The following is a 62,321-nucleotide window of genomic DNA, read 5'->3' as shown; positions in this document are numbered from 1 at the left end:
TACCAATTTGATGGTGAGTACAAATGGATGCCGTTCTTCTGCTCTTGTGGTGCCCCACTTTGGATAATTCAAAAATTTAAATATTTTCCTTAGAATTTGTATAGCTTTGTCTCATTTTGTTTCCTGTATTTATGTTGTGTGAAAACAAAAACCTTTGAGCATGTATTAAAACTGTCTGAATATTACTATATAAAGACATTGGAAAATATTACAAACTAATTTAAATATAAACTGAAATTTGCTAATGTCATTTATGAGTTGCTTTTCATGGAACCTACATAAGGTGGCTTTAAAAAGATCAGTATATGTACTCACTATCAAATTGGTATTAACCGATCAACACTTAAGTGCACATATAGTAATAACATTCACTGAGTGTCCGCAGATGGGAAGGGGGAGGAGGGGCCGGATATATTCAGACCTAAAGGGTGCGGTGCACCGCCTGGGGGATGGACACACTTGAAGCTCTGACTTGAGTGGGGCAAAGGCGATATATATAACCTAAACATTTGTACCAGTGTAATATGCTGAAATAAAAAAAAAAGATCAGTATATGAAAATTGTAACACTTCAACTTTATGCTTGAATATTTTAAATTATCAGATGAGTATTGATTTAATTAAGTTACATATATTGACATACTTAAGTGAATTTTAAATATTGCAAAAAATGAAATAAAAATACAAATGTCTATGTTTATGGGCATCTTTTTAAAATTGAAACTCAACTCTTCCAGTCATAATGAAATAAGACTTACTCGTCTTCTCTATACAATTAGAAAACTAGAAAAAAAATATTAAGCAGCTGCTTCCAGACATTGGCCAACAGTCAGTGCAGGGCTTTCAACATTGAGAAAATGCTCTGGTTTTCTGTGGGAAGGAACTTTCCAGATCATGGTCACATGGATGGATCCCTGTTGCTCTTGCTAAATTCAGAAAACAAATCAGAATTTGAGGGAGCTGAGGCGGCAATAGTAAGTGTTTAGAGAACCATAAAGGAGGTAGGTATGTAGAGACAGACTTCCAGAAATCTGCAAGGGAGTCTCCTTAATTTTTTTGTTCAATACTAAGCTATCTACATGTATAGGCTGAAATTCCAAATGTACAGTTAAAGAATATTCAGGCAGTTGTAAGCTGTATGACTACCAGAACTCACACGGCGCTGACAGACATTCACGTGCCAACCAGCTATAATGCAGTGACTTCTATGAATACTTGGGGTATAGCGTAGAGACCTCCAGAAAGGTTATAATAATATTAATAATAATAATAATAATAATAAGTCTAAACTAGCCGAGATTAATAACTCTAGACCCTCCCTATAATGTCTTTTTAAAAGTCTGAAAAGAATCAAACTAGTATTCAACTTCCTGCCAGAAATAAAATATAATGCTGTGAAAAAAAGAAAAATTTGAGCACTCAGTCACATAAAATCATAACATCCAGCATTCGGTCCAATGCAAATAAAAGAGAAGTACTTTAAAACATATAAATATGAATAAGAATTTCAAGGAAAATACAGACACGATGAATATAAAAAGGAAAAGCATTAACAAAATAGAACTTCCAGAGACAAAACCACAATATATGAAAAGAATAAATCACTGCATGGGATTAACAACACATTAAGCCTTCTAGAAGGAACAACATCCGTACACACAGAGATGGAAATAGAATCTCTATAATCTGAAGCAGAGAGTGGGGAAAAAGGCTAGAAAGATTAGTAAAACCTCAGGGAGACAATACAAAATGGCCTAACACGTGTAATCTGAGTCCAGGAAGATGAGGAGAGCATGGGGGCTGGAAAATTGTTTGAAGAAATCACTGGAATTTCCAAATTTGATAGAAAGTATAAACCCACAGATAGGAACTGCCCAAGTAACCACAAACCGGATAAACAAAACTACACCAAAGCATACCTTAATTACATTGCTGAAAATGAATGATAAAGAGAAAATGCTAAAAACAGAGAAAGAAAAAAGCACCTTAGCACAAAGATATGAATAATTGCAGACTTCCCATCAGACCTTATGTAAGCCAGAAGACAATCAAAAGACATCATTAGCATACTTAAAGGCAAAAACTGTCAACCTAGGATCCATACCCTGTGAAAACATCCATCAAAAATCAAGGTAAAATAGAGATGTATGAAGACAACAAACAAAAAATTCCGAGGAAATTGGGTGCCAGAAAACCCACTCCAATGAATGTCAAAGGAAGTTCTTCAGGCTAAAAGCAAATGACATCAGATGAAAACCTGGGTATACACTTCATGAAGGAAGAACATCAAAGAAAAATGAATCTAGTAAGATCTTGGATAGAAAGTCCATATATTAAAATCAATTTTATTTTTGAATACTATAAATAATAATTTGGAAAGTAATATTTCATATCATTCAATTATATATACATACTGTATACCATTCTATACCCCCACGATATACATAAGGATGAATTTGACAAAATATATGCAAGACCTAACATTGAAAATGACAAAACGTTGCTGAGACATGTTAAAGAAGACCTAAATAAATGGATTTATTTAGTATAATCTGTTAATGGATTGGAAAACTTAAATGGCAATTCTTCCCTAATAGATCTGTAGATTCAGCACACTGCTAATCAAAATCCAAGGTCTTTTAGAATAAATTGACAAGTTGACTCTAAAATTTATGTGGAATAATTAAAGACCTAGAATGGCCAAATCAATCCTGTTAACAAAGAAAAAATATATAAGACATATGTTACCTGATTTCAAGACCTACCACAAAGCTACATTTTAATGATGAAATTAATAACAAGAAACAAAATAAACAAGAAATTACTAGTCAACTCTTAAGATAAAATGCATCAATTAATTCTGCAAACAAAGCAGTGGCCTTGAACTCATTTCCTCCTTTCTGGTTTAGTTCATGTTTTACTGAAGATAAAAGTGTGTCTCTCTTGATACTGTTTCCATCCAGTATAGCAAATTTACAAGATTAGGACTCAGAATCAGGGAAAACAAGAGTGTGGAAAATGGCAATATTTTAAAAAGAGTTCATTTAAACTAGGGTAAACTCCACATTTTCTAATGATCACTAAGAATACCCCAGATTATTCTTCCCCAAATTGTTCCATGCTCTATTATCCAGTTCATTCAGTTATTTAAGGGTGATACATCACTCTTAGATACATGACTCTTGATTTGCCTCTGATTTTGCATATAGTGTTAAAGGTTATCATCTTACAATCTCACAATACAGAAATACCTATTACAACTGTTATTACAATGATCAAAGCTCTTTGAGTCTTCTGTTACACTTGCAAGTAAATTTCATTTCATTTTCTGAAGATTAATCACTTTTAATAGTTGCATGCATGTTTTCTCAATAGATAAATTTTGTAGCAATGCTGATTTTAGTACAAATTGTTCACTATTGATTGGCCATTTTCTTTACCATTGACTGTAAAAAGACACAAGTCTGAATATTTTTTTTTTTTAATTTCAGCATATTACGGGGGTACAAATGTTTAGGTTACATATATTACCTTTGTCCCACCCGAGTCAGAGCTTCAAGTGTGTCTATCCCCCAGATGTTGTGCACTGTACCCATTAGGTGTGAATATACCCATTCCCTCCTCTCCCCCACCTGCCCGACACCTGGTGAATGTTACTGCTGTGTGCACCTAGGTGTTGATCAATTAATATCAGTTTGATGGTGAGTATACGTGGTGCTTGTTTTCCCATTCTTGTGATACTTCACTTCGTAGAATGTGCTCCAGCTCTATCCAGATAATACAACAGGTGCTAGATCATCATTGTTTTTTGTGGTTGAGTAGTACTCCATGGTATACATATACCACATTTTATTAATCCACTATGTATTGATGGGCACTTAAGTTTAACCTGCAAGAGAGGAAGGATATTGTCTCTCTTGTTCACCATTATTTTCTCATATGCTTAAAACAATGTCTGCCTTGTCATAGACACTTTATAAATATGTGTTGAATAAAATGATAAATTGATATATAAAATACATATATATTTATGTATATATACAAATTAAAATTTTTGAGGCTTTCTATGTGCCAGACTGAGTAGTGGTTGCTCTATCTATATTATTAATATACCAAATAATTATCACAGGTCTATGAAACAGGTATTATTTTTTTTTCTTTTTTTTTTTATTTCAGCATATTATGGGGTACAGATGTTTAGGTTACGTGTGTTGCCCTTGGTTCCCCTCCCCCCAAGTTCATGTTTCTAATATGTCCATCCTTCGGGTAGTGCGCATTGCACTCCTTGTGTATACAAATACCCGTCCCAGGTATTATTATTATTATTTTCTTTAAGACAAATATGAGGCACAGAGAAATTTTGTGGTATGTCCATGGATACACAGGTAACAAATAAAAAAGACAAGATTTCAAGATGAAAACCCCCAGGGTTGTCAAATTAGAAAGCCCACATTATTTCCCATTATGCTAATTTCGAACATCAACACTTAGTCTCTTTTCACTGTATTGCATCTGAATGGAAAGTGACATGGGAACATATTGCTTCTAATTTTATTTATTTTTGCTCTGCAATAAAAACAACAAGCGTGTTTAACAAACATTTAGCAAATACCATGTGTTGCATATTTTCATATATTGCACTGGATATAAATTTGATGAAGATGTAATTCTGCACAGTAGAGGAGAGGGGAGGAAGAAGAAGAAACAGTTAGAAAATGTAAATTGAATCTGATCCACGCTAAAATTTTTACTCCAGTGTGTACTTATACTCAAATAATGGCTTGCATATATGCAAGGACTGACTGTGAGATTCCAAGGTACTTTCTATGCGAGAAGGAAAAGGTTGGGGGGAAGCCATGTATCTCAGTTTCTTGAAGGAAAAAACACTTCCCCAAAGGCCGGGGAAAAAGTTAGAAATATGTATTTTCATGGGGGCCTTGTTTCAGCAATACTTTTTTTCCCTTATGCTGACAAATTTTATTTGCCAATTTAATACCCTTATATAAAGTCCTAAAGATGAACGAAAAACTTTCGTGTTGCCTCATTAAATGCATGATTTATTTATTAATTTTCTAATACTCTGATAAAGAGCCACTAAAATGAGTTATTGAGTTCTTAAGAAAAAATAAGACTATGATTTTGAATTTTTTTGTGTATATTTATATCTATGTATGTATATATATTTTGGAATTGGATTTTTCATATATATATATATATATATATATATATATATCAGAGTTGGATCCTGGTACTTTCACATATGGGGTTCTTGCATTGCTATCAGCATAGATTTTTCTGGAACATTTTTCTATTGATCTGTTGGTGGCATCAAACTTCCGTTCAATGGTGCAGGAGATGCTTCTTCTGCCACGTGAGGATTTGGTGGCATAATTAACACAACCTGTGAAATCAATCAGAATGCCATAGGTGAGTCACCCAAATGACTTCAGGGTTTCCCTTTCCTGCCCACACAAGGTCATTATTGTCAGAGTTTACTCTTTCTTCTCTGAATTCATTCTCAAGATCAGTCTGGTGGGCTTCTCAGTCATTCTTTAGATCAGGTTAGATCTAAAGACACACACAGGCAGTGATAACTCTTAGCCCGAGATGCTGACGGCTGTTGCTGTGCTCTTGCAAGTGGGTCAATATCACATATGGTTAACGGTGCCCAACATGTTAGGTAAACCAAGGTGTCTTTCAAGCCAGGTTTGTCATGCTGATGACAATATAATACCCAAATTATGATTTCTTGGTTATAAATAAAACATTGCAAAAACCACACTGGCCCAAAATAGCAGGGATCTTCATGAGACTAAGAAAAATTATGATCCTTCTTCCACAAAATTAGTGTGGCATGGGGTTGCCGGGGAGTGGTGCCGGGAAGAGATAGAGATGTAGGCACTATTTTCCCCAAAGCCACTGCTGTTCTGGATCCATAGCAGGAGACTGGTGGCAGTGACATCCCCCAGCTACGCCAGGAGCAGCCAGGAACACAGGCCTAAATATTACAATATGATGGTTGTTAATTTGTTTGCCCCCATGCCCAAATTCTTGAAATCACTGTAATTCCTGAGAAACTCTCACTTTTAGGATTTTTATAAGGCAAAAGCACACTATTAGAATTAATACAATTTTGTCAATGTCTCTTCTGTGAGGAAGGGCTATGGGGGTGTCGGATGCGGTGTTGCCTGGGAGCCCCCAAAAGAAGACCAAGAGGTACAAAATGATGGAGAAGGGCACCAGAAACACAATCTCATCAAACTATGATTATTTTATTGCTTGGCTGTCAGTTTTGTCTGCCCCTGGGACTTTGGGTAATGAAGCTAATGAGTAGCTGTTGGGGTTTTGCTATCTATTTCCTTACTCCGGAACCCTCAATCCTCGGAGGATGCCCCTACCCTGTTCTTTCTTCCTAGAGCCTCTTTCTTGGTCTCTTCTCTCTTTCCATTTCCCACTTTCCTCTGTGTGTGACATTATTTCTGCTTAGCAGCCAGGACAGTCTGCTGCAGCGGTCAGAGTGAGAAAGTGGGCACACGTGCCCCGGCTGATTGAGAAGTTTGAAGTCCTGATGTTTCTTTGGTAGCCCAGGAAAGGTTGCTATAATAACATAATGGAGTAAAATCTAACACTCCTTGGTGACCTCTCCCCTATGAAATGTTCTCTGACCTGGACTTAGAGGGGAAATTTCACGGTAGTAAGGGTAGGGAAAAACAGCTTTTCTTGAGTGATGGTGGTAGGCAGAATTCTAAGATGACACTCAGTGAGCCACACTCTTGTGATCCCCTCCCCATGAATGGGGGTGTGATGTGTGTATATGAGAAGTTATCATTTCTCTGAGTTTATCAAAAAAGGCGTTATTCTGGATGGAACGAATCTAATCACATGAACTCTTTAAAAGAGCCTTAAGATATCAGAGACTTTCACCCTCCTACTGGCCTCAAAGAAAAAGTGCATTGTCTCGAGTTCTACACCTGAGATGAAAGGAATTCCGCCACATGAGCATGGAAGAGTATCAGAGCTTCAGATGAGACCACAGCCCCAGGCAACTCCTTGATTATAGCCTTGCAAGATTCTGGGTGGAAGTCACACTTCAGCCGTGCCCACATTCTCAACCCATGGAAACTGAGAAGTAATAAATGCATGTTGTTGTAGGCCTCTAAGTTTGTGTAATTGATTACACAGCAATAGACGATGAACACAGACATCTTCAAATGAGGGCCAATACTCACCCCACCAGGGCTACAACACATGACTTCGCATCCAAAGGCAGAGAGGGACACAGCAATGCAGAATTCCAGCAAACTTAAAACAGCCACTATAATATCCATACTCTGGGGAAAAATCCATGACAAAGGAATGTAAGGAATAGAGATGACAAGTTTCAAACATTTACCACTCACTACAACACCAAAAGAGAAAAATCACTGGCCAGGAGTTAGGAAACCTGGCTCCTAATTGCAGCTATTCCCTTGGCCAATTCTTGGTCTGCTGAATGTCATTTCACTTCTTACTTTTTTCACTTTTAAAATAAGATATTTTTTCCCCAGTCCACTACTTTCCAGAGCTATCATGGGCACAGAATTATTTGAAAGTATTTTAAAAAGGGGAAAGGATTTATAAAGATAATTGTCATCTTAGTCTTTTCGAGTACTATAAATTTCATGGAGTCAACACAATAATATGATTCCATATCTTGGTGATTATAGGCAGAATAATGGTTCCTCAGGGAGGTTCACACTCTAATCCCTAGAACCTCTGACTACGTAAGGTTACATGGCAAAGGGGAATTAAAGTTGCAGATGAAGTTAAGGTTGCTTATTAGCTGAGATGAGGGAATTATCTTGGATTGTTCAGGTGAGTTCAAAGTAACAACAGAATCTTTATAAGTGGAAGAGGCAGAAGAGTCAAAGTTCAAAAGAGGTTTGAAGATGCTGCATTGCTTGATTTGAAGATAAAGGATGGTGTGATGAGTCAAGAAATGTAGGCAGCCTCCAGAAGCCAGAAAAGGCAAAGAGACACATCGTCCCCTTGTGCCCCCAGAGAGGAATATGGCCCTGTCAACACTTGCATTTTAGCCTAATGAGACCTATTTTGAACTTCTGACCCCCAGAAATGTAAGATAATCTATTTGTATTGTCTTAAGCCACTAAATTTGTAGTAATTTGTTATAGTAACAATAAGAAACTAATGCATCAATGAACACCAAGTTAATCAATCTTTAATTCATCTCCCAAGAGAACTGGTTTTAGATCATCTTCGGCCAAAACACATGATCAAATTTAGGGAACACTGGGAAGTATACTTATTTCAAATAATCTTACCCTGGATTGATGTGGGGCATTCTTTGGTTATATTCTCTTTTTCTCTCTGTGGTTAGGGATAGTCCCTCTGCTATGGAAGGGCCAATAGACCAAAAGCTCAGGACACAAGTGATGAAGACTCAAGGGGACCTCAAGAAGTTTTGCATTCATTGTTTATTTACTCATGCCTTCAACAGATGCAGCAGCCTCTGTTTCAAGCATTGTTGTAGGCACAGAAGATAGAGCAGCAAACAAAACAGACCACTCCCCTATCTTCAAGGATTTCACCATCTAGTAGGGAAGACTAGGAGTTGGCAAACTTTCTATAATAGGCCAGATAGCATATATTTTAGGTTTTGCAGACCAGTAGGTCTCTGTGGCAAATGATCAACTCTGCTGTTATAACACAAAAGCAATACACAATATATAGACTAGTGGGCTTGGCTACATTTCGGTTAAACTTTATTTACAAAAACAGGCTCTGGGCTGGACTTCCAACAAAAAGCGTATATGTGTTTGAGCCATATGATACTGCTGTCTTTCTAGGTCAGGCGTGGTTGATCATTGGCAATTTCATATGGCTCTGCCTAATGATTCCAGGTAGTATGCTTTCTAACTCCTCTTTTCTACAAAAAGGTCACCTTTTTATAACCTCTTTTTATAATTATATACTTTCTAGTATTTCTTTCTTTTTCTCCCAGGAGAATTGGAGCTTCCTTATGGTAGGGAGCTGATCTCCTTGTTATGTCTTCCAGAATGCCCAGCCTGGGACTGGGCATAAAATATGGGCTCATGGGCTGGTAGACTGATGGTGCAAGTGCCCAGGCAGGAATAGACCTGTTGCTTCAAATTATAGGAAGCCCTTATGGGTGTTCTCTGTTGTAAGGAAAGGCAGAAAAAATGCCCATACAATTATAGGAATTCATAATGGCCTTTGGGAGAAGGTGATTGAGATGAATGAAGAACCAGCTACATAATTTACAGGGTATCTTGTTTAAATTTTTTAAAAGACTTTCAAGACAGCAAAAGCAGAGTATTAAATGAAGTATAAGGTTTTTCTAACTATGAAGCCCTGAGTAACTACACAGGTCCCAAGCTTGTGAGATTAGCCCTGCAAAGCTGGCCAACTCCAGATTTTGTCTCCATCATTGTGCCCTTAAAATCTATGACTGGAGAGATCTTCAGAAACCCAAAGTAAGGTTCTTCTTCAAGACAACAATAGCAAATAACAAGGGGATTAGAGATAAGAAGTTCCGGAATCGAATCTTGCTTTTGCCAATTTCTAACTTAGTGACCTTGGAAAATTTTGTCAAGTTCTCTGAAGAAGCTTTCTATTCTTATTTTGAGGAAATGACATTGCTTACTAAAAAGCCATTTGAAAACTCTAAGTAAATCAGTTTAGCAAAGACACCTCAGAGGTTATTTTGGTGTGAATATAGAGCCCTCAAGACTTACATAGGATTAGCTAGGAATGAAGTAAAAGGAATGCAATTGAATTCTCCCTATTAAGTTAGAAAGAATGTTGAGTTTTCACATACAGGCCAGGGAAGGAGAAAATGAGGAAAAGAGCTAAGCAGCAAGGCGAGAGGCTGAAAGCACATATGAAGCGAAGGGAACAGAAAATTTGGTGGTGCTGAGAATGGCCAATAGACCTTTTCATAGTAAAGATTTAACTGAACATTTAGTCTGCTACAACGTGTGGCAATAACTCTTCCTCCTCACGCTTACCCAATGACCCAAAACTTCAAGAAGTTTTACTGCCTACAAAACATTGTGCCAGTGGTAACTTGCAGAATAAAGCAATTCAGACAGCATCGGAATAAGGGCAGTTGGTACCAAAAAATGGTAAAATACAGCATGGAGACTGAGAAGTTGCCAGGAGCCAGATGTTGAGGCTAAAAGTGGTTAACCTTGCCAGAACTTCCAGAGAAGTTAGAAAGGACACTCACCACTTGCACGATAACAGTCAAGACAATTTTACTTTATTATTAGAGAACCATGTAACTCCATCAGGCTCCATTAGGAAACCCTGTGGACATATAGGGACTGATCTCTGGGCTCCATTTGTAGAGGGGATTAACAGTAATACTGATCAGTGCTTTAAAATCAAACAAAAAATTTACACAAAATGCCTGAACAGTAGCTATTATATTAAGGAGTAGGTGTTCTATAACCGTGAGTTTTTTCCCCACTTTGCCTCATAAAATACAGAGGAGGAGAAAAGAGAAAGAAGAGATGTGGACCTGACTCCTAATTGTTCTATTTCTCAATCACTTCCAACTTCCCAAAGTCATTCAGCAATTAGAAAATGTTGATTATTGCTCTTGCCAGAGCCAGCACTCCCAGACTTGCTTCCACCACAGCATGCCATGAAAAGAGGAAGAAGCACTCACCACTATAAGGGACGTGAGCATGACGCAATCTTCCACTGTCTGACGGTAGTTACAGTAAATGTAATAGAATGGAGAGATACTCGCACTGACTGCACTGATTACCACCCCCGATAGAGCCAAGACAGAGCTGGTGATGTTCAATCCAAGGCTACCTCGGACCTAGAAAAGAATGAAAATCAATTAAACAATCCAACAACATTCTCGGATATATCTCCGTGAATCACTTTACACCCATCATTGCTTTCCCAACACAGTCTATCTTCTCTATCTTGAATATTTCAAGTCTTCTAACTTATCCCCTTACAGTGGTTTCAGCTCTAACCTCTTGCCAAAACACAAATAAAATGCTGTTATTCCCAAGCTTAAAACCTTCAGATGACTTCCCCATGGAAGTCATGAGACAAACCGTAAACCTCCTTAGCACTGTGGTGGACAGCGCCGTCCGTGTCCATCCCTCTCACTGCCTGCCTCATCGTTTTCTAAAGGCTGCTTGCCTCTCACGCCTCTGTGCTTTCTGTGTTACCTCTGCCTGCTGTGTATGTCCTTCAACACACTCTCTTCTCATGGGCAAAGGCAAGGAGGCTTTTTATAAGAACTAAAATTGCTCAGGAAAGTGTGAGAGGTTTCATGCGGCTGTAGCACAAGACGCATTTTAATGGTTGCGGCTGGAGGAGATGCTAGGGAAGCAGATTGAAGCCAGATTTGGAGGGGCCGTATTGATCACGCTCCAGAGTTTGACATTTATCTTTTGAGCAAAGAAAACTCAAATATGATTGTGGTGTTTTTTTTTTTTTTTTATTTCAGCATATTATGGGGGTACAGATGTTTAGGTTACGTATGTTGCCAGGAAAAAATTTGTTGAGATCTGGGCTTTTGCGTTTTGTTGGCTTTATGAAACACATATTGGCATAGAAGTTACAATTTAGATTTGCTTATTCTTATGTATTAATAACTTCAGTGTGAATTTCTTTTATTGAAAACTAAAAATCCTTTATGGACACAGCGGGAATGCAAATTTTAATCAATCTGTCAATAAATATTATGGCATACCAATATTTGGTGTCACTGTCACCTGCTGGGTCTCAAGCTTCAGGGTTGTTTTGGACTGATCCTGCTTGACATTTCAAGAATCCTCTGTATCTTTATGAAGATTCTCTCGGGAACTACTTCGTCAAAATATTCAGTCTCATGTCAGTAATTCTGTCATTAGCCAGTTGTTTGATTATAATTTTTAAAAAAACAGATGCTACTAGGTAAAACTTATAATCACTTCTGATTTTTTAAAAACAAAGAAACAAAATCTGTTTTATGCCCTGACAGAATACATACTTGATTAATCCTTCCTTTCTTGGAATGCCCCCCCCAACAAAATAATAAGAAATATTACTCACCAGACCTTTTGTAGTTCTTTTCTCTGCTGCAATTGACAGGGATCCTGAAATAATAAACTAGAAATAAAAGGAAAAATGCAGATAAAAAGCTTTAAATAAACATTGGAAATCATAACTTAATACAGATTACTTCTAAATTAAATAGGCATGTTGAACAGACCAATTATCTGAGAAGAAACACAGAAGTGGACATGCATAGATATTTTTAATCTTGAAATATTATAATTTTTGAAATTGATAGATTTGAGGAAAAAAATCACATACTAATTGCTATTCATGTTTACAATGTTGATAGGACATTGAATTCAATCCAACATTATTATTGGCTTAAACATTATTGATCAAATATATATAATTGTATTTTCCATAACATGATAGAACATCTGTCTCAGTCTGAAAGTCTTTATTATGTTTAATGGTAAAACCCTAAGACCATCTCATCAAAGTCAAAGTCAAGATAAAGACATAGACTATTATGCCATACTATTCTGAGTATATTAACCAAAATACATACGAAAAATATTTGAAACAAATGGTTAAGATTACTATTGTTTAAATATGAATATAATTTATATTGTAAAAATCTAAAGAATATGAACTAAAAACTACTATAAACTATTTAAAAATTTAGCAAGGCACATGGGAAAACATTATATACAGAAATTATATATACATACTGTAGATTTGTATATGTATTCGTGTATTTGAAGATAGGATTGAATAAAAGCACCTCATTTACCATAGGAAAAAAATATATATATAAAGTATCTCAGAGGAAAAAATTTAACAAGAGATACAAAAGATACATAGGAATAAAACTTTACAATGTCCTAAAAGTACACAAAAGAAAATTTGAACAAATAGACTAATGTGGGAATAATTTTATGGGATTCTAGCAAAGGACAGATAGCTGTTTTACTGGAGACTAAAGAGGCTGAAAATATGAGAAATTTACAATTGGTTCTTGGGACTTATACTGTATAAGGGAGAAAAAAGAGACACTTTATGGGTAAGGTTTAGAAATAAGGCTGAAAGAATAATGGAGGTTAGCCACAAAAAATGTTTCACCAAATAAACAAAGGCTCATCTAGTGAGATGCCTACAATCATCTGAGCACTACCTCAGTTGGCAAACAGCCCTGCAGTCCTAATTATCCACTGAACTCGTGTAGAAGGTTTAAACTATGTAAGCTAGTTTCTGATGTGGTCTTGAAAAGGAAATGAAAAAGGAAGCAGAAAACTAGAGTGGTTAGATGTATGCAATTATTGGAATAGACCCACCCTACTTGAGCCCTGATTCCTGTACCAAATAGTTTTTTTTTTTATTTTAGAGTATTATGGGGGTACAAATGTTTAGCTTACATATATTGCCTTTGCCCTGCGCATGTCAGAGCTACCAGTTTGCCCATCCCCCAGACAGTGCACACTGCTCCATTAGGTGTGAATATACCCATCCCCTTCTCCCCCCTCCCACTTGCCCAACACCCGATGAATGTTACTACCATATGTGCACGTAAATGTTGATCAGTTAGTACCAATTTGATAGTGAGTACGTGTGGTGCTTGTTTTTCCATTCTTGTGATACTTCACTTAGTAGAATGTGCTCCAGCTCCATCCAGGATAATACAAGAGGTGCTAGTTCACCATCGTTTTTTTGTGGCTGAGTAGTACTCCATGGTATATGGGCAGGTTACTTAACCTAAGTCCGCATTTCTTCATCGATAAGGTGAGGATGATAATAAATCCTCCCTCAGAAATTTATGGTCATTATTTGAAATGGAATTGCACATATAAAGCACTTAGTAGAGTGCCCAGATCATAGTAAGAGCTTAATAAAAGCTATTATTGGTATTTTTAGGTTTAAAAAATGTTGTGCAACTTCCTGGAAGTAGAACAGCGTTTTCCATTCTTCAAATCCTGCACTTCTGCTGTAAACAGGTTCGGGGGAGCAAAAGCAAGCTCTATAGTAAAACTTTAAATTATCTCATTTTGAACTTGGTAGATTAATGAAAACCCCACAACACTTGAATAGATTCTCTGAGTCTCACATAAACCTGGATTATAAATTTTATTTTCCTATTGTCAGTAGATGAAACTTGTTATTTTATACTAAATTTCACTCTCAATTTGCATAAAAAACTCTCCTATGTTTTGTCTTGGGGGAAGATTTTTAAACTCTCTTAAATTTTCATTATAATTGTAGTTAATATTAATTATAGTTATTTTCATTAAACTTGTAAAACATATTTTACCAAATAGCAATTCCATTTTCTAAGATAACAGTGTGCTCATATTTGATAGTTGATGGGCTAGACACTGTAAATTGCCTGTGTACCAGCCACATCTCCTTTTCTTCCTTACTAACAAAACCTTCATTTAGCTTAGTCTCCTATGAGCTTCAGGGTAGGGTGAACTCTTCCCAGCTGCAGAGGAGGGTCTTAATTAGTCCAAGCCAATAATGGCAAATCCTTTACCCTTACCCATAGTTGGTTTTGGAATATGCATATAAACATTTACGTAAAGTGTTATGTGTCAACGATATTCCCCTCTGATATGATCTGCCAGCAGTCCTTGAGAACCTTGCCAGCATTAAATTAACCAACCTTGGAAATGACTAGCCACTAAGCTTATTGTTGTAAAATAATCAATAGTTTCAATGTTTAAGCCATTGGGTTTGGCTACATGCTACTGTAATATATCCTAACTGATACATATTAAATATTTAATCTGCCTAACTTTCTATGAGTTTTATATTATTATTACCACATTAAATATGAGAAAATGGAGTCAAAAGAAGTTTAGATACTTTTCTCAAATTTATAAAACTACAAGATAGAGTTGGAATAGGATCCCAGAGATCAGAATATTAACAGCTATGTTATGTCATCTCCAGTTACATCAGAAGGTTTTCTACTTACCATCACCGACCCCCAAATTGTGTATCCAATGTACACTGAAATGGGACATGATCCATATCCATAACATGGCACGGTGACACTCATCACTATTATTCCCAAGCTGAGGTTCATCAGGGAAATCAGGATCTGCACAGTCTAAAAATGGTGAAGAAAGTAAAAATTGATTATTCACCATAAAATTGGTATCCATGCCCCCTCCTTCCCAATCACTGTTACTCTTATTCTCCCTTTTTTGATATAATCATATGACCATCTTGATATTCTCTTATCACTTTTTTTTCCACATAAAGAACCATGAAAATAACAACATAACAAAATTATCTTTCAGAATATCCATCATTGTCCCCATAATTTCAATGTTAAAAGCGGTATATCAGAACCAGCCCAGAGGCAATTTTCTGATATCTAGGATGCTCCTTCTTCCAAGCTGTTGTTTTCCTTCATCATGTGCTCAGAGAGAAGTGACCAAGGAATTAAAAAGCAATTATTCTAGGAAAGAGAAGTAACCTGAAGGAAGGAGAGTGTATACAGAAGGAAACAAAAAAATAAAAGAAAATGTGATATTTTCTTGGGGTCTTGGTGCCTGAGGACGTGAGTATGAGTACAGGGGTCTAAAAATAGGAGAGTTGGAGGAGGGCAGAGCAAGATGGCCTAATAGAAGTCTCCAGCGATCATCTCTCCACCTGAACACCAAATGCAACAACTAACAGTGCAAACAAGCACCAAGAAGAACCAGAAGAACCAGAAATCAGTCGAGTGATCATACCATCTGGTTTTAACATTATATCAAGGAAAGATGCACTGAAGAGGGCGGAAAAGACAACTTCGCGCTGCTTACGCCACCCATTCCCCATCCCCCACAGTGCCATGCAAGCTCACCAAGGGGAGAGAGAATCTGTGTGCCCAGGGGAGGGAGAGTGAAGTAATTGTGGGACTTTGTATTGAAACACAGGGCCATGCACAGGGCATGCACAGGGCAGAATTCTGCTGGTGCCCATGGAGGGAGAATTAAGACCAGCCTAGCCAGAGGGAAATCCTCCATCCCAAAACCTGAGTTCTGGCTAGGCCCACCACTGGCTGAAAAAAGTAGACTGGGGCCTGGACTAAATTCATAGGGCAGTCAGGCCACAAAGGCTGCAGTCCTTGGGAAATTCCTGTGGCTGTGCTGGCTCAGAGCCGGTGAACTTTGGGATCCATGTGACCCAGTGAGATACCAGCAGCTGTGGCCAAGTCAGTGCCTGTGTCACTCCTCTCCCAACTATAGGCAGCACAGTTCAGGGAGAGTCTTCTTCTACTTGAGGAAAGGAAAAGGGAGAATTCAGAGGACTTTGTTTTGTAACTTGGGTACCAGCTCAACCACTGTAAAATTATGTACCAAGCAGACTCCTAAAGCCCAGAGTCCAGGTCTTAGTTCCTAGATGGCATTTCTGGGCCAGAAGGAAACATCTTACCCTGAAGAGAAGGACCCAGTCCTAGGAAGAGTCACTACCTGTGGATTAAAGAGCCCTTGGGCTTTGAATAAACATCAGAGGTAGCCAGCGACAGTCAGCAAGTTATTTTGTGGATATTGATAAATTGGCTCTAAAGTTTATAAGGAGAGGTGAAAGACTCAGAATAGCAAACACAATATTGAAGAAGAAGAGGTTGGAAGACTAACACTATCTGACTTCAGGACATATTATAAAGCTATAGAAACCAAGACAGTGTGGTATTGGCAGAAGAACAGGCAAATAAATCCATGGACAGAATAGAAATCACAGAAATAGACACATCAATATAGTTAATGATCTCTGATAAAAAGCAAACGTAAATAGAATGGAGAAAAGACAGTCTTTAAAAAAATGGTACTAAAAAACTGGACATCCATAAGCAAAAATGGAACCTAGACATAGACCTTATAACTTTCACAAAAATTAACTAAAAATGAAGTACAGGCCTAAATGCAAACCTCAAAACTATAAAACTTCTAAAAGGTAACATAGGCCAAATTCTAGATGACCCTGGGTTTGGTGATGACTTTATCAATACAATAGCAAAGGCAAAATCTATGAAAGAGAAGCTGGATCTTATTAAAATTAAAAATTTCTGCTCTACAAAAGACACTGTTAAGAGATGAAAAGACAAGCCACAGACTTGTAGAAGATATTTGCAAAAGACTTATCTGACAAAGGGTTGTCACCCGAAATATACAACAATCCCTTAAAGCTGAACAATAAGAACACCAACACTACGGTTAAAAAATGGGCCAAAGAACTTAACAGACACCTCACCACAGAAGATATAGAGATGGTAAAGAAACATTTGAGAAGATGCTCTACATCTTATGTCATAGGGAAATGTAAATTAAAATGACAATGGGATTCCACTACACACCTATTAAAACGGCTAAAATCCAGAACACTGACAACACCAAATGCTGACGATGATGTAGAACAGCTGGAACTCTCATTCATTGCTGGTTGAAATCTTCAAAATGGCAGAGTCACTCGGAAGAGAGTTTGGCAGTTTCTTAAAAAATATACAAATTCTTACCACACAGTCCAGCAATTGTGCTTACCCAAAGGATTTGAAAACTTAACGTTCATACAAAACCTGCACACAGATGCTTATAGTAGCTTTATTCATAATTGCCAAAGTTTGGTCCTTCGGTAGGTGATATGGTTTGGATGTTTGGTTCCTCCAAATCTCATGTTGACAGTTTATCTCCAATGTTGAATGTGGGGCCTGGTGGGAGGTGTTTGGGTCACAAGGGCAGATCCCTCATGAATGTCTTGGTGCCCTCCCCACAATAATGAGTGAGTTCTTACTTTATTAGTTCATGTGAGACATGGTTGTTTAAAAGAGCCTGGCACCATCTCCTCCCTCTTTTTGCTCCTGCCCTCCCCATGTGACACGCCTGCTTCCCTCTTCACCTTCCACCTTGATTGGAAGCTCCCTGAAGCCCTGCCCAGAAGCAGATGCTGACATGATGCTTCTTGTACAGTCAGTGGAACTGTCAGCCAAATAAGCCTCTTTTCTTTATAAATTACCCAGCGTCAAGCATTTCCTTATAGCAATGTAAAAACGGACTAATACAGTATGCGAACGCATAAACAAACTGTGACCCATCCAGACAACGGACTCTTATTCAGTGCTGAAAGTAAATGAGCTATCAAGCCATTAAAAAAAACGGAGGAAACTTAAATGCATGTTATTAGGAGAAAGAAGCCAATCTAAAAAAACCCAAAAAACTACCTATTGTGCAATTTCATTTGTATGATTTTCTGGAAAAGCCAAACTATGAAGACAATAAAAGATTAGTGGTTGCCAGGGATTGGGGAAAGGAAAAGATGAACTGGCAGAGCACAGAGACATTTTAGGGCGATGAAACTGCTTTGCATGTTATTATAATGGTGGATACATGTCCTTATATGTTTGTCAAAAGCCATAGAATGTACAACACAGAGAATGAACCCTAATGTAATTTATGGACTTTGAATGATGTGTTAATGTAAGTTCATTGATTGTAAGAAATGTACCACTCTAGCACAGGAGGTTGGTAATGAGGAAGCTGTTGGTGGGGGGAAGCGGGCACAGAGGCTACATCTGTACCTTCCTCTCAATTTTTCAGTAAACCTAAAACTGTTCTAAAACCTAAAGTCAAAAATAAACCTAATGTATGTCAAAATAAACAACATACTTCAAGAAAAATAACTACATTTTCCAAAAATAAAAAATATAAGAGTGGAAAAACAAAAAGGATCCAAAGGGTTCACAGTGACTTTTTCCCAGTGGTTTGAAGATTGGGCTAGAGATAAACCTCCGTATTTCATGCATATTTCCCTGTCACAACCCACCATTCTTTAAACTATCCATTTCTTTTAGAAACACTCACCTGAGCCTCCAGATAGAAATGCTCAGAGGATAGATTTTTCATCCTCTGAGCAGTAGGCTAAGAAAAGGTACCAGAGGGAAACAGTAGCAATATGGGCCCACCAGCTTTTGCTGCTCTTCCATGCTGAGGCTAAATATAATTATCATGGATGACCCAGAACCCTAGAATAGATCTGAAGTCAATATATTTTAAATATAAGTAAATTGGAAGCATGATGTGATAGACTATTGTATCATTTTTCAAATGATAGGTTCTGAAAATTGAATGCTGTTGTCTCTTGGGCTGATTTATGTATTGTAAGGCTAATGGGACAGTGTATTGGGCATTAGTTCTGATCAGCTGTGAGTTTACAACACCATTGCCCTTCTCCCAGATCCGTAAGCAACTTACCCCAAGGACTTTGGGTTTCCCCTTCAAGAACTTCTCTTGCAACCTTTTCCACGTATATGAGTGTAGAACAGCAGGCTGGGGCACAGCAAGGCCAGCTGTGGTCTGTTCCATTCTTTGCATGGTTTCCATGGTAGCAGAAAAAGTGCTACAATAAAAAATGTAATTTAGGATGAGGTCCTGAAAATAAGAGAGGGGCATGACACTTTGAGGCAGGTTCCTCCCTAAGGACAAAATCTGGTCTACATTCTCCTCCTATATTATATTAACTGTTAAAGTCAGAGAAATCGAAGCAGCAACATGGGCGTGGAGGGGGGCAGAGAGAGAGAGAGAGAGAGGTGCTAAATGCCATGGATATCAAGATGCTAGAAAGTCTTGTAGAGAGGGAAATATGGACAGAGTGAGATAAATATGTTGGATCTCTCAAATTAGAGAAATTTCTTCAAGTTCAAATCCTGAGTCTGCTCAGATTTTATCTCTATCCCTATTATTGTCTAGTCCCTTGATTATAAGTATTTGCCCATTGAAGGATGACTTTTATAATAGCAATAAACTACACAGACTTATGTGCTTTCCAATTTATTGTGTAGTTTTTTTTATAGTCTCCCTTTTCTAATCAGAGCACAGTCAAATTCTTGAGCTAGAAACCTTCCTAGGTTCATCTTTACCGAGTGTGGTTTATGTAACCTTATATCTTGTCCTGTAAACTCTGAACTTTGGGAATGGAACTTACGGTTCTGAATCATATCCTTGGCACTACAAATTTAAATCTTTTATCCTACTACAGTGCTTTAAGTCCCGGCTTGCCAATGTATAGCAAGGATAGATAAAATTATTTTTCTGAGACTCCAAGCACAAATACATTACTCTTTTGCCTCTTTCTCTCCTCAACATAATAATGCCAATCAGGTTATGTGAAGATAGGTTTAAGCTGCATGAAAATTTTTATCTATTTGTTTGAATTCATATTCAGATGCTTCATGTCCCACTTCCATAAATTTTGGGGGAAGTGAACCTTGCTAAGATTCTTCAAGCCACGGTTGCTTCTGATACTATTTATGCTTCATTGAGGCCCCATAAAAGTCTCAAGTTTGAATATGTGTGTCTTTTCATTATTAATAGTAGCGTAGATGAAAAAAAATTATAGCAATCCAAATTTGCTATGTTCAGGAAAAGAATTCGGATTTCACTGGCAAGTGTTATCAACCTATATTTGTCTTTGATCAACTAAGGGAAATACATTATTAGCTGTGCATCAATAAAAATGATGTAAATCAAAGAGAGAGGGTCAATTTTAGAGAAAGATAGAGGGAAAATGCCTAAATAAAAAATGAAAATAAAAGATTAATCATTTAAAATATTAATTTAATTTTAGTAAGATATATATTCAAAGTTACGGAGAGCAGTAAAATAAAAAGTACAAAATTAAAAATCATAAAATAGTAAGTTAAGTAATGTTTCTAGATCCCAAGAAAGAGCTGACACTGTGCCCTGCCCCACATGGCCTGAGCGGCTACTGTGCTGCCCCTTCTTGGAACCAATGGTTGAGTGTCTCTTGCTCCAGGCACGAGTAGCCATTGCTCTCCTCCACCACTGCCCCACGCCCACCTGGTAGCCTGCGGTACCCAAGTGGAACTTCTGCTACTCCCTGCCCCTTGGGGCCAAGCTGCCATGGAACAGCTCCGCATCCCAGTGGCTGGTGCACTCTGCCCCTCAGGGCCCAAGCCGAAACTGCCCCATCCTGTGGGGACCCAGAGCCTTGGCTGAGCTGTGCCATCCGATCCTCCAGGCCAAACAACCTCAGTGCCCCACCCCTGGAGTCTGAGCCGCTGAGGCACTCTGCCTTCCCAGGGAGTGGAGTCATTTCTGTACTTCTCCACGGTCCCCAAGGGCCAAGCCGCGGTTGGGCTTTGCCATTCCTGGGACCATCCTGCCACTGCACCCAGCCGCACAGAGCGTGGGCTACTGCTGGGCTCCACAGTCCCAGGGTAGACAGTCACCACTGCATGATACCCTGTTGTCTGTGGTCAGAGTTGCTGCTGTACCCTGTTTCTGGGACCTGGATTGCAGTTGTAACCTGCTCCCCGGGGGCTGGGCGTTCAGAGCACCCCTTCTTCCGTGGAGCCGTGCTCACGCTGCACGCTGCCCCGCAGAATCGGAACTTGTTAGTTGATGCTGAAACAAATTAAGACTTCTTTTTTCTGATAAATTATCCAATCTGCAGTGTTCTGTTACACCAGAAGAAAACAGATTGAGAAAAACATCAAAAATATAAATTGTCATGGGGAAGATAAAGTTTAGAGTTTTTGTATGTGACAGATGTTAGGTTGTTATCAGGTTAAAATAGTGAATTATAATTAGAAGATGTTTTATATGAACAAAAGTGGATAGAGCCTCAGAGACCTGTGGGACACAACAAAGCGTACCACCATATATTAATACATAATGGGAATCTCAAAAGGAGAGGAGAAAAAGCAGCAGAAAGAATAGATTAACATTTCACAAACTTGAAAAATATGAATCTACATATCCAAAGAGCTCAAGAAACACCAAGTCAGATAAACCCAAGGGTATCCTCCACTAGACACATAACATTCAAATTGTTGAAAATTTAAGATAAAGAGAGCATCTTGAAAGCAGCAAGAGAAAGACACAAAATGATTGGAGGAAGAGGGATAAAAAAATAGTTAAAACATACAAATCGTAACCAAAAGTGAGTTGGAATGGTAATACTAATGCAATGTGATAATAAAAGGGTCAATTCACAATTGGAGCCTCATAATTATAAAGATATGTGCACCTAAAAACCCTAAAATATGTGAAGCAAAACTCAGCAATAATAGTTAGAAATGTCAATACCTCACTTGAGTAGAAAAACTAGGCAGATCATAAGAAAACAGGACTTGAACAACACTATAAACCGACTAGACTTAACAGATATTTACAAGGAACTCCACCCTACAACCTGTACATGAACTTTCTTAGCAGCATTATCCATAATACCCCAAAGGTGGAAACATCCCAATTGCCTATCACGTGATGAGAAGAAATGTGCAAACGAAATAGATCTTCCGTTCACCAGACTAGTGCAGTGGATCCTCTTAAGGAAAGAGGCTCTGGAATTACAGCACCTGGATCTCAAGTCTGGCTCCGCCACTTTTCTAAATCAATTAATCTTGTGTTTCTGCAACTCTATCATGTGAATAATAGTGCCTATGTCTTGTGGGAATTTAACAATGAAATAATACATGTAAAACATTTAAACGAGTACATGTCGCATAATAAATCTAAATACATATCAACTATTATGGTTGTTGTTCCTACTATTACTTATTGTCTAGCTTCAAGTATAAAACAGACTTCCACTAACACTCCTGCCACTCAAGGACATGCTAGAGAGGGACTTTATTCCTGGCATTCTTCTGCTCCAATCTGCTCCTGTCTTGGGGAAGTGGGGAGACCGAGGAGAGGGGCCTGCCTATAGGATTGGTCAGAGCATGGTATTCATGGGGCTCATGTGGTCAGTGGTTGAGTCTTCCTCTCTTTCGCGATTTGTCTAAAAGATTGGTCAGAAGAGTCAGAGTTGTCCTATTTTTGCTCTCACAGGATAAGCTAGATATAGGGCTACGCAGAGTCAGGCAAAGAAGCCTTCCTCTTTATCTTGCCATCTCTTTTCTGATGATAATAGGGTTTGTAGGTAGGTTACATAGTACATGCCATTGAGTAGGTGTATGCAGACCTATCTGTAGACTTTAGCATCCTCTGAGCAGAACACAAGATGTAGATTCAGAGAAAAGAGATAGAATAACATAGGAGACTTTATTTTTTGTCTTAAATCTAATCCATACCCTCTAATCCTGTTATACTTGGGAGAACTGTCTTCCTCTGAGCTTAATTTATAGTCATCATGATAAAGCCCATAATTTGATCATTTAGTAACTTGTCCCAGAAGGGAGAAGAGGTAATCTTTATTTCAAACATTAGAAGACCTAAATTGAAAATAGCCAGTCTTCCTCAAAATTTCTCTTTTGAAAAAGTAATGTGGTGCAAGGAAAAGTATGTAGAAATTATTTCAGAACCCTACAAGAGTGGCACCAGCTAAAGGTAACAAGAACCATAATATGGCAATGGGACTACAAGTGTCCTTTATTTGTGGAAGGTTCGACAATTAACTGAGTTGTCTGTGTTAAATACCTGGTAGTTTGTCGCTGATGCCTTCTGTTACCTACCCTCTAAGTCCAATTATATTCTAATACTACAGAACCGCTTTTCAACTCTCTATAGTTCTCCCACCTCCTCAAACCAAGCCATTATCCTATTTTTATCAGGGGTATTGTCATAGCCTCTTAATGTTCCCCTGTGTCCATTCGTGGCCTTGTATGTCCATTGTATCCCTCATTTTGTAGCCAGGATAATTATGTAAAAAAATGCAAAAACAGTTGTGTCACCCACCTCTTTAAAATCCTTCCCTTGCATTCTCCTATCCTTAGTATAAAGTCTGAATTTTTAATGTTGTTAAGAGAAACTCTGTTACTTCAGCTCACACCTATTATCCTAACCTTTCCTTGAATCTCTCTCCTATTTATTAATATTTGTTTATTTAGAGACACAAGCTTGATCTGTTGCTGAGGCTGGAGTGCAGTGGTGTGATCCTAGCTCACTGTAACCTCCAATTCCTGGGCTCAAGAGATCCTCCCACTTCAGCCTCTTGAATAGCTAGGACTACAGGTGCACACCACCATGCCTGGCTGATTTTTAAAATTTTTTGTAGAGACAGAGTCTTGCTATGTTGCAATCCTCACCTCGGCCTCCCAAAGCCACCATGCCTGGCCTTCTCTTTTTCATTTTTAAAGCCCTGCAACATAGTGAGATCCTGTCTCTACGAAAATATTAAAAAATAAAAAAAAATGGCCAGGCATGATGGCGCATGCCTGTAATCCTAGCTATAATACTTGGGAGGCTGAGGCAGAAGGATCACTTGAGTCCAGGAGTTTGAAGCAGCAGTGAGCCATGATCGTGCCACTGCACTCTAGCCTGGGCAGCAGAGCAAGACCCTATCTTAAAAGAAACAAAAACAAAAACAAATATACTTGACTTATCTCAGTTCTTTCAGAGCAGGAATTTCATTTCTATACTGGGACATTCGCATAGGTTGAGCCCATTTGCAGGAATATTCCACCCCTCCCATGACCACCATGCAATAAGAATAACAAAAAACCCACCCCAGCATCTAATCTTGTCATACACTAATCATATAGAAGTCTCTGTCTTCTCTGATGCAATTCCCCACCTCCCTCAGTCCCCACATCTGGAACACTAAACCAACGTTAGTAAGTAAGGGTTTACGAAATCTCTTTTATTTCCCTTTTACACCATAGAGGCCAAAGTTGTTGTAAACTTAGCTAAAGATGATTCCTCTTAGTCCAACTAAATGTGTACTTTAATTTTTAATGTAAAGGAACCTCTGCCTTGGTGTCTCAGACATCCTTCAGACCTAAGATTTAGGAAATATAAATTCTGTCTTATCAAACATGCTGGTGACTCTTCTGCCTTTAGCATCTCTCTAGTAAGATTGTAAACTTCTTCTTCTACATTATATCATATTATATCATTATATTTTCTAGCAGTTTTTTTTGAAACCCTAAAGAATCTGCTGAGAATTTCTGAGAAACACAACTAATTCCTTTCATACGTCGGAAGGGGTAACTGATTTTGTGTTGCCAATATAGATGTGGATGTCTATTTTGAAATTTGCTGAAAAAGCAGTGGCTGCCTCAAACAGTCTTTCTTATGAAAATAATAGTGGTTATTACTGTACATATCAGTGATTGAGGATGCATACAAGTGACGCCTACGGTCTTTCCATAATTCTCTGGTGACATAGGTCAGGTTCTGGTGCTCTGCCTTTATAAGAAACTCTGGCCATAAATTTATATAACTACCTTCTAGCTTCACCCCACAGAAACCCATGTGTTAATAACCTAGGACAGGTAAATTCCCCAAGGACAAAAATGTGCATTGCTCAGCTTCCCTGTTTTTGAATACCACGGAAACCAAAACCAAAGAGGATATTGGACAGATATGAAGGACATTTCTTCCAGGCTGGGGAAGAGTCTAAACCTTAGTTTTGTCACACCATATATGACACATATCAGGCTATTGACAACTGGTGTCTTTTTTTCCCCCCTTGTACAGAGAAGGAGAAACTTAGACAACTGTTCCTCCTTCTTCTATTGGCTCCAGTCTCCTTACGGATCCACATCACCGCCAACCTTTTGTTTCCTTATTTTTGTATCACCATCCCCATCCTGGGTCGCAGCCGTCAAGGAGGGGCATGAGGAGAGTGGTGCAAAGGGCCAGCGTTCCCTTCTTTGGCAAACTTATAAAATAGATGAGAAACCCAAACGGAGGCCTGAACCTGGATGGTTTGTTAGAGGATGATGATGGGGATGTAGAAATAGTGACCTAGGCAGGGAAAAGGCCTGGACTAAGAACCAAGAAGTCTGGGATTTTTAGCTCCTAGTTTTTTTGTTAATTTGTGTGATTCTGGGTATGTTATTTCCCTTTTCTGGGTTTCATTTACCTCATCTGAGGAAAGATTGCACCAGGCACAGTTACCTCCAAGGTTTTTTCTCATCCCAAGAATGCTAAAAGTCCTCAGGGTGTCTTTCACCAGTAGACTTCTTCATGAGCAGCTTCAGTTTATGGCCTGGGTGCCCCATGAATGGCGCCAAAGACCACTGGAGAACGTGGTCAGGCCACTGTCTGTCCCCAGACCAGCGTAAATGCACAAGACTGGCGACCTTGCCTTCACCCCACTCCATCTCTACCAAATTGTGCAAGGGGCAGATCTTTTTCTTAAATGTTGAATTATAAAAATAACAAGTCAGAGAATAAAGACCATAGAAGAAGGAGCATTAAGAGTAGATGAGATAATTAGTTAAAAGTTTAAAATATTGCTTTTAGGTTTTTGATAGCCTGGGAATTTAGAGAACAAAAACAACTAAAACAACCTCATCTAATATCTAGCTTCAGCTTTTAGGATTCTTTCCTAATTCTCCTAATTCTTCCCTAATTCCCCTTTGATGCTCTGTGTCAAAGACTGCTCCTCACCCCCCATCCCCACCAAGGGTACATCTAAAGGTGCTCTCAACCTACCTCCAACCCAGAATGAAGCTTGCCCGTGGGAAGTGGTCTCAATTTTTCTAATTCCACTCCCAGAAATCCTAGAATCAGGAAATGAAAAAAAAAAAAAAAAACATTAACCCAAAAGCCTGGGAAAGCAATTCCCTGGACCTACCTTTCTTCAAGCCTGCAATGTCTGCTGTGTGTCTGATGAGTGGCTCTGGGCAAAGGCCTCAAGGTTCTTTAGAGGATCCAGATACAGTCACCTTCCCCTACTCCACACCTCACTGCAATCCTCTTCTTTAAATCTGCAGTCCTCTTCTTTTTGAAACCCTAAAGGCTATGCTGAAAATTTCCGAGAACAACTAGTTCCCTTTTTATGTCGAAAGTGCCGATTTTGTGTTGCCAATATGGGTGTAGAAGTCTATTGTCAAATTTGCTGCAAAAGCAGTGCCTTTCAGCACTGCTTTTATAAATTGCAGTTTCATTTGGGGCAGGAAAAAATAAATACCACAAAAATATAAATAAATATTAGTGGTTATTCAAATCCAACTTCAATGGCTTCATGTTTTAACAATATTCTTCACAGTATCCTTTCCTCTGAATTCTGAATACAGAATCATCAGTTATTCCAAACTGCCTATAGTATATTCAGAAATCCAAAAAAATAGTATTCTCTGCCAATCATTCATAATAATTTGCTTTAATAAAATAGTGAATGAATTAAAACTATATTATAAACATTGGGATAAAGTCGACGGACTTTGATTCAAGAAGATTATTATACTTGCTATGGTTTCTAGGAAAAGGGTATTAAAATCATAAGATTAAGAGCTAAGAGGGAGGACAGATGGTCAATGATACTAAGGGAAAACCAGGACAGAGAGAATCCATGAACTCTAATCACATTTGCAATAATTCTTTGCTATGAAGACTTTCTAGGCAACAAGGTGGCTGAAGACAATAAGATACATTACTGAGAGTGAGATGACCCAAGTTTTAATCTCAGCTCAGCCACCGGCCTCCATGTGATGTAGAGTAAGGTTTTGTTTCTTCATCTTTCTGAGTGAGGAGTTGAAATAGGTAAGTTCTAAGGACCCAACAGCCTGATCTCCAGGGATTCCACACTTGATTGGCTCTTCCCATCTGATTATCTCACTGGCAATATGAACCAGCTTATTTGAGCACCTCCTCCCTTGCCATCAATACCATGTATACCTCATTATTATTCTTTCTGACAACCTGAGGATATTACTCTGCAAAACTCTTGAAATATATTGGGCTTAATGGAAGATGCTGGCACTCAGGCTGGGAGAGTTTGAGTTGAGCTGTCTGTAACATAGCACACATAAGCAGAACAGCAGGGCTGAAAGACCAATATCGCAACCAGTGTCTTCTGCAACAAAGAAGAGTGGATGGTGCCTGAGTCTTCACCCTTCAACACTTTAAATATTTTATTCCATGCTTCTCTTGTTTGCATAGCTTCTGAAAAGAAGCCCAATGTAATTCTTACCCTTGTTCCTCTATAGATAAGTTGGGTTCCCCCCAACCCCTCTTTTCCCTTTTCTGGCTTCTTTCAAGATTTCTCTTTGATTTTCTGCAGTTTGAATATGATACGTTTAGGTACAGAGGTGTTTTGATATTTAGTGTGCCTGGTGGTATTCTCTGAGCTTCCTGGATCTATGATTTGGTATCTGTCACTAATTTTGGAAGAATCTCAGTCATTATTTAAACTTCAAATATTTCTTCTGTTCCTTTCTCTCTTGCTTCTTTTTCTAATATTTCAATTATGTATATATTAACCCTTTCAAAGTTGTCTCACAGTTTTTGAATATTCTATTCCATTTTTTTTCATTCTTTTTTCTCTTTGCTGTTCAGTTTGGGAAGTTTCTATTGACATATCCTCAAGCTGCTAACTTTCCCCAGCCTTGTCCAGTCCTCTGATGAGACTTTCAGAGACAATCTTCATTTCTATTGCAGCATTTTTGATGTCTACCATTTCCTTTTGATTCTTTCTTAAAGATTCCATCTCTCTGCTTATATTACCCCTTCATTCTTGCATGTTGTCCACTTTTTGCATTAGAGACCTCAGAATGTTAGTCATAATTATTTTAAATTTCTGACCTGATAATTCCGAAATCTCTGCCGTATTTATCTTGTTCCACTGCTTGCTTTGTCTCTTTATGCTGCATTTTTTGCCTTTTTAACATCCATTGTAATTGTTTTTCGATGGCTGGACATAGCATAAAAGGGACTGAAGTAAATAGCCCTTTTGTGTGAGGAATTTTGTTTATCTGGCTAGAAGTTAAGCCACATTTACTGTTTGCTGCAGCTATTTGTGTCAAAGCCTAAAATATCCTCTAGTATCCTTGTTTTGGTCTCCCCTGTGATCCTTTGGTCTATCTAGAGACTACTTCTCAAATAGGGTCTGAGGTTTACAGTTTTTAGCCCCCACCCCAACTTATGTGAGGCAGGAAGGCTAGAGGGGGCTGTAGCTGAATATTCCATCTCCCACATGGAGGGCTAGAGGAAGGTGGAGTTGGGGATATCCCTTAGCTCAGGTTGGTTAGGCTCTGATAAAACCCAAATAGGTTAGACTCTGGTAAAGTAGTTTTCCTTGAGGGTAGACTTTGGTTAAAGACAATAAAATGCTCTGGGAGTATTTCAAAATGGTTATTTTACCTTCCCCAGCCAGAAACACAAGGCAATTTTCCCTGAGAACCTGGTAAGACTTTTGGAGGTAAACTTCATGAAAGTGTGGGACCTCTCCCCCAACACTGGGCCCCATGGAGTTTTCACCTTTCAAGTTAGTCCACTTTGAGAACCCAGCAATTCATCAATGACAATTGTATTTCCCATACTGGTAAGCTGTGACTCTGTTTATGCCTGTCTCTCCAAATCTGGGGGCAGCAGTTGTCCTCGTGATCTCAAATCCCTGAAGAATCTAGAAATATTTGCTGATTTGGGGTTTGCTCAGCTGATTTCTTATTGTGAGAATAGGTGTGGCAACTTTCAAGCTCTTTTCATGTCAGACTAGAAGCCAGAAGTCCCAGCCTTCATCTTTTATTAAAAGGTGATCTAGGTACGAAAGCTACATGAAACATCAGGAAAAACAATGGCAACACCATTAGAAAAAGAAAACTGCTCAATCCAAGGTTGAGATTTATACCTATTGCCAGTTTTTTTTTTCTCCCTGGAGGGGAAGAAAGGGAGTGAGCAGACACTACATCTTCTCACCCATTTATACTTTCAAACTTCCCTGTTCATCATCCCTGTGAGCCAAAGCCAAGTCGCGTTTGATCGTTTCTCTCAGGAGGGAGGACCATATGGTTTAATGGAAAGGACATAGTAGTACTAAGAAGCAGCAGATCTGAGCGCTGGACTTAATTTGGTCATTTGCCAACTGTGACTGGAAAAATTTCAACTCTCCTACATTTGGTATAATAAAGCAAACCATTCAGGCTTGTTTGGAGAATTAGGGACTATAAATAGAGAAAGGGCAAAGCATTTCTTTTCCTGTCCTTTCTCGGCATTGGTGCAGCCTCTGGCAATAGCTGCCTCTTCCACAATTCCACTACAAGGAGCACCTCTTCCAAGATTCCTGCTCTTGTTGGACTCCATTAATATTAATATGAAGTTCTCTTCACATTCCTTCCTGCTGTTTCTTATCTTGGTGCCTTGTCTTCTCTCTTTGTTCCTTTAACTGTACCCAAACTCTGTGAGGTCTTCATTAGGGTCCCTTAAAATAAAGCATGTGGGATGAATTCCGTTTCCTGGGGAGACCCTGACTGATATACTGGGCCTTCAAATTGATCGAATGAGGGGAAGTGAAAGGAGAAGTGTCTAACCAACCTCCTGGGCTTCATCCTGATGAGCAGCAATGCTGCCTCCCAAGAGTCCAATATACCGTTCCCTCTCTCCTGGACTATTGCCTTAGCCTCCTCACCGTTCTTCCCATTTCTTCTCCTGTCCATTTTCAGTCGATTCTTAACATGGCAGGTGGCCAGAGAGAGATCCTGATAAAATACAAGTGAGGTCCTATCTTCCTTTTGCTCAAAATCTTCCCATCTCACTCAGAATAAGTCTCAAGTCCTTAAATGGCCTCAATTCCTTTTACAATCTAGCCCCCAGACACCTCGGACAACATCACCTTCTCCTCTCCCTATCCCAGCCTCAATGTGTCTTCAGACACTGCCACCTCAGAAGCACCAGGCGCGTGCTCACCTCAAGAACTTTGCACTTTCCACGCCCTTAGTCCAAAGAATTGATGGTGAGCTCTAGGGATTCTATCAGGTTCAAAAAATAAGCACTTGGTTCCTCTCATTTTTTTTTTTTTTTTTGGTCACTGTGTTGCCCAGGCTAGGGTGCCGTGGCATCATCCTAGCTCACAGCAACCTCAAACTCCTGGGCTCAAGCGATCCTCCTGCCTCAGCCTCCCAAGTAGCTGGGACTACAGGCATGCGCCACCATGCCCAGCTAATTTTTTTTCTATATATTTTTAGTTGTCCAATTAATTTCTTTCTATTTTTAGTAGAGACAGGGTCTCGCTCTTGCTCAGGCTGGTTTCGAACTCCTGAGCTCAAACAATCCGCCCGCCTTGGCCTCCCAGAGAGCTAGGATCACAGGCGTGAGCCACCGCGCCCGGCCAGGTTCCTCTCATTGTATCAACATTATTGGGTCAGAAGAAGAATAGTACTTGTATATTAAGTTAGATTAAATTTAATTCATCTAAATTGCTTTTGAGAAAATTCCTTTATTATCTATTTTGAATAGAGAGTGAGAACCCTAAGAGGTATTCAAGCAACACAGAGTAGTTACTAAATTGCTGTCATAAGAAAAGGTGTGAGTAAGTTAAAGTTCCTGTGGGGAGGCAGGGCTGGAGAAATCTAAGAAGGAATAGTCAGTAAAGTTCTGTACTGTGTAAAACAAAGGAAGAGAGAAACAAAACAAACACTCCAATAGTGGTAATGGCCTAGCCATGACGGAACTGGGTATTGCAGAAATATTCAGAAGTCCTGACTTTATTAGATATTTTTATCCTCCCCCCGCCGCCCCCCCAGCTCTCTCCTGACCCACTCTGTGGCTTTGGGCAAGTTCATTTCTATCTGTCAGCTTCACTGGAAATGACTAAGTTGGCCTCAATCATCTCTAAAGTCATTTCCAGCTCCACAAATCATATGAGTCATCCAAAAATCTCTTATTGACATATTTCCTTAATATGTGGTCTTCAAGTCCCACACCATGCAGGAGGCTCACAGGGTCTAGTTCAGGTTATTTCCTGTATGAGAGGCCAGTGGCTGCTCCACCAAAATGGGAGGGAGGCAGGCACAGACGGTGCCACCCGGCCACTCTTCCTGAAGGTTTCCAAAACCCTCACCTTCTGCAATAAGATCCACTTTCCAAAAGGCAGAAAAGGGGACATGGCAATGTCTCTGGTGTCCCATCCACAACCCAAATGATTCAGAATATAGATCAGGTGAGATTTGCAGTCTCCACCTCTCCCTCTAGCTCTACCCACACGCTCCTCCACCCTGCACGTGCTCAGATTCTGCAGGATGTGAAGAAAAATGCAGAAGCGCAAGACTAGAGCACATAAGAATTATACAAAGTCCAAAAGATTTCTTTCAATTTACCAGAGTGGAGAGAACGGGGCTCGGCTAGAAGGCTCCAAAAGCACTCTTTGAAATTAAAACATTACACATCCATCAACATCATTAATACTTATTATCTTGAGAATCAACTTGTGCTAAGCATTTACTATTCCTTCTCAATTAGCCTTACGAATACCTTTCAACATAATAATAATATCTACATTTAGGAGATGAAAAAACTAAGGCCCAGAGGAATGAATTACTGTACCCCCAGATAATATGGGATCCAACCAAGATCTAGTAAATACAACCAGACACGTAGGTCTGTCTTCCGTGAGAACCTCCCAGAAGACACTGGGGTTAGGTGGGAATTCGAGCACATTTCTTGCCTACTGACTCCCTCTTGGGGCCAGTTAAATATATCACTTCAATGTCAAGGAAATGAAGCAGATTAATTTAGGAAAAAACCTAGAGAAACTGGGTTAGTTATCAACCCATTACCTTCATGACTCACGTGAATTACTTTCTTTCTCTGGGCCGAACTCTTATCATATTTCAGTGTAGAAACCTGTGCAGGAAGATCTCCAAGTCTCTTCTAGCGCTGATATTCTATATTTATAAGATGTATATCAGATCTCTTAGGTACAGCCCAGTCTAAGCATCTTTATGTTATAAAACTCTGCATGTGGGGGGCTGTGTGTGTGTGTGTGTGCACATGTGCATTCATGCATGCGAGTGTGTGTATGTCATAGTTAAGCATCTTCTCAGTGAAAGTCTCCATGACTTTAAGCCTTGTTATGGCACAAAAAAGGAATTAATGTGTGCAGGGCTGAGTTCATCCAGTTTATCAAAAGTTCCCAGGAGGGTAACCCAGGGCCATTGAGGACAATGCTTAACCTCAGGAAACTTGGTCAAAAAGGCCAGTAAGAATAGGACCCAGGGTTTAATCCTAGGCTTTCTGGCTCTATGCCCAAGTGTATTCCTTTCACGCATATCTGTAGCAGGTTTAATAATGTCAGAAATAAAGACACCAAAGAAAGGAAGAGGGCACGGAAGAAGCTACGATGGTCTGGCGAGAAGTGCCAGAGGGAGGACCTTACCAATAGTGTGCGTGTGGGTGGATAATGACTCAAAACACTAGCATTTATTCGGACCCTCTCTTTGTGTCATATGCTGTGTTAAAACACTTCATGGATGTGAATCGTGTGCACTGTTCTGTCTCATATACAGTTAACTAACAATAATTAAATCGCAGAATTGTAAGAATTAGTGTGTGTCATAAGTAGGTGCTTGGTCAGTGACAATAAAGATGACTATTATTTCTAAGCTTATCGAAAAGCAATCCAAAAGAAATGGACTGGGAAACGCCACATATAAGCAGCAAAAAAAGAAAAGAAAGAAATCATGCAGCGTTTTAAAGTAAGGAGAACTGGAGCATTGGTTCTGAAGGTGTAGGAAATGGCTAAGCCAGTTCCAGGAGTTTTGTGAGGGAATATTTGGGTGGAGGGGTGATGGGGAGAGGGAAGGTGACAATATAATGAGGAGTACAGAGCAAATATTAGGAGAACTGTTTGTCTTTCTGGACATCTTAAAATTATGTGCCACCTTCTATGCACTTCATAGTCAATAGCGAACAGGCTGTGCCATGAGCACTAGGGGGATTCTTCTGATGTTTCAGGGTCCCATCACTCCTCCATCCTAGTTCATTCCCGAAGACGTGTCCCTCTTTTCCCCTTGGTGGGGAAAAGTGAAAAGTGAATCCTGATTTTGATTTCCTGGGACAACCAGTCCCTGAGAAGTTTATGACTTTAAGCTTGGTTCTGAACTGAGATCATTGTATCGACGTCTCCTCTAGTAATCTGGAGTAGCACGATGACATCACATCCCACTCCTGTCCTTGCAACAAAACGTATCAGTTCAGCATCCCGCAGTCCAACCTGGCCCTACCCACCAGACACAGATAGGAAGATCTAAAGAGGAAGCCGAAGTTCTTGGCATAAATCCTCCTCAGAAGAGAAGACAGGTCTCAGAGCTCAATACCAACAGTAGAAACATCTAAGAGCCTGTAGTTGTATCTGGTTTGTCCACAACGGTAGCTCTCAAAGTGTGTTTCCCACACTAGTAAAATCACACTGGTGGCAAAGTGTGGTTCCCTTGTGTGGTTGTTGAAATGCAAATACCCTACCCGAGACCTATTCAATCAGAAAAATCTGGGGAGGCACCTGAGGTTTCACAAGCCACCAGGTGATTCCGATCCACTCTTGAGTGTGAGATCTGCAGGCTTAAAGCAGTGATTCGCAACTTTGACTACATAGTAGAAACAGCTGAGGAACTATAAAAAAATCTGACACCCCAGTCGTAACCCAGGTTAATTAAATCAGAATATTTAGTGAGGGGTCACATGCATTAGTATGTTTTAAAGTTTCCCAGGTGATTCCAATTCTCAGGCACAATTGCGATCTGCTGCTCTAGAGGCGAAGGCGGATTTCTTGGAGAGCCTTTTGCTTCTCTCACCCACCTTCACTTAACTAGTAAAGAACCCCAGGCCTTTGTGCAGGTGAGTTTGCTTTTAAACCTAAGTTTGGGACTTCATTAAATTTGATCTGCGTTTCAGCTTTTGGGGGTTTCATTCAATCTCGACACCGTCATTCTATGTGTTATCCCTTCCACCTTCGGATCATTTGCAAATTAGACCAGCAGCTAAATTCTTGATGAAAAATATCCAACCTTGAGACTCCATGTAGGTTGATATTAACATTCACTGTGTAGGATTTTTGCCAGATACAGTCCATATAACTGAGTTATATTCCAACCTTCATTTCTCTGTCTTAGTCTCACAAAAAATCCCCTAGCTTTAATAAAACGTAGGAAATCTTCCTGACCTGCCCATTTAATTTCCATGATTATAGAAGATTAGTCCATTGTCTCAAGAACTTCTACTGTGTATACAACACTCCCTTTTCTTTTTCAAGTGACTAATATTAAAGGACAGTTCGTACTGCTCTCATACCATACATTTATTTACAAGTGTTCACAAATTGTCTACCAAGTATATTCTAGAAAATATCCGCAGACTTTTACCAGGCTGAAATCCTTAATGCCAATATTTTGGGGTTGTTTTTTGTTGTTGTCCTGTTTGAAAACTGAGATAAAATATACTCATTATCTTTGACGTCTCTCTGGTGCTTTGCAATTTTTTTTTATTTATTTTTTTTTTATTTCAGCATGTTATGGGGGTACAGATGATTAGGTTACGTATGATGCCCTTACCCTCCCTCCCCCCCAAGTCCAAGCTTCAAGGAGGGGACGGGCATATGCACAAACAATGAGTACGATGCGCAACCCCCGGGGAATGGACACACTTGATGCTTTGCAATTTTTTAAAGAAATCCTACTCCATTGAAGAGTAATGAAAGGGAGGAAGGGAGAGAAAGGTGTGTGGGGGGGGTTTGAAACAGAAATTCTGAGCACTGTTTTCACCTCTGTCTGCTTGTACCACCCTGGGTATGTCAGTTCATTCCACTGCATCTCCATTTAATCATATGGAAAGTGGGGGGGGGAAGCCACATGTAATAGCCATATCTTATGGGTTGTCATGAGGCTCAGAGGACATAGAAGTGGGAAACCACTTGTTAATTCTGCAGCTGTTTTATCAGGGGGTTTTGTTGGTTGCTCTCTGGGAGCTTGAACTTGGCCTCCCAAACCCAATTTCCACTTAAAGGGCGTACACTGTGACTGTGAGGAGGGGAGTGGATTTTTTGCTTTCTACTGGATCTTTGGAGTATGTGGGGCTCTTGGGAGTTGCTGAGTGCTCAGGCAGGGCAGGAAAGATTGTGGGTGTGGTTCCTTCCAATTTCAGTTCAGATCCCTCGTGCCTGCAGGTAGCCATGGGAAGGCAGGCGGCTTTTCTGAGTTTGTCCTGGCTTTCTTGCATATCTGGGCCTCGTCTGTGAAACCTGGCCTAACTCAGATATTGTCCTTTATCAGTTCCTTGGGCCTCTTCTCGTGGAAGCCGGGCATGTTTCTGAGAAGAGGACCAGGCCTAACCTCGGATTTGGCACGCCTTCATTTCTTCTGCACTCCGTCATCTAAAGCAAGTGGCAGGACTAGCCGGATTCTAGAGCAGGGAAAATAGATGTGTTCTAATTTAGGATCTTTAAGATGGAGAGTACCCATTCAATGATTAGGAGAAACACAAAGTAGAAATAAAGATTTTATTACGTACAAATCCTGGGGGTACACAGCACACCCTGAGGCCACACACATGGAGGTCAGGAACAATGTGGCAGGGAGGGAAGAAAAAGGGACCTACGGGCCAAGGCCTCTATTGAAATCCAGGAACTTATCCAAACATGTTTTCTGTGAGACTGTGTTGTTGTTGTCGTTTTATTTTAGAGATGGGGTCTTGCTATGTTGCGCAGGCTGGCCTGGGCTCAAGTGATCCTCCCTCCTCAGCCTCCTGAGTAGCAGGGACTACAGGTGCATGCCATAGTGCCTGGCTCTGTGGAGAGTTTTAATTTGTGGGTTTTAAGCAAGCAGGTATGAGTTCCAGAAGATCACACTGTTACTGAGAGGCCATCACTGAGACACATCTGCACAGTTTGTGTGGCACGTAAAGGTCAGAAGGGCCAGTCAGGGAGGCTGCATGCAGCTGTCCCATAGAGAAGTGGTCACCAGGGAGCAGAAGGCAGACATCTGGGTCTGCCACTTTGAGGAACTGGTAGGGGATGTAACCCTAGAAACCATATCAAGGGTGACTGAATTCTGCTTCTGGCATGAGAAAGTTAAACTCGTATTCAAAATAATTGCTGGGGCAACATAAAATTATAACAATTCACTACAAGATGCCCACCTATTGATGGGAAATGCTGCATGGGCAAATCACAAAGGGTATCTCCTGGGATCAAAGAACCTCAGCAGCTCTTCTGCTTGAAGAAAGTCTTCTGCCTTGTTCTTTCTAGAAAACAAAAATTCCAAGATCTCATTTAGCTCCTCTGCATCCTTAGCTCACCGATTCTCCTAAACATAGCAGTTTCTCTATAGTTTATGTCCCCATTTTCTTATGCAGAGAAAAATTTTCTCCTGTTGGTATCCTGGGACCTGCACATTTAGGTATGAAGTGACTCAAGTTAGCAATCAGGGACACTGACTCTTCCAAATCCTCTGCCTTCCCTTGAAGGTCACTTCCAAATATTCTAGCAAGCAAAAGAAATAATTGGTTTTGGAAATTTTGGCCATTGGCTTGAAGCCTATAGACTCATGTCAAAACCACCAGCTGACTAACTTCTACTTCTCCTTCAGGTCTCAGTAAAAATCTTTTCTTTAGAGATACTGTTCCTCATCTCCCCACCCCTGGGTTTGATATTCCTCTCTCATGATTTATTCCATAATCTTGCTGTTATTCTTTCATAGTTTTCATAAGGATATTATGATAAGCACATTATTTTGTTTCTTTTTTCTCGATCTCTCCTAGAGTTTAACTCCCATGAGGTTAGGGGCTGTGAGTAACCAGTTCATTAATCAATGATCCTTCAGGAATCAGCACAGAGTCTGCTACTTGTTGGTATTAAATATTTACTGACTAACCAAATGCACAGGAACAGGCTTCAGTCTATGTCAGATAGGCAACTGGCACACAGGAAATATAAGAAAGTAGCTATTAAAAAAGGAGAAAATACTTCCAATAATTTCAAAGAGAGGCTATGGATGAGGGGGAGAGTATCTGAATTTAGAGAATAAATGAACAAAAACCCATATCAGGGTAAATATGCTCAAAGACAATTCTGCAGTGTTCAGGAATAGATTTAAGACAATGGGACTGGCAATCGGTCATGGCCAGTTTCGTGGTTACTTGTAAGAGTGACTGCCTTGTATTGAACCGGAAAGAAGAAGTGGCTCGTATCTGCCGCTCCCCCCGACCATTATCAGACCGGCACAGGTGCCCAGAAGCCGCATTTCAGCCTCACAGAAAGTCTCTTAAGCATCAACAGTGCATCCCATGTGCTCATAAAATGCTATTTTAAGAAGAAAGAGAGATGTTTAGGTCAGGAGTTATCCCCAGGGTGGCAAAAAGAACCTACAAGACGCACCATCCGAGAGATGGACACGCTTGAAACTGGGACTTGGGGGGAAGGAGGGGCAAGGGCAACATATGTAATCTAAACATCTGTGCCCCTGTAATATGCTGAAATAATAAAAAAAAAAGAACCTACAAGAGACTCACAGCTCAGAAGACACCCAGAGACACGCAGCTTCGCTGGAGGTAGAGAGGCAGGTAGGTAAAGCTGACTCACTTTTATTCCACAATGTTTCGATAACGTTTGACTTGAAGTCAGGTTTCAGAATCTAGCAACAGGAAGATTAGAGGGACTGGGATATTCAGTAGTTTGAGATTTCAGACACTAGGTCAGCTTGGCTCCTATATTCCACGGCAGAAAGGTTGGAGCAACATCTGGAGAGTAGATTCAAAGTACCCTTTGTGCCTCCTGGAGTGTGTTACAGCCGGCCAAGTATCTCCAATCCCTTGGGTTTCCATCTTAAAGGGAAGCTCTAGTGATGGCTGATGGGCAGAACATTCCACGGTTCTCCTGAGAGTCCATCAAGGACAGCAGCCTAGATAGGCACTGTTACTCCCCAAGACTTCCAGAAATGGACTCAATTTTATTACTTCTCGGGCTGCCAAGCAAACAAACAAAAACACCCTTTCTGTTCTAATGGGTGACAAGCTAGAAGGTGTTGACTCTGGCAAAGGAAAATTATCAGGGGATGGTAGAGAGTTATAGTCCTGACCCTCTGGTTGTCTATATTTAGGTTCAACCCTGAGACATTGGCTGAGACCAGCCAGGCCTCGGCGTCACCTTTGTCACAGGACCTGTGCCAGGCCCGAGCACCGAGGCCTCTTCAGTCCTTCTTCTGAACCAGAGATACAAGATTCCAAATGCCAGGTACAGGAGAACCCTAGCCTTGGTGGTCCCTGGGTCTGGGTTTTTAGGACGGGAGTAAGGAAAAGCTTTCTTCACTTGACCACGTCTCCAGCACTAAAGGAAATATACCAATGCCACGCCGTGAATCCGCACTGGGGACATGACTGTTGTACGTTCTGACCGGACACGACGGAAGAGAGCAGGGCTGAGGTTTCACCGCCAGCTCCTCACTGACCACATGACAGCCACCGCATATTCTTACTACAAGATCCCCCTGGGAACTTAGACCCCAACCCTGTTCGTGCTGATCCTGCAAAAGACCCAAGGTTGCGTGTCCCGTCCTGGCTTCCCCTTTCCCCAGGACTTCCACATCTTGAGTGACATACTCACTTTCACCAATTTAGAAACAAGACTAGACCCAACTGTTAACTTGAAGCCACCCAACTGATGCTACAAGAGATTTTTCAATCTCCCCAAATAAGAGTTTTTATATACTTTTTAGCTCCTAGTCTCTGGACATAGATTTGGGAGGGGATTGGGGGACTATTAAATAACACCCCTTTCTTCTTGCCTCATGTTTAGAACAACTTGCAAAATAAGACGTGGCAAATACTGAAGTGAAAACCAAAATAACACTTTATTCCTGAAAGCGTTCTTCAGTTCAAGGCCAAATGGCATTCAATCAGTGCACCCAACCGGTCACTGGCAGAGCTGGGTCACCCCAGGCCTCTCCCATTAGAGGAGACACCTCAAAACCCCAGAGGAGGAGGGAAAAAAACAAACCATGCTGTTTTCCAGTAGGCAGACTGGTTCCAAAAGAAATGAACAAACTCAGAGTGGCTGAGACATACTAACCCAGTCCCCGCTTCCCAGCTCTGCAATTATGTGCAACACTCCTCCTTCCCTGAAGAGGAACAGATGAAGGAGTGGAAAGAAACATATGTATTTCTCTATGGGAAGTTCCCCCACAAGGAAACATGAGGCCCATGACAATGGAAGTTTCCTCCTAATTGTGGATACTTCTAGGGAAGGAAGCCGGGAGAGGAGACAGGGGAGCTTTGGGGCTGTCTGCAGCATTTTATTTCTGAAGGCAGGAAAAAGGTAGATCTATTAATAAATAAAGACAGAAAATGATAACGTCACTTGAATCTCTAGGGAAAATCTGTAGATATATTTTATTGTTTACTGCACTTTTATCTATGTTTATAAAGTTTCACAATTAGCATATAAATATTACGAATTATTCTAAAATATTTATCATCTCACCTTTGTGAACTGATCCTTTCAGAGTAATACAAAAAAAAGACAGAAGAAAGAAAGAAGAAAATGTAAGTCACCTATAAACCTCAAAGTTATTTTATTATTATTTAATGTACCATTTTCATACAGCTCTGCAGTTTACACATACACACTTTTTCTTGTTCGAACTTCTGTCTTCCTCTCTTCTCTCCTTGTGTTTTACTGCAGCCCCTCAAACAGCAGTGAGTACTCTTTTCAGAACCAGATGTCGTGCACATAAATCATAAAGCACAGAGGTACTGCTCCCTCCAGAGCGATGAGAAGGAAAGCCTTCAGTCTGAGAGATGCTTGACATTAACCAAGCAGTAAATTTCCTCTCTAACACATGGAAAGCAATTGAAGATAAACCTCATAAAAACATATCAAATATCCATTTCCCAGCAGTTATACACAACCAGGTTTTCATTTCCCTCCTTCCCCCACGTTCAGACACTATGAATATTTTCCCAAACTTGGGAGGCAAAGTACCTGGATCTCAGAAGCATGCAGTGATCAGTAGGTGACATTCTACTGCCACCTTCAGGGCAAGTGGTGATGACAGAGCTGCAGCTGGCTTGGAAGATTTATTTTTTAGGGCAGAAGCAAAGGAAGACCCCACACCCACTGACTGAAAATAAAAAGTGCCATCTGCATTTGTTTCCACTGCAGCCCCGGGGGGTGGAGAACGGCAGAGAGGCTGCCAGTTAGGCAAGTCTGGTCCTAGAGCTTAGGGCCACTGTCCTCAGCACTGACACGAGTCCTTTTCATAACAGTTTAGCCCTGCCCTTGTGTATCCTGGAACTCAGAGTCAGCGTGGGGCACAGACAGGGCACAGATGTCTAACCCAGCAGACCAGACACGTGGGCAGTTTCCCTCCAGATGTCTCTCAACTTACTTCTTCAAACACAAACAAGAAATTATTTTGGGCCACTTTCTTAACTCTTCTGTGTCTTCCTTTCTGTGTGCAGAATGGAGATAGTTAAACATACAATAGTACTTCATAGTGACAGAATGAGGAAATGTATATCAAACACTTCAGAACAATGCCTGACACCGTGTAATTTTGCCAGTGTTTGAGTTTCCTTTTCCTCCACTTCCTTCTACCTTTCCCTGCCTTGCTTTCCTAGATAATGAAGCTTAGGTAGCCTGACACCTTTATTTCCCCAAAGGAGCCCAAACCTCTCCTTCCCCTGCACACAATCCCCCTTACATACATGCACATCTAGAGTCCTCAAGACCACCCAAGTGACTTTCTGGTACCCCACTTGCTAGATCAAAGAAAAAGAAAAGTAATATATGGTGGAAACTTTGCACCTTAATTCCTTATATCTTATAATGCTACATGGTCAGTTTGCCTTCTGACAGTTGAGTGTGCATGTATGTGCACACACGTATCATCACGTATGAGTGTGCAGGGGGAACACTGCGCAAATCTAACAGGCTCCATTCAATTTGCAACCACCATGGATTTGTGTATTTTTTATAACACTTTCCCAGCAGATGGCAGCAAAGTGCCCTGAGAAAGGGTGGCTTGCTTTTTTTTTTTTTTTAAACAGGCTTTTTTTTTTTATGTCCCAGGCTAGAGTGCAGTGGCGTCATCATAGCTCACTGCAACCTCAAACTCCCGGGCTCAAGCCATCCACCCGCCTCAGTTTCCCAAGTAGCTGGAACTACAGGTGCGCACCAAGACGCCCTGCTAATTTTTCTATTTTTAGTAGAGAGGGGGTCTCGCTCTTGCTCAGGCTGGTCTTCAACTCCTGACCTCAAGTGATCCTCCCGCCTTGGCCTCTCAGAGTTCTGGGATTACAGGAATGAGCCACCACGGCCTGCCAAAGGGTGACTTTTTCTAATTCAGCTTTAGGAAGCAGTGTAAAAGCTAGAGGATAAATTGTCCATCTAGATAGAACACAGGCAGGGAGCTTTCTGCTCAGCTTCATCTGAGGCCCAAAGACAATAGATGACACAGAGTCACACCAATGGTGAGGCAATAGGAGTCTGCCCCTGGAACAGGCAATTGTTTAAATTAGGATTTAGACCAATAATTTATTTTTTTTCCATGCAGAGTATTTTATCATCAGTCTTGTTTAGAATTGCTTACATATGGATGATAAAAGGCAGATAGCAGTTTGTTACTGTTGTAAAGTGTCTTACGGGCAATGCTTCTCTTTATTGGCTGCACCTGGAGGCACCATCCCTTGGTTTGCTATGGAGATGACAATCGCTCCCAGTTTACAAGATAAAACACCATTTGTGGAAGCAGAAATTATAAAAGAAATAGCCAAAAATGGTTTTCTCAATCAGCCTATAAAAGATGTTTAAAGACTGAGTTAAGAGAGTAAGAGATTGAGTAAGATTGAAGCAAGAGAATTTTATCACGAACAACTTCATTTGAAAACTTTACTGGAGATTTGCATTAGAAGACATTGTTGAAGTTCTGTGTGATTTTCTCCCTGTTCTCACGATAGGAGAAGGAAAGGGGAACTTCCCCCTCATTTCTAGCTGAGGGGCTCCAGTGGGACTATGTGGGGAGCTGGATGTGGATCTCCCACAATTTGGGGAAAATGGTAGACTTGAGTCTAACAAACCCTGAGGAACTAAAGGAGGCTAAGACCAGGGCTTTCTACACTCAGGCCAGTGTATTTATCTACTAATACATAACAAATTAGCACAAACTTAGAGGTTTAAAATAACACACGCATTATCTCACAGTTTCTATGGGTCAGGACTCCGGGCATGGCTTAACTGGGTACTTTGCTTCTGGGTCCCAGCCTGAAGGAGGTGGGAGGAGGAGGGGAGAAGTAGCACCTAGATAAGAAATTGACACATTCCCAAGAATTTCTAGCAGTATTATTCTTAAGTCTCATTGGCCAGAATAGGTCACATTGCCATTTTTATCATTTTGAGGAATATTAGGAAATATCATCTCTTAGCTGTGCACAGCCCCATTCCTAGAGAAAGTCATCATCCTTTTGAGAGAAAAATGGGGAGATCAGATCATGAAGAAAAAAATGATCTTTTGACAATCAGCATTTAACTTGCATGATAATTTCTACTGGGGTATGTGCATTCATCAAGGTGAGCTGGATTCTTTGCATATTTCAAATAACCTGGTTATGAGCTCATTTGAAGATTTGGCTGAAAATATTTGAAAAAATTATGAAATCATCAAAGTTTTACTTGAAAAAATTTCTTCCTAAGATTTTTTTTAAACCAGATAGTACCAGTGAATGGATATAAAACCATTTTACCATCATTTTGCATATTTTACTAAAATATATTTGGAAAGTTTTTCTTTTCATTTTTACATATACACATCTATATTATATAAAATTTTAGTGCCATTTAAAAACAAAATTTGTTGGTCAAGTTTTTCCTATAATTTTGGCTAGCAATTAATTTTGAGTTTACATATTTCTAGGAAATAAATCAAAACCAAATGTTGTGTCTCATTGTACTTAGTTCAATCTGCTGATACCAATAAATGATTATGAACTTTGAACAAAAAGACTTGTTTTAAACAACATATTTGTCTCATCCAGCAGACTAAAGATTGGTTTTCAGTCTTCAATTTGCATAACCATTATGAAACCTCCTTCTCTTCAGTTAAAAAAAACCCCTGACTTTCCCCACTCAATGAATATTTAATGAATTTTCCCACCGAGATGTTTCCTTACTGAGTATGTATATATTTATATATGTATGTCACACACACATAAACTCGGCTTTTTTTATTTATATTTTACTTAAAAGCCCTAGTGATCTTTATTTCACTCTTTGACACAGTGTTAAATCTTGTCAGAGAGTGGGATTAAAATTTTATGAACCTTCTGACTCAATACACATGTGCTTTGAGCTTCATAGTATTGGTTGAAATTTTTAAAAGTTACCTTGGTGATATGAAATGTCATCTTCACCTTTAAGTGGTATTCAGAAGAAAAATCCTTTCATTACTTAACCAATTTATAACCACATTAATTCTTGTCATTAAATATGCAGTTAGATTTATTGTTATAGGTATTTTTTATTTTTTTAAATTTAAATTTAATGATTTACTTCCACCACATGTGGAAGGACAGACCATCCCAATAGAACTACTCTTCTTTCTTAGTTGTGGCAGACAGACTCTAGAGTGGCTGTCATGATTCCTGCCTCCTGGTGGTCATGCCTTTTGTGATTGCTTCCCTGTGAATTTAGACAAGTCCTATGACTTGCTTTGAATAACTAGGACACAGCAGAGGTGATGGGATGGAGGTAATTACATGATCATGTTACAGAAGACGGTACACTCTGTCTTACTGGTGTCTCACTCTCCCCCTTGATGGTTCTGATGAAGCAATCAGTCATGTTGGGAAGCTCCGTGTGGTAAGGACGTGGGGCAGCCTTTAGGAATTGAGGGTGGCCTCCAGCCAATAGCCTGCAAAGACCTCCAGCCAACACCCGGCAAGAAAATGAGCCCTTTTGTCCTCCCACTACAAGGAACTGAATTCTGACAACAACAGTGTAAGACTGAAAGTGAGTCCTTCCCCAGTCAAGCCTCCGTTGAGACCTCAGCCCTGCCAACACCTTGATTGCAACCTGGTGAGACCCTGAAACAAAGAACCCAATTAAGCCATGCCCAGAGTCCTGACCCAGTTTCGTGCCTATATTTAATACTTTTTTTTTTTATTTCAGCAAGTTATGGGTGTACAGATGTTTAGGTTATGTGTGCTGCCCTTGGTTCCCCCCGCCCGAAGTCCGTGTTTCAAATATGTCCATCCTTATATTTTTGTTCTTCGCAGCATTCAAATTAAGAGTCAACATAAAAAAGCCATTATCATAGAGTTGATACAATTTTTTTATATTTTAAGAGTAAAATGCAAAGTGCTAAATAATATTGTCATCTAATAATATTTAATTTAGTGTGTATGTGTATATATTAGATACGTTTAAATTAATAATATTTTTACAAGAAGATTATTAAGAATACAGAGATGATAGAACTGGTAACCCAGGTGGCAGTTATTACCTCACCTGATATGAATTGTATTCATTTCTTAGGAAAAAAAATCTTTATTATGAAAATAAATTGTAAAATAAAATCCATAAAGGGGGTGGGAGAAGAGGTTGGATAAGAAAGATCAGATTTTTCTCAATGGCTAATATATGTCAGGTCTGTGCTGGGCACTTTTATATGTTATTTGACTTAATCCTCACAACAACTCTGAAGACCTTTTTATAATATTATCGTTTTATATATGAGAAAACTCACTGGATATTTAACTGATTTTACCACAGATTCCTTCTCAGGCTCGGAAGAGGTGTGGCAGAAGCCCAACTGACCAAGGTTCTTCTTTGACAGTTTGGTCAAAGTGGGTCACAGACCCAGAGGAAAATCTGGACCATGAAGGTTTTCTTAAACACAGATGACGCTGGTCACTGGGATTAAGAGGGACAAAATTATAGACTGTTGCCATCATGCGAGCCCGGACCTTCGTGCCAAGAGACTCGGATTACACCCCTGCTTCTTCCACAGATTTGATGTGTGATTTGGGGCAGCTTCCTTCAGCAGTATTACCTCATTTGAGAATAAAGGGATTGGACTAAAATACTCTCCAAGTGTTTTATGAGTTTTTCTAAAACTTCCTGGTTTAGATTTGCTCCCTCTTAGGAGACAGCCCACTCTTCAGGAAACTGCAACAATGTATGTGGAGCCTATCCAGCTGCCAGCTGCTGTTCCAGGCTGCACTTCGCAGAACCATCACGAACCCTTCCCTTCTGAGCAAAGGCTGTTCTCCAAGAAGCCTTGAAAGGAATGTGGCAGTGGCAAGAGTGTCCCCTCAGCAACCAATACTTCCCAGAATATGAACTTGTTAAAGCTTGATGGCTCTGCCTCGGACTCCAATGTACTGGCTTCCTTCTTCCTAAGATGTGCCTGGACTTCTCTGAGTGCAAAGCCGGAGATGGAGAATGGAGAGACACCCAAAAGAAGTAACAAGTAGGCAGCTGTGGTGGCTCACGCCTGTAATCCTAACACTTTGGAATGCGGGAGGATCACTTGAGGCCAGGGGTTTGAGACCAGCCTGAGCAACATAGCAAGATCCTAAGTTTATAAAAGATAGAAACAATTAGCCAGGCGTGGTGACAGCCACCTGTAGTTCCAGCTACTCAGGAGGCTGAGGCAGGAGGATCACTTGAGCCCAGGAGTGTGAGGCTGTGGTGAGCTATGATGATGGCACTGCTCTCCAGCCTGGGCAACAGAGCGAGATCCTTTCTCCCCCTAAAAAAAAAAAGTAACAAGTAGGCACTGAGTTTTCACAGGTTGTTTTCAGTTTATCAAGAGCTAGGGAAATGGGAAAATAAATTCTCTCCCAAATTCAAAATTAACATTATTATTATCAATAGTTATTGTCTACTTTTCATAAACTCTCTACATCCTTTCTCTTTAATTCTCCCAATGGCCATAGAGTGGAATTATTATTATCCACCCCCCATTTAATAGATAAGAAAACTCAGGCTAAGAGGAGCTAGTTGACTTCCTAACTCCACAAAGGAATAGGGAAAATGAATTCTGACTGTGACCGTGGGACCACGCGACTCACTCGTCTGCACGCAGCTCTTTTTCTCATGTATGACTTCTGTTTTGTGTTATTTTTGCAGACCTCAAAATATAGAAAGAGGAAGCAGAGGCACTTTTCATATATCAACTATCTGTAACTACAGAAAAATTCATATCCTGTGAAATCATAAGCACTGCACTGGGAAAGGGATAAAAAGTCTCAGAGGCTAGAGAGCAGAGCGGCAAGATCGATCGTTCTGGTGGGAACAGCCAGTGGGTGGTTCCGGCTGAGAGCTCCCCAGAGGTGAGCTGACCAACCAGCCACAACACACAGGACGGGGCTGTGAGAACAGGAACAGGTAGGTAACTTGGTTTGGATTGTGACTTTTGGGGGAGATTATGTGCTTTTGAACAGACAGCCAAGAATCAGATTCTCACCCTGTCTCTGCTCCTGACCACCTGCCTCCCTTGGCCTCACTTTGTTCACTTGCCAAATAAGAAAATTGGGTGAAACAAGTCTTAGGTTTCCCTAAAAATGTCAGGTGATGATTTTCTATAGTTCTCTGCATTTCCCTAGTGGGTCACTCAGTCTTACACAGAGCATACTCTCAACAAATACTGTGCAAATTACACTTGACTCCTGCATTAGGACTCCGTTGTTCTATTCTAATTCTGTAATACAGAAAATTGTGCAGAGCTGTTGACCTGCATGCCATGATTTGTCTCCTAAGTAGGGATTTAGCACCATTTTGAAAAGTGGTGGACCACTCCACTTCTGAGTCCACTTGGTGAATGTGGAAGGACAAAGCGTCTTCTCAGACTGTGGAGTTTGGAGATGAAGGCAGCAGTCTGGAGACTTCTTATGAAACATAGAGAATCTTGGTTATACGGAATCCCTACTGAAAAGTAGCAATATGTGTCAAAATTTAAGTATCATAGCTTTAAATCCAGTAAATCCACTTTCTGTTCATGTATGTTACTCTAAGGAGATGAATAGATGAGGCACCACAAAAGTGCAAAGATGTTCATTACAGCTTTGTTCACAGTGGTTTTTCTGCCTGTTAACATTAGTAACTACAAGACACCCAAGGGTCCTAGGTCATCATTCCTCATATCCAGAACTTTCATCTTCATATGGTTCTGAATACTCCCTTGTAAGATCCAACTCCTACTTCTTTCCAACTTGGAAACCTGCCCAACTGTGCCCTCTAGAATTTAGTGTCAGTTAGCAAAAACATCCTTATACCTGACTCTAATTTTCTTTAACTTCATCAAGACTCATTGATTATACCCCTTTTTCACAAAACCTCACTTTCTTATGTCCTCACTTCTTTGCTCACCCGGCCAAGATCCCGTAGTTCACTTCCTCACGTGAACGCCTGGTGATATCCTTCTTGTCCACAATGGATGGGGTACTAAGCATGCTGGCTTTCCATGCTCCCTTGATCCCCATATTCTGGGGACAGGCAATCCTTTGGGTGATGGAGAAAAACCTTCTTAAGTTCCTGCAAAGTCTAGTCCAAGGGTGGGGAAGCTTTTCATATTGGAAGGCCACATTAATTTAGCTGTAATCAAATAAGGCTGCATTCAAGAAACTTCAATTAGATATACTTAAAAATGTATATTATACATAAAAATGTACTATCAGATATACTTAAAAATCTGACTACTATGTGCTTAACAATTTTGAAAAAATGAAAAATCTTTGTTAATTTTGAACTTAACTAACCTTTTAATGACTTTGATGACTTTGTTGTGTCTACTTTTTGTTGGAAAACATTTGAATATTTGGTTGCAGCATGGAGGTCCGCAGTTTCAGTTGATTCTGTAAATGGGTATCAGTCATTTGTGATCTTAAGGGTGTCTTAATTTATGTTAGGTAGGAGAATGTAGATTTGCAGCAATAAGTGGTTGAAAAGCAAGAAAGCATTTTTCAGGCATGTTGCCAAAGGCATGGAAATTCTACTGCACTTTCCATATTTCAACTGGATCTTTCTTAGCATCAAACAATGACTTTAAAATGTCATCTACTGAGTGCTCAATCAATTCCATCTATAGTTCTTTAGGTGCTTTGGTGATATCAACTAGATGAGGCTGAAATGCTAATTTGAGTGTGTTGTCATGATTCTCAAACTCAGTGAACCTTTCATTGTAGTCTCCAATTAATAGGTCTGTAACAGCTGTGTATTCTTCAAATGATTCACATATACCATCCTGCTCCTTGATGACCTTTGTTAACTGGGGAAAATGTTCATGGAATTTCCTTTTGAAGAATAAGTGTTTTGAAAAAAGATAGCTTTTTTCAAAATGCTTGTTTTTTTTTTTTGCCACATATCATATATAGACTTAGTTTTACCTTGCAAAGAAATATTCAAGTCATTTTTATTTGACATGATATCAGACAGAAATGCTGCATTCTTATAGAAATCTTCTTTCAATAATTCACATTGCTGATTCTGTTCTTCATAAAATTTAACTATCTGTTCTCGCAGAGATAAAATTTTGGCTACCACCTGTCCCTGCAATAGCCAGTGCATTTTAGAATGATAAGGCAAATCCCACTGAATTATCTCATTGTTCAACTTTAGCATGTTATGAAACTGACGATGCCGTGTTGCATTTGCATGAATATAGTTAACAATACTTGTAACTTGTTGCAACGTGTCACTTAAAATGGTAGCTTTAGCACAGAGATTTTGCTGATGCAAGATACAATGAAAAAAAATGAGAGCATCTGGATCTGTTAATACTTTTTTTGTCTGTGCAATAAATCCTTCATGTTTTCTTGTCATGGAAGGTGCACAGTCTGTACATATACTCACTAAATTTACCAATTCAGTCCAACTTCATGACATTTATCTTGAAAGTTGTTGAAGATATCTATTCCCCATGTTCTGTTTGCAGGAGTGCCCAAAGTGAGTAACTCTTCGTAGCAAAGAAAATCTGTTATGACCTGAATGAAATATAAAACCTGTCCCATGTCAGTAGTATCAGTCCATTAATCCAAAGTAATTGAATAATATTAATGTATATTTTCTTTTTGAAGTATTGCATGAAGTTGTTTTGTTAAGTTGAAAACTGATTCATGCTGCGAATCAGTTATCGTTCTCCTTGAAAGAGGCAGTTGTTTGTCCTTTGAAATGATATCGGGGTCTAAGCATCCTACAACTTCGACAATTCATTCTTTCACAATTTCTGCATCCCTGAATGGCTTCCCTTTTTTCCAACTATGTAAGCTACTTTATACGCTTCTTCAGTGGCATTATTTCCAGGTCTTATTGCTGCTTGAAAGAATTGTCTTTGCTTTTGTTTTTCATCTTTTAATTTCTGCAATACAACCTTTTGTGCCTCTCCCTCTAATTTAAAATATTTGTGTTCCTTATGAGTGTTATAATGCTGATGAGCACTGAATTTCTTTAATGTTGATATTGCAGTGTCACAAAGTAAGCGAATCGGCTTACCTTTAACAGAAACAAGATAATATTGTAATTCCCGATCCTCATTAAAAAATCTGTATTCTTCCCTCAGCGTTCTCTTGGTGTTCTTTGACATGATGCCCTGTTAAGCAGACAGAATTAAAAAATACTGTCTAGCTGTGCAAGTATTCACAAATTCCACTTCAAACAGAAACACCGTCGTGTACCGTCATCAAAAGCTGGTAACAGACTGGCATACTCGACCCCCACAGACACTCACCAACCAGCTTTGTGGGGTAGCAGCGCTAGTCAGGCAGAAGACATTAGAACTAAATCATGAACGTAGCAGCTGTCCATTTAGCCCTTATGGTTTACTAATGCTCTAGTGGTGCTGGTTCATCTGGGAGGATTATTTCATTAAAACTTATTTTATTCTTTTGTATTTTAAATGTGTTCATTTTGAAAATAAAACAAAAATATAAAAGACAAACAAAATGTATTAATAAAAATAGAAGGATTTGTTCTGTAAAATTTGGATTCAGTCAAAAGACAGCACTTAAGGAATAAAAGGCCACATGTGGCCTTAAGGCTGCAGGTTCCCCACCCCTGGTCTAGTCCCTGGGAGGTTATGTCTGTTAGTAAAATCTTGGGAACTAACTGAGGTCACTGCCTCTTCCAGCATCTTCACCGTCATGCCGCTACAGCCCCAAACGAAGTGGAATTTTGACGCCTTCACTCCAAAGGGCACAGTTACCCCCCAAAGAGAGAAACCTGGACACACTTACCAAAAAGACAATGACCTGATGAATGGTCTTCCAAGAGAAGCCACAGTTCTTGGGGTAAGTCCATCTCATTATAAGGAGAACACTGAAGAAATTTATTGTGAATGTATCTAGATTACGGTGGACCTGGAGAAATCTTACACTCATTTCTGGCTGACTTCAGGATAATTGGAATATGAAGTGGAGTTTTTTGGGAAGACTACATCCTGCTCAGGCCTTTCTATAAACTAAGTAAAACTGCTAGGTCTTTTCCACTGGAGTGCTACACAGTTAACAAACTAGTGTCTCTTAATTTGTCTTCAGTATGGTAGAGATTTCTTATTTAATCATATAATTTTACTCAGTATGATTAAATGAGATGTTACTCTGAGCTAGTTTTCAAACATCTTGAGATGAGACAATCTGGACTAATCTCACTATATATTTTCTCCCTGTTCACATGAGTAGCTGTAAGACGCCCAAGGGCCCTAGGTCATCATTCCTCATATCCAGAACTTTAATCTTCATTTGGTTCTGAATACTCCCTGGTAAGTCTGTCCTCCTACTTCTTCCCAATTTAGAAACCTGCCCAACTGTACCGTCTAGAATTTAGTGTCAGTTAGCGTAATTATCCTTATACCCAACTCTAATTTCTTTAACTTCATTGAGACTCATTGATTATATCCTTTTCTCACAAAACCTCACTTCCTTATATGCTCACTTCTTCCCTCATGCAGCCAAGATCCTGTGGTTCACCCTCTCTCATGAACACCCTCTACAGCCATGCCCTCATCTCCCTATAGCATGCTCTTCAGGCAAATGGAAACATTGGTTTAATTCTAACTCTCTGCCCATTTGCCTACTCCACACCTGCATGCAGGCAGCTGACTTTGGCTGAACACACATACACACACGCGCGCGCGCACGTGCGTACACACACACAGACACACATATCACTTTAGATTTGTGACCATAACCTCAAATGGACTGTTAATGCTGCCTAAGAAGTATATATTTTTCATCCATTCACTTCCCTATGACTCCAGAACACTATTTTATACTTTTTCCCCCTCAAACCTTTAATGATTCTTCCCTGCCCTCATTCTCCATTGATTGCTTTGTTTCCTGTAACACTAAGAAAATTGAGGCAATCTGGAGACAATGAATGTCCACAAGCTGCTACACATCTCCAGTTACCCACATCTGTGTCCGTATATCCTTTCTCTCCTCTCCATTACTAGGAATAAAATCTCTATCTTCCATTTAATGATAACCCTCAATTTGTGCATTCTCTCCTATTTAAAACATTTTATTCATGTGGCTTCTTGAACATCACACCCTTCTGATTTTCCTCTTTCTTCCTTAGCTGGTCCTTTTTCATCTCCTTTACTGTTTTCAATTTATTTCCCTGATCCTAGAATTGAAATGCTACAGAGCTAGGTCTATGCTTCTATTCTCTTTCTATATCTGCTCCAGTGGTGATCTAATTCATTAATGTGGCTTTAAATATCATCTTCACTTATGCTTGAAAAAATAAGCTGTATTCTTTGCCTCGATCTCTCCTCCAAACTCAAGACTCAGATATTCGACAGCCTGTGAGCATCTCCACTTGGATGTCAGCTAGACATCTCTCCCTTAACCTGCCCCAGGCTGGAATTCTGATCTTCCCCCCAAGCCTACTCCTCTTACAATATTTCCCACCTCAGATCTACGTCAACTCCATATTTCAGTTGTTCAGGCCAACACACTTGGAGCCAACCTTTATTCTTCCCTTTCTTACCACATTCAAACATTCAAACTTGCAGCAGTTCCTGTAGGTTTCATCTTCATAGTACATCTAGAATCCGACTACTTCTCACTACCTCTACTGTCAACATCATCTCCCATGTGAATTATTGCAATATCCTCCTTATTAATCTCCCTGCCCTATTTCCTTACAAACTGTTCTCAAAATAGCAGGTAGAGTGGTCTTTTAAAATGTAAGTAATCTCTTTGCTCAGAATTACCCATTGGGCTTCCCTTTTTGCTCAGAATGAAAAGCCAAGTTGGTAAAAAAAAAAAAAATAGCCTACAAAGCGCTACATAGTTTGCACCTGCTTCCAGTACTTCACAGGCCTCATGTCCTGTTATTTTGCTCTTAACTCCTTTCTACCTTCCATGGAACTTGTCTGTGAAGGAAATAGTACATATAAGCTCTCCAATGGCCATGATATTCATTTGCTTTATTCCTTGGTTCCTGGCACACAAGAGGTATCCAATCAATATTAATTGTATGAATGGTTGACTTCTTTTGACTTTAAGTTATTTTTTCCTATATCTGCATCATCTTTTAATTGCATATGAATTAAATGGTGGGGGAAAGTGTGGACTCTAGATCAAGCTAATGGCTAAAATCCTAGTTCTTCCACTTGGTCATTTTGCTGGTTTATACAAATTACTTTAACTTCCTGTGCCTCATTTTTCTCATCTGTAAGAAAGATGAGATGAGTAGTGCCCAGAATGTAGAGCCTGTTCAACAAATGTAAACTATTGTTATTATTTGTATCATAAAAATAACTATTAAAATCCAATGATGAATAAAATAAGATGAATTGCAGCGGTAGAGACGACCTGCTCTATTTGATTTCAATTGAAATCAAGACCTTCATCAACACTCCCTGGAAAAGTTTGCTCTCCACCTAACAGGACTACTGTCCAGAAAACTTATCTCCTTATTTGTATCATAAAAATAACTATTAAAATCCAATGATGAATAAAATAAGATGAATTGCAGCGGTAGAGACGACCTGCTCTATTTGATTTCAGTTGAAATCAAGACCTTCATCAACACTCCCTGGAAAAGTTTGCTCTCCACCTAACAGGACTACTGTCCAGAAAACTTATCTCCTTCTACATTTCAAATAATTAAATAAAAAAGATTTGTCCAATGTCATCTTCAAAATAAAGTTATGTGCATGTGGTCACTTCCTGATTTTCTAGTTTAACAATCCTATCAAAAAAGAAAAGAGGTTAGTTATAATGACTTTGTACCTTGTAACATTTTTTTCCTTTTTAATATGACAAATTATAACTTATGTTTTTATACTCTTTATAATTCACAATGTGCGTGCATTCAAATAATGACTTTCATCTGTTGAAAGTGTGTTCTAGAATTTCCCCTCTTCTCTCTTGTAGACTATCCAGATCCTGTGTTGCCTGATGATTTCAAGTTTGGGGGTCATTTTGGTTTCTGATCCCTACTCCTCCCACTTCAGTCCAGCAGTTTCCAACATTTTGGTGTCTGGGTACCCATTTATAGGAGCTTTGTGTGTGAGTAGAATGGGGTGTCTGAAAGGGGTCATGCTTTGTAAATGCTAACGGGGTGCTTAGTCATGGAGTGACTCAGTCTTCAAGAGGCAAGGAGGCAGGAGAAGGCGGCCGAGGCCTCAACTTTCCCTCCATCATTGTTCCACATCATATTTCTCCTGTTCAAGAAGAACAGCAGAGGGGCTTAATCTGTGCTCCTGTGCGAGCATCCCAGAGAGGGGCTGGTTGGGACAGGAGGCAAGAGGGGAAGGTAACATAGTGGACATGCCATAGATAGTTCTTACCTGGCATTACAGCACACTCCCAGAAAGGTAGAAGATGTTTCATATCCCTCTTTGGAACTTTGATAAGGCCATTGGATTTGCTCCATTTTAAGAATAATTCACTTGTCAGGTAGGAGTGAGAAGGCCATTTTTAAAAAATAAAATGAGTACGATTGGCAGGTGCCACAGATTTGCAGAGATTTGGATTAGCAGTGGTAAAATTCAGGGGAAGCAGGGCACCCTTGCTGTGCATTCAGAAGTAGGTAATCCTGAGCACTTGAGAAACTCTGCTTGCTGCCTTCCACATAATACCTCATGAAGAAGGGCCCAGTGGATCTTTTTTTCAGAGAGTAGCCAGGGAAGACTCATGCCTCTCACAAGGGATCATTTCTTTTCCATGTAGTATCCTGTGCAGAGGAGAAAAAGGCACACATTCTGGGCAGACTATGCCAAGGCACCACTTCTGTGTGGATACGGTCCCTGTGTGGACACAGACTTTGCTGTCATGCAAGAAGGCCTGCTCCTGCCCCAAAGCACAATTTGTGCTTGACTTCTCTACATAAACAGTGGCTGTGGGCCCTGCATTTCCTTGGGGAAGCTAGTGTTAGCTCATGCTGACTCTCTCTGTCTGTGACTACTTAATACCCAAGCCGCAAGCTTAACCAACATTTCAGCTTCTCAGAGTATCTTCTGTCCATCAGCTGGATCTTTAATACTACTGGGATCAAATACTGACTTCGGGGGCTTTATGATAAAGACTTCACATCTGACACTGTCCTTCCCACTTCCCTCAACTCACAGTCTGACTCAGGCCGCTTATCCCAACAGTTTCGAGTCCATGTTTCTGCACCTTGTCCCATCAGAGCCTCTTTCTTAACTGCTTCTGTTGGCAGCTCCCATCTCCTTGTCCATCCAAGGCATTGGTCTGTCTCAATCTCCTTTCTTTCAACGCTGTAATTTAGTAATACTCTCCTTCCCATGTACACCTTCTATCCAGGGTTCCTCAGTTCCTAGTGACTTCCACTAAAATTACCCAACCCATCTGTGCATCTGCCTATTCTTCAATGTGAGCATCCTGAGGGGAGAAACCAGGTCTCTCTGTCCATATGGACCCAGACCATTCCTGCAGTGCTATCTTCCTAAAAATGTTCCAACATCACTTTTTGACTGAATGATTGACAGTAAGAGGGTGGCCACATTTCCACAGGACAATTGAACTGATCATTTCTCTCTTTTCTGAGCAGTTTGCCATTTCTGGATCTCTCTCAATTATCTCCGGAGAAAAATCAACTAAGCCCTTTGTAAGTATGAGGACCACAGAATCTCAGCTGGTTGGAACTGTAGGAGCCTTGGGGTTAATTCTTCTAGCTCCAAATATCCATTTTACAATTTAGGGACATGAAACTCATAACAGATCAGGGAGCCCAAGTTCTCCCGGCTGGCCCATTGACAGAACCAGGAGTAGAGCCCAAATTTCTTGCCTTCTAGAGCAATGCTCTTTCTCCTTCAAAATGGTGCTTCTGTATCATATCAAAAGCTTGGAGGTTTACCTCAGTTGTTCAAAAATTAGAAAGTTTTAAATGTATCATAGACTCTTTACAAGTTGCTACCTTGACTTTTAATAGGGTAGCCAACCACCACAGATAGGGCTACAGATCTTTCTTTCTTTTTCTAAAAAGCTTACCTCCTAATGAGGTTCTTTTTGATACCAAATGTCCCTCTTCCTAGAGTTGGAACTTCCCACTAATTGTAGCCCTTCAATGTCAGGTTGACCAACTGTCTCAGTTTGCCCAGAACTGTCTCAGTTTTAGCCCTGAAACCCCATATCCTAGGAAACTCCCCAGTCCCCAGGCAAACCAGGATGGTTGTTCACCCTACTCAGTGGCCATGGTAACAAGTTGTAACAAGTCCATGTAATATTTTTAATTTCCACTATTTAAGAAACTGAAATAAACCTCATCCAGTCAAATATCAGGTAGGGAGGCATTCATTCCCCTGCTCCTCTCCTGCCCAGAAGAGAACTTTGGCATCTCTTTCTGGGCAGGAGGAGACTATTTCCATCCAAAGACTCATCCCTGGTAATTGGATGCCCAAGGAAAGAAAAAAATCAGTTCAAAGCAAAGTGGGGGAGAATGATGATAAGCAAATTTGAGTCTTGTCTGAGGAGATTTGTAGAGAGTCCACAGGGTAGAGGCAGGGGGCGGGGAAGGGGATGTCTACAATGTCAGCACTGACTGCAGCACCGAACACAGAGCAGGACTGCGCTCATCACTGCCAACATCTCCCCTGACTTCCTCAACAGCTTTAGAATCATTCTATTGCCCTACGTGCCTCTAGAACATGGCCTTTGGTCCCTCCTGGGAAAGCCAATCTATGGCTTTGCCTTACCTAATGGAGCAGCTTCAGAAAAAAGGCAGAAGCAAGCTGGGGAAGTTGGAATACCTATCTCTAGGTGGATCAGGCCTGTGAGAGCCACATTCATCATACCATCTCCAGAGTCCTATTCTACATTTTGGGGAAAAGGGCTCTCCCAGGGAATGACGATTCATTTGCAAAGACACTGGTCTGCCAGGCTTCCAGCACATGCTCTTCCCTGTTCAAGCATGACTGGAGGACGCTGTTTGTGGGGAGGACTACCCCACCCTCTTCTACCCTGGCCCCATGCTACATGACTTCATGTCTGAGTCCCTGAAGGAAGAATAGCCTGAAGGCGCAGTGCCTTGGCCCCAAATTGCCACATGAGCAAGGGAGCCCACATTCTATCAGGTCACTCTAAGCATAGACTTCTCTTTCTGTGTATTCAGACATTGGGAAAACCACTTCTGAGATCAGCATGTTCCTCCTCCACATTTTGTAAATGAGAACACTAAAACCCAGAGTAGGAAGGAACTTGTTCAAGCATGCAGATGAGTTAGTGACAGAGTTGGGGTGCGAGCTCAGGTTTCCTGATTCCAAGTCCAGAACTCTGACCTCATCCAACACTGTGAACTCTTCAAAACCTGGCCCCCTAGTCCCGGGCTTTAGACTGCAGCTCCAGTCATCAGGAGCATATCCCAGCCTCTACACCATCCATGTGTCCTCATCCATGACCAGCCAGACCCTGTGCCTTCTTGAGTCAGGATGTGGCTTTTCCCTATGTCACCTTTGTGGGTGTGTGGCAGGGGAGAGGGAAAGTTGTATGGAGAGAAGCAAAGACTTTAGCTGCTTCCTCCCCCAACCCCTCCAAGGTTTGTGGGGAAAGTGGCTACAGTCTGATAATTTTTTCATTTGTGCGTGGGGAGAGAGAGAACACATGGTCTAAGCTCACACACCTCTGCCTCATGTTTTGCCACTTAGGAAGATTGGAGGTATACGCTTGTCATCTTGAGCAAACATTGATTGTCAATTGAAGGTCAATGACTTGTCAGCTGAAGGTATATGCCTATGTTCCCACAGGCCTGATTACTTTACAGATAGGTATTCTAACTTTTCCAGTTTGTTCTGCCTTTTCTCTGAAGCTTGTCCTTTATGTAAGGCAAAGCCATAGACTGGGTTTCCCAAAAGGGACCAAAGGCCATATTCTAGGAGCCCCTAGGTGGAAGAATTATTCTAAGGCTGTTGAAGAAGTCAGGGGAAATGCTGGCAGTGATATAAGCAGTACTGTCTCTATCTTGAGTGCTACAGAGAGTCAAGGGGCCAGAACCCCTCTCCCTAAGGAGGAATTATTCATGTAATCTCTTATGCAACAGGCATTTAACCAATTCTATCACGTGCTGCACTAAATAGTACCAAGGGATACGAAGATGAATAAAACACAATCTGTGCCCACTCGGAGTACACAGAGGAGGGAACAGACACAAGAAAGCCCCCATTGCGGAACAACGGACAGCGATGGCAGCACCAGGTGCTGATTCTGCGATGAGAGCCCAATGCAGAATTTCTCTTCCAGACCCTGAGCAGCCTGACCTCAAATGCAGTGAGTTCCCTTACTGCTGGGGCAGGCCTCTTCCTCCTCGCTGATGGCATGGTAGACGTGGGGACTGCCTTTCAACACCGTGACTCAGAAAAGGAGTATCTATCCTCACTGCCTTATTCGGAGTACTATTATCCAGTGTATGAAGTCAAGGATTGTCTCTTGAGCAGTGCCAGTCTAACAGTAAGTAGTTTCAGATTGAATATCCTGTCATGTGAAATCTCAGTGTCTCCCCTTTACGTAATCTCTGCTTTTTCAGCAGTCTCTGGTCCTGTTGGTCTGAATGCCTGGAGGCAGACAGAAAAAAAAATAATGTGGCCGGACGGGGCCCATCAGGAGACTGCATGATAAGGGGATGTGCTGTATAAAGGCAAAAAAGGAAATCAAGAAGGGCAGTGGAGAGTCTATCCCTTCAGAGGTCTTTCTTCAATAATAAAATTTCCAACCACAATAGGTTTTGCTCCCACAGTACCCCCTTTGTTGAGCAGGCATTTTTTTTCTCAAGGCAGGCAGAAATATTCTTTTTTATTTAAATTTGGTATTATCTTTTTTTGGTTCCTTTCCTGGAGTTGAAAGTCCCTACCCCTTGGAGATGCTTGTCTTCTGATCATCCATGAGTCGAGGGCTAGGAGAAGCCCCACAGTGCAATTTCTTCAAATGCATGCCTGTGTATGCTGCATTCAGTTAGGCCCAGAACTTGAACTTTAAGCCCAAAAGCACTATTATGGTGCTTTGTCCCTGCAGGGCTGACAGAGAGTAGGGGAGGCTGGGAGATGGCTTACCAATGGATTTGAGTCCTCACAGAAATGTCAACATCTCTGGGCAGCATTTTATTGCCACTTTTCCTCAGGAGTTGATGGTTACCACCTGTTGATGGTGATAAGCCTGGCTTAGTCAATCCTCCAAATACAGGATCATAGTGTTAAAACCATAAACCTGTGGCCTTTTAAGGAAAAAGACGTCTTCTGGGACTCCTTGTAGTAGGAGCAGGGGGAACCCAAGGCAGTATCTCTCATTCCCTTAGCTCTGTCTCACAAATCTCAGAGAACATGTGCAGGTTTTCACACTCACAGGCTGCTGTGAGTTTGCCCATGTGACCCAGAGGTTGTGAAAAGCAAGCCCTTTGATCCAAGAGCTTAAGGAAGTAGAAAAGCATGGGGACCCCTCTAGGAGGGAGATAGTGTAACCCCAGTGCAGGACAGACGTCAGGCAAAGCAAGGAAGGTGGAAGAGGCATCCTCCTTGCTGGGATATTGGGGGTTTAATTGAAAGAAGAAATAATTTTATTTCATCAAACTGCCTCCCACTCTCAGATAACTAGAGCCCAAAAGAACTTCCTGCAACATCAGAGAAGTTGCAACATGGCAGACTAAGCGAAATAACCTGTACGAAAGTAAGGAATTTTAAAAATTAAAAAAATATATATTCAGAGTTGGAAGAAGAAAAAGGAAGGGAGAGTGGAAGGAAGGAAGAAAGATGTCTTAAGTTCCAGAATCTAGGAAGGATCCTAAAGCCAATCATCAAATGAGAGCTGAGGCCAGCAAACCAGGGTAGTTTGGATGGAAACATTGGTGTTAGAGGCCAGGATAATGGAGTTTTAATGCCCATGCTGGGATTTGACATCCGTCAGGCCCATAGAGCTCACACTGAGTACCCTGTAAAAATGTTAAAAGCTGAGAGTGAATATTTAGTCAATTTGTGAAAATAAGACAGGAAAAACTTTCTGTCCAATATCCCAAGAAGCTGATCCTTGCTATCAGCTCATCAAGCCTCGTGCAGGTGTGGAATCCAGATTCATAATTACATTTAAAATTAGGGAACCTCAAATAAAGGGACTAACTTAAAAACTGCTACTGGATCTGTGAAACTCCTAAGGTTCTAGCAGAATCAAACCTAAAACCAATATCTAGGGAGACATCCATAAACCCACGTATCAAAGGGCCCCATTACCACCACCACCTACACACTGAAATTAGCTAATAATAAAAACATTATGAGAAACAATAACAACGACGCCATGGGAAACAGCAACAGATGGGAAAACATGAGAGTTAGTAGCCCAAAAATTGGATATAATATAATAATTCGAATGAAGCTATACTGAAAATATATCTTAAATGATTAAAATATAAAAAAGTAATTGAAACCAAAATGAAAGGATAGTAAGAAAAAAGTACAAGTAGATTTGAAAAAGAACTAAATAGCATGATGGGAAATGAAAACTGGGGTCTTTAAAGTTAAAAACTCAGCAGATCAGTTAAACAGCAGATTCACTATATTTGAAGAAACAGTGAAATGAAATTTGAGTCTGATTAAATGACACAGAATACAATGCATTGAAATAAAACATTGGAAGTATTGCTGGAGCTCTTACTGAGAGGTTCAAAGGCATGGAGGATAGAGGGAAGTGAAAAGTTCAACACACATCTAATATGAGTTCCAATGGGAGAGATGGGAGAGAGGGAGTATGCAACAATAAATAACAAAATTGTTCGGAATTAAAGAAAGACACGAGATCTCAGACTGTAAGAATGCACTGAGAGCACTGCAGGATAAACAGAACCAAATACATATCTGAACATATTACCATGACAATAAAATGCACCAAAAGCAAAAAGAAAATAATAAAAGCAACCAGAGATAAATGGCGGATTACTCTTATCTGTCATTATGTGGGATACCAAGGTTATGAGATGAGACAGTCATTGCATATTTGCTTTCTTCTATCTGTAAGAGAAAGCAGAAAAGAAGATTAGACAGTTTTCTCTGTTCCTTTTTCTCTCCATTGCTGGAGCATCCCCCAGGCTCCTCTCAGAGGCACAAGGGCTAGCTCGTGTCGGGTACTAACTATTTGCTTCCCGATTTACAGGGTGTTCTGGTGGTGATGCTCACATTCACTGTGCTGGAGCTCTTACTAGCTGCATACACTTCTGTCTTTTGGTGGAAACGGTTCTACTCCAACAACCCTGGGGTGAGTATGCCGACATGCTGCATGATACTCACTGCATCCCAGGTCTGAGCTATGATGATCCAGGCTCAAAAAGTGGTAGAAAGAGGAGTCAAGACTTGGGCATGAGATGCATGTGGAAGGTGACTTTTATAGTAAAAAATGAGTTCAATAAATGGGCTCCATCGTAAGGACACTCTGGTCATGTGGGATCAGCTGGTGCATACTAGGCAGCAGACCAGGTAGAGAGTTGCTTAGTGTGAAGCTAGTTGGCTTTAGAGATCACTTGGCCCAACTCTTCCCAAAAGAACCAAGGCTTGGATAAAATTATGTGGAGAATGAATGATACGGACTAATGGTCTGAGAATGAGAACTTGCTTCCCCTCACTGTTACGAACGCAACCACCCGCCCACGGGAGTCTCCAGGACCAAGTTCCCTTGTTAACATGATGAAATTTTACTAGGACTTCCTGGTTCTCTTTATGCTTTCCTGTGCTCTTCCTTACTTCCTCTTAGCTCGTAGTATTATAATTTCAAAATATTTTCATTTCCTCTAAAAGCTTGTTTGGTCTCAGGAAACAAAACCCCAAAATGAAGGCCTCAGAAACAGCCTTAGAGGCAAACATTTTTCTCTCACCTTCTCCTGTCTTCCTGCCCTTTAGTCTCATTCTTCCCTGAGGCTAGGCCTAGAAACCATTAAGAGAATCCTCTTTCCCAAGGTAGATCGTAGAAACCAGAACCTCTTTTCTCGTAAGCCAGCCATAAAACCTAAAAATATTCTATGTGAAAACTGGCCGTAAGGAAATTATCTGACCTACCTTGTTTTACTATAGGTCATAAGATCCCCATTCCAGAGAGGGAAGGAATGTCCTCAGTGAGGCCAGGAAGAGTCATACAGGACTTGCTGGGTCTTCCCCCTCAGTCTATTGGCATTAGATCATACCCTTTTTGTCCAATCACATTT

General features: G+C 40.2%; 2 protein-coding genes across 2 annotated transcripts in view; one reads left to right on the top strand and one right to left on the bottom strand.

The window, feature by feature from the left end:
* Nucleotides 1–5,245: 5,245 nt before the first annotated feature.
* Nucleotides 5,246–26,637, bottom strand: LOC105810001 (membrane-spanning 4-domains subfamily A member 4A-like). Its single transcript, XM_012643909.1, has 7 exons — nucleotides 26,562–26,637; nucleotides 19,265–19,409; nucleotides 15,001–15,135; nucleotides 12,084–12,140; nucleotides 10,693–10,851; nucleotides 7,229–7,330; nucleotides 5,246–5,400 (listed from the first exon to the last, which is right to left on the bottom strand). Exons 2-7 carry the CDS (start codon nucleotides 19,391–19,393, stop codon nucleotides 5,308–5,310), a joined length of 675 nt encoding a protein of 224 aa, XP_012499363.1. The 5' UTR covers nucleotides 19,394–19,409; nucleotides 26,562–26,637; the 3' UTR covers nucleotides 5,246–5,307.
* Nucleotides 26,638–50,821: 24,184 nt separating this feature from the next.
* The window catches only part of MS4A7 (membrane-spanning 4-domains, subfamily A, member 7), a 12,132-nt gene continuing 632 nt past the window's right edge, over nucleotides 50,822–62,321 (top strand). Inside the window, exons 1-5 of the mRNA XM_012643910.1 lie at nucleotides 50,822–50,968; nucleotides 54,065–54,199; nucleotides 55,704–55,760; nucleotides 58,388–58,594; nucleotides 61,280–61,381. Coding sequence (XP_012499364.1) covers nucleotides 50,822–50,968; nucleotides 54,065–54,199; nucleotides 55,704–55,760; nucleotides 58,388–58,594; nucleotides 61,280–61,381 — 648 coding nt within the window. The remainder of the gene's footprint in view (nucleotides 50,969–54,064; nucleotides 54,200–55,703; nucleotides 55,761–58,387; nucleotides 58,595–61,279; nucleotides 61,382–62,321) is intronic.

Source organism: Propithecus coquereli, unplaced genomic scaffold, assembly GCF_000956105.1.
Source record: "Propithecus coquereli isolate 6110/MARCELLA unplaced genomic scaffold, Pcoq_1.0 Scaffold202, whole genome shotgun sequence".
Classification (NCBI taxonomy): Eukaryota; Metazoa; Chordata; class Mammalia; order Primates; family Indriidae; genus Propithecus; species Propithecus coquereli.
Note: the sequence above shows the minus strand (reverse complement) of the source record. Positions and strands in the feature narration are given on the sequence as shown.

What these genes read in the sequence shown, in the direction of transcription:
- LOC105810001 (XM_012643909.1), bottom strand. Translation starts at nt 19,393, where the DNA reads ATGGAAACCATGCAAAGAATGGAACAGACCACAGCTGGCCTTGCTGTG. An exon ending in AAAGAACTACAAAAGGTCTG is followed by an intron (nt 10,852 to 12,083) that starts GTGAGTAATATT and finishes ATTCTTTTCTAG; the next exon opens with GTCCGAGGTAGCCTTGGATT. An exon ending in TGCTCACGTCCCTTATAGTG is followed by an intron (nt 7,331 to 10,692) that starts GTGAGTGCTTCT and finishes ATTTTTCCCCAG; the next exon opens with AGTATGGATATTATAGTGGC.